This window comes from Vipera ursinii (genome assembly GCF_947247035.1).
Source record: "Vipera ursinii genome assembly, contig: scaffold_125, whole genome shotgun sequence".
Taxonomy (NCBI): Eukaryota; Metazoa; Chordata; class Lepidosauria; order Squamata; family Viperidae; genus Vipera; species Vipera ursinii.
In genome coordinates this window covers 19,411-86,988 of record NW_028148406.1, presented here as the reverse complement: position 1 = coordinate 86,988, position 67,578 = coordinate 19,411, and the positions used below count along the sequence as shown (strand labels likewise).

The 67,578-nt window shown below is 44.4% G+C and overlaps 5 protein-coding genes across 8 annotated transcripts; 3 read left to right on the top strand and 2 right to left on the bottom strand.

Annotated features, from left to right (window-relative positions):
- Positions 1-9,094: 9,094 nt before the first annotated feature.
- On the top strand, positions 9,095-10,522 carry LOC310650539 (solute carrier family 2, facilitated glucose transporter member 5-like). The gene is made up of 3 exons (XM_083380101.1): positions 9,095-9,164; positions 9,506-9,633; positions 10,297-10,522. Exons 1-3 carry the CDS (start codon positions 9,155-9,157, stop codon positions 10,465-10,467), a joined length of 309 nt encoding a protein of 102 aa, XP_083236227.1. The 5' UTR covers positions 9,095-9,154; the 3' UTR covers positions 10,468-10,522.
- Positions 10,523-12,100: 1,578 nt separating this feature from the next.
- On the top strand, positions 12,101-29,001 carry LOC310650542 (solute carrier family 2, facilitated glucose transporter member 5-like). 4 transcript variants are annotated; one of them, XM_083380106.1, is made up of 15 exons: positions 12,101-12,407; positions 16,160-16,389; positions 18,081-18,228; positions 21,700-21,760; positions 22,228-22,326; positions 22,941-23,101; positions 23,502-23,626; positions 24,463-24,615; positions 24,709-24,834; positions 25,062-25,249; positions 25,514-25,624; positions 25,918-26,019; positions 26,807-26,879; positions 27,581-27,708; positions 28,550-29,001. In XM_083380106.1, the coding sequence occupies exons 4-15, from the start codon at positions 21,725-21,727 to the stop codon at positions 28,784-28,786; spliced, it is 1,539 nt and encodes a 512-aa protein (XP_083236232.1). In that variant the 5' UTR covers positions 12,101-12,407; positions 16,160-16,389; positions 18,081-18,228; positions 21,700-21,724; the 3' UTR covers positions 28,787-29,001. The 4 variants fall into 4 exon arrangements, with proteins under 4 accessions (XP_083236232.1, XP_083236230.1, XP_083236233.1 ...); XM_083380104.1 differs by having other exon boundaries at positions 24,463-24,834; XM_083380107.1 differs by having other exon boundaries at positions 24,463-24,834; positions 28,554-28,790.
- A 1,940-nt stretch (positions 29,002-30,941) lies between these two features.
- LOC310650540 (C-reactive protein-like) lies at positions 30,942-32,496 on the bottom strand (the record flags this gene model as incomplete). Its single annotated transcript, XM_083380102.1, has 2 exons — positions 30,942-31,555; positions 32,349-32,496. 2 exons carry the CDS (start codon positions 32,494-32,496, stop codon positions 30,942-30,944), a joined length of 762 nt encoding a protein of 253 aa, XP_083236228.1.
- Positions 32,497-33,381: 885 nt separating this feature from the next.
- On the bottom strand, positions 33,382-36,688 carry LOC310650541 (carbonic anhydrase 6-like; the record flags this gene model as incomplete). Its single annotated transcript, XM_083380103.1, has 4 exons — positions 36,128-36,688; positions 35,163-35,229; positions 33,978-34,135; positions 33,382-33,522 (listed from the first exon to the last, which is right to left on the bottom strand). The coding sequence occupies exons 1-4, from the start codon at positions 36,341-36,343 to the stop codon at positions 33,382-33,384; spliced, it is 582 nt and encodes a 193-aa protein (XP_083236229.1). The 5' UTR covers positions 36,344-36,688.
- Positions 36,689-47,986: 11,298 nt separating this feature from the next.
- On the top strand, positions 47,987-62,579 carry LOC310650538 (alpha-enolase). The gene is made up of 12 exons (XM_083380100.1): positions 47,987-48,139; positions 52,086-52,179; positions 52,316-52,411; positions 54,097-54,155; positions 55,054-55,123; positions 56,103-56,236; positions 57,815-58,037; positions 58,759-58,956; positions 59,557-59,758; positions 60,245-60,353; positions 61,267-61,325; positions 62,031-62,579. Exons 2-12 carry the CDS (start codon positions 52,095-52,097, stop codon positions 62,098-62,100), a joined length of 1,305 nt encoding a protein of 434 aa, XP_083236226.1. The 5' UTR covers positions 47,987-48,139; positions 52,086-52,094; the 3' UTR covers positions 62,101-62,579.
- Positions 62,580-67,578: the final 4,999 nt, after the last annotated feature.

Here is a 67,578-nt window from a genome sequence, read left to right as displayed (position 1 = left end):
GCCTCTTGGAAAAAAAAAAGGCACCGTTGGGCATTCATTCATCCATCCGCCTGGATACTTGTCAGCCTGATCCAAATTTAATAGGACATTAAGAGGACGTTAGAAACCAAATAACATTTTTAAAATCTTTGTTTGTTTGTTTCCCCCCCCCCCATTTTTTCTGCTCTGCTTAAAAGTGGAGACTTCAGTAGGCGGGACGACGTTGAAGTCAGAAAGAAAGCTTTATTTTACAACAAATGTGTTAAGCGTTTTGGTGGTTGCGGAATGCTCCTAGATGTGAAGCTTAAGTGCCCTTAGGCTTAGCAACATTAACATTTAAGAAATCGTAGTTAGAGATTGAGATAGCCCTTTTTCCCCACTTTCACTTTATAAAGGTCGAAATCAGGATTTGTTTTTTCAAACTTGGCAACTTTAAGATGGGTGAACTCCAGAATGCCCCAGACAACCTGAGTGCACCCAGGTTTTTATAAAACCTTTGCGCTTTAGGTCTCCGCCACTGTGTGCAAAAAAAAAAAAAAAGGCGATGTCCATTTTCCTGTATGAGTCCATGGTGACCTAACCCTAAACCTAAGTGGAATTTTCCTCCAATGGGCCACGCCTACTTTGCACCCGACAATACATAAATGGGTTTTAGGTCGCAGTTTGGGCTCTCAGTGTCGGAAAGGTTTTCTATGATTGGAATAGAACAACAGAACAGAAGAATAGAACAGAACAGAACAGAACAGAACAGAACAGAATAGAATAGAATAGAATAGAATAGAAATAGAAATAGACTAGGAATAGAATAGAATAGAATAGAATAAAATTAGAAATAGAATAGAAATAGGAATAGAATAGAATAGAATAGAATAGAATAGAATAGAATAGAATAGAATAGAATTAGAAATAGAATAGAAATAGGAATAGAATAGAATAGAATAGAATAGAATAGAATAGAATAGAATAGAATTAGAAATAGAATAGAAATAGGAATAGAATAGAATAGAATAGAATAGAATAGAATAGAATAGAATAGAATAGAATAGAATTAGAAATAGAATAGAAATAGAAATAATAGAATAGAATAGAACAGAACAGAACAGAACAGAACAGAACAGAATAGAATAGAATAAAATTAGAAATAGAATAGAATAGAAATAGGAATAGAATAGAATAGAACAGAACAGAATAGAATAGAATAGAACAGAACAGAACAGAATAGAATAGAATAGAATTAGAAATAGAATAGAATAGAAATAGGAATAGAATAGAATAGAACAGAACAGAACAGAACAGAATAGAATAGAATAGAATAGAACAGAACAGAACAGAATAGAATAGAATAGAATAGAATAGAATAGAACAGAATAGAATAGAATAAAATTAGAAATAGAATAGAAATAGAAATAGAAATAATAGAATAGAATAGAATAGAACAGAACAGAACAGAACAGAACAGAATAGAATAGAATAGAATAAAATTAGAAATAGAATAGAATAGGAATAGGAATAGAATAGAATAGAACAGAACAGAACAGAATAGAATAGAATAGAATTAGAAATAGAATAGAAATAGGAATAGAATAGAATTGAATAGAACAGAACAGAACAGAACAGAACAGAACAGAATAGAATAGAATAGAATAGAATAGTTTGGTTCTGACATTTTTTGGGGTGAAAAATTTTTTGAGTCATCCAAGAGGACTCTTTCTGCATTATGCTGACCACTCTGCCTTTTTGGTCAATTTTTTCCCCCTCCAGAGGAAGATTGGATCCTACAGCTTTCTGATCTTCTGGCCATTCTGCATCGCAAGCTTTGTCTTTGTCTTCAGGAACATCCCAGAGACCAAACAGAAGACTTTTCTGCAGATCCGGAACCTCATGGCTGCACATGCCCTGAAAAGAATTAACGTCCAGGGCTCCCAACGCCGATCCAATCCGTTCAGACGGCTGGATGGGGGGAGGCATAAAAAACCCAGGGCCATCGTCTCCAATGTCCCGTCTGTGCCTTCAATTTGAGGAAGTGGTTGATTCTGTTGAGATTTTGATACCCCCTTGTTTGCCGTTTTTAAAATAAAGAAGATGTCTTTCTTGTGGGAGAGAATTGCTTTGCTTTGATGGTGGGTTCTGCCAGGGAGGAAGGGAGACGCAGGAAGGACAGAGGGAGGGATGGAGGAAGGAAGGAAGGGGGAAGGAAGGAAGGAAGGAAGGAAGGAAGGAAGGAAGGAAGGAAGGAAGGAAGGAAACTTCCAAAAAAGGGTGGAAGAGTTAAGAGGCATCCAAGAAGTCTCTGGATACATTTTCAAGGTTTCATGGTTACCTTCTCCATGGTAACAGAGAGTTGGGTGGCATACTATTTCAATAAACTAGGATTGTGGTTATTTATTGTATCCTGGTCTCTTACTGGTCAAAGGGCTGAGGAAATCTCTCTGGCATCTCTAGGGCGGTACTCCTCCTGCATGCGGAGTTGGAGGTTGGCTTAACCATGGTTAATTGGCAGCTTTCTCCAGTTAAGCCACCAGCTTAACAATTCACTAACTGGTAAGGCTGGGCTTGCCCAATTACCATAAGCCTGAGTCAACCACGATGGTTAGCTGACGTGGGGAGCACTCAGGAGGAGGAGGAGGAGGAGGAGGAGACCGAGAAGATGTGAAGCTCAGAAGACAGACTGGATTTTTGCACTTTCTCTTTCTCATCCCTTTCAGGGGCCACTGGATCCAACTGCCAACCCAACCCCGGAATCCTGCAGAGCCCTCGCCTCATTGGCTCTGCTCAGCAGCTGCCAGTTGGAGACCTGCTTTGGCCATCAACCCAGCGGGACCCAGGCCTTGACTCCTCTGTGGGCAGAGCGGGCGATGAGTGGGCGTCCTGTCCTTCAAGAGAAGGGACTGAGCTTGGCAGAGGCCACCTCAAAACGTTGGTTGATCACGAGGCCTGCCTGGGGAGGGGAAGGGAGGGGCTGTCTTGTCTAGTGGGCAAAGGGGGGCGTTGAGAAAGGAGAGATGGAGGGGAGGGGGAGCCAAAGGGGAGATATTAAGCTTTGAGGGAAGCCAAGCATTTTTGAATGATCTCCAGGCCACCTCCTCTGCCTCTTCCCGGATGGATCGCTTAACCATCTGCCCTCTTTCCTTCCCAGGTGCCTTGGTGTGATTCTTGTCCTCACCAGCAGAACAGAGATGGTTAGCAAACTGATAGTGAAAGAGCTGGCACAGGTGAATGCTATTCTTTTAGGATGAAAAGCCAGGCTATAATAAATAATACGTCAAAATATCAAGTGTATCTGCTGCCCAACTCCCCGCGTTTTGGGCAGTGGGTTTTCTCTGACCCAGGGCAGCAAAATTTAGCCCACTGATTTTTCAAGTGCGCCAGCTTTGCACATGGCCGGCCTCCATTTAAATTCAAATTCACGTTAATGTATGTATGTAAGTGCCCTGCTATGAGACTTCAGCAAGGGGGATTTTTAAAAAAAGAAAGAAATTTAAAATCAAACTTTCCTATTGATTCTGATTTTCACCATCGAGTGGAGCTGGGGTAACCCTGTTGTAAATATAGGGGTTACTTTTTACCAGATCCTCATTTGTTCCCCTTGCTAACTTGGTTAGCCGTGATCCTGGTTTCTGCAGGTTGCGTGCTACAAATGGTGTTGAGACGCCCTCCTTGTCTTTTTTCCCCTCTAAAGCTTACAGACCCCACGCGTCATCTCGTGCTTGTTACTAGCTTAGCGTCGCTCCAGCTGGGTTACAATCACTGGCTCTGCTACTCGGACACTAAGGTGAGTGAGCTTTGCAAAGCAGAGGACAGCTAAAATGCGGCCAAATCGGACAACATTTGTCACCTTTTGTTTTTTAAAATCCGTTGGTTAGTTTCTAAAAACCTGTTCCGCAAGTTTCTGGGAACGGGACACCGCGACCGTCGTAAATGTGTCAGTCGCCAACGTTGATCGCATGAAAAACAGTCACAAATCACTAGACTGTCTCTATTCCAGTTGCTTCTTTCCACCTTCCAGATCATCAGACAATTTTATAATCTAACATATTACGGCGTGAAGACAAATGCCCATCAAAACGATACGCTTCATGACCACTTAGTGGTCGGTTTTGCAAGCAGCCTGTTCCCTGTTGGAGCCATGGTGGGGTCACTCCTTGTTGGAGTCCTGGTGGATACATTCGGCAGGTAAATGGATTTAGTCCATCAAAGCTGTTTTGGGGGTAGAGTGAATGAAAGAAGGGAAGGAGAAGAAGAGAGAAACATCTTTGTCTATCCCCAGAAAAGTGGGTTGAAGTTCACAAGCCCAAGATGGTTGGATATGGAATTTGATCTTCTCCAAGAGGGAGAATTGATTGAAGTGAACTTTGAGGCTCATTAAAGCAGCCATGTCTGCTTGGAGAATGAGTGAATATCTCATTATTCCCAAGCCTCTGTATCTTTCTTAATAGTTCTTGAGTTATAGCTTTTAATAAACAATGGTCATTCAGTCTGGGGAACTGGAAATTAAGCAGCTGCACACACCCCAATCAGGTGGACAAAGTTACTCAAAGTTTGGACTTACCGCTTGGTTTCACACTCTGGTTTCCCACAAGGCACCAAGTTATGTTTTGTGGCTGGTTACTGTTGGTCAACCCTGTTTAATGGCTTAGCAATATCGTGCCAATCCAATCCTGGCATCCATAAATGTGTTGAGCGAACATGATGGCTTGAATGAACAAGGATCACATGAAGCCATGGTTTGGGCAGTCCAGGAACCCAAGGGCAGAATGAAGCTTGTTGTTCAAAATCTCAACAACTGAGATTGTTTAAGGCTTCAGATCCTTTAATTCCAGAAGCTGCTAAATAAAAATATAACTTCCTGATTTATATCGTTGGGTGAACTCAGACAGTGTTGACTTGAATGAATAAATCATGGTTAAGCACCTCTTAGATAGTTGCTTCTTTGCCTGGACAAATTAAACCTGAACAATTGGTCCCTAAAATGAAGTGTTCCTCCTCATTAGGACCTCCCAAATTTCTCTCCATCCACCGGCTTTTTTCATCTTCTCTAATACTACCCAAGATGGAAAAGAATCCCACCATTTCTTTCTGTTGTGTCTCCAGGAAATGGACCATGATGACCAATAACTATATTTCCTTGGTGTGTTGCATGTTCATGATTTGCGCCAATCTTCAGCATGGGTTCATCTTTGCCATGATCTCACGTTTCTTTATTGGCATCTCAATGGGTGAGTTGGGGGAGTGTGTGGGGGTGGTGTCATTTCACATTGAACCATCACACACACACACACACACACACACACACATAAAGAGAAGGTTATACCTCCCATGAAAACGGGCCCAGATTTTCCAGCGAGGACAAGTTTAATGTTGGTGGCCAAACAAGGACCTTAACAATGAATAGGATTATCTTCTGCTTCCTGAATTAAATGTGTGGCACCTCCATGTTCCTTCTGAGATCCCAAAGGGGAGGAGATTTGGTGTGGAGTAAAGGTAAAGGTAAAGGTTCCCCCGCACATGCGTGCTAGTCGTTTCCGACTCTAGGGGCCGGTGCTCATCTCCGTTTCAAAGCCGAAGAGCCAGCATTTGTCCAAGGACGTCTCTGTGGTCATGTGACTGGCATGACTAGACACCAAAGGCGCATGGAACGCTGTTACCTTCCCACCGGAGTGGTCCCTATTTTTCTACTTGCGTTTTTACGTGCTTTCGAACTGCTAGGTTGGCAGAAGCTGGGACGAGTAACAGGCGCTCACTCTGTTACGCGGCACTTGGGATTCGACCCGCCAAACTGCCGACCTTCTGATCGACAAGCTCAGCGTCCTAACCCACTGAGCCACCGCGTCCCTTGGTGTGGAGTAAACCATACCTAAGCTGGGAGGTGCCTGCCTATAAAGAGAGGCTCTGATCCCACATCTGTGGCCACCATCTTGGCTTTTTGGAGTTGACTTGAAGCCAACTTTGTTTTGAAAGGACTGGCCACGTGATTGTCTCAAACTAGCCTTGTTGACTGATTGGTTGGTAGATTGTTTGGGTGTATTCCTCCCCCTCCCCCAAATCCTCATTTTGTACAACCCAAAGTGGTATCCATAATATTGCCCGCCTCTTCCTGTTTTCTCACAACAACAATCTTGGGAAGTAGATTGGTCCTGGTCCAAAGCTACACAGCTGGTAGACTTCATTTCTACTCCAGCACCTTCGCTGTGATTCCAGACTCACTCTGTGCAATTCTTGGTGGGTTCCTCCAAACGTGGCAACGTCGAGACTGCTGGACTTCAACTCCCAGAATTCCTCAGTCGGCATGGCTTGCTGAGGAATTCTGGGTCAAAGTCCGCAAGTCTTAAAGTGGCCAAGTTTGGAGACCCCTGCTCTAGAGATTTGTTACCAACAATGATGATGAAGGTCTTCTGAACATGTCTGGGATGTTTTTGTTCCCCCAGGTATTTTCTCCAGCGTGATTCCTATATATCTCCTAGAGATCAGCCCACTGAAGTTGAGGGGATCCATCAGCATGGTACCCCATTTCTTTCTAGTGACTGGGGTTCAAATGGCTCAGATATTTTCCTTTCCTGAACTCCTGGGCACCTTTGAAGGTAAGGTCCCTTTCCCTTTGATAAGGGGGGAAGTGTTGGGATTACATCACCCAACATCCTCTCCTTTAACCCCTCGTTTCTGTTCTTGCAGGTTGGCCAGTACTGGTGAGTCTGCCTGGGCTGTTGGCTATCTGGCAGATCCTTCTGCTTCCTTCCTGCCCTGAAAGTCCAAGGTACCTGTTCATACAGAAGAACGAAGAAGAGGAAGCCAGAAAAGGTATCTGCTAGGATTAAAGATCTTCCATACTTAAACCTGTGGTGGGTTGTGGGGTGCTTAAACAAGCCAAAGCTCTAGGATATATGAAAATGAGGCCTGGACAAAGGAGGTATCTGATTGATTTTATGCCACCAAGTTGTTGTTGACCCTTAGTGACCACATAAATAAGTTCTCTCCAGGAGGATCTGTCCCCAGAGTGGTCCTCCAGGTCTTCCAGTGGTTCACTCATCACCCCTTTAGCTGAGTCCACCCGCCTTGCTGCTGTTGGTCCTCTTCTTCTCGTTCCTCCCAACTTTCCCAGTTTCAGAGCCTTCTCCAAAGAGATGGATCTTCTGATAATCCATCTAAGTAAGGTGGTTTCCGCCTGGTCATGGGTGCCTCAGATAAGAACCCTGGGCTGATTTCTTTGATGAACCATCAGTTTATTTTTCTTGGCGGTCAACAGCCGTGATTTGCTCAGAGGTCTTCTCCAACCCTGAGGTTCAGCCCTGTCCTGATCCTGCTTCTTCAAAGTCTAACTTTCCCTTCCTTAGAAGGTCATGGAGAATACCAAGGCCTGGACAATTCCGATCTCAAGGGAAATTTATCTTCAGGCCCTATCATGGCTCCTGCTCTCTTTGCCCCACTTCAACCTCAACCTTTGGGGCTTTCTGCCTCTTCTTCTCCCCAGCCCTGAAGCTTCTCAGGTTCCAGAGCGATGTGGAGGATGAACTGGACGAACTTCGACGGGAGGACCTCTTTGAGAAGGATGAGAAGAAGATGACCACCCTGCGGTTGCTGGGGTACCGTCAACTACGTTGGCACCTGGTTTCTGTGATCATTATAGCAGTCGGCCAGCAGCTTTCTGGCGTAAATGTGGTAAGGGAAGGCAGTCTCTGGGACCCTTTCAGAAGCCGAGCATCATCGTCAGAAGCACCACCACCCAATGGAACTAGTTGGGTGAATGTTCTTTCTGGTGGCCCTAAATAACTTTGGTGGTGCCGGGTTGTCCATGTTGGCTTTGCGTTAACCTTCAAGGAAAGTATCTACCCGCTGGTTCTGGGTCCCACAGGCGCTCCCCTTGGCCTTAGAAGGTCATGTGTTGAGGTTTCCTGGAATGACGGGATCAGAAGAGATCCCAGTGGAAACAGCTTCGGAAACTTCTAAGTTGATCGTCTTGGTTCCTCATCCACCAAGCTCTGGGTTATGTTTGGATGGAGTCGGTGTGGCTCTGCCTCAGATGGGTGGGAACAGACAACCCATCAATTGTGGTTTGCACTTGGAACAAACCCCAATAGGCAAGCCCCAGAGATCTTTGTTTCTGTTAAAAAGAAGAAGAAGAAGAAGCTCCCAGTGAATGTTCTTCCATTCTCCTCAATTCTGGGAGAAGACGTCCACAAGGCTTAAAGTTACCAAGTTTGGAGACGTCCTGCTCTAGGGATACGTAACCAATATTGATGAAGATCTTCTGAGCGTGTCTGGAACCCATGTCCTTTCGTTGTGCTGGTTTTCTTTCAGATCTACCTCTGCATCGAGAAATTTCTCTATTCTACGGGGTTAAGCTACAAAAAGGCCCGATATTTCCAAATAATAACCACTGGCTTGTTAATCTTGGCTATCTTATACGGGGTAAGCTTCCCTTCCTCCTCCTCCTCCTCCTCCTCCTCCTCCTCCTCCTCCTCCTCCTCCTCCTCCTCCTCCTCCTCCTCCGTGTTCATTTTTTTAACCCGGTTTGTTGAAGAAGCCAGATGTAGCTTCTCAGCGGAGCAAAACAGCCATTCTGAGGCTGAATCCTGGTTTGTTTTCTGCCTTCCTTTTTGAGCTTCTCTTTCCTGACCTGACATCAAACCGTGATGGCTTTGCCCCCCCTTTTTTTTTTGAGCTGAACGGAGATGGGAAAATAGACCACCAGGTGATCTCTGTTCCGCCCAGTGGGTGGCGATCTATTCCATTTTTTTTAAAAAAAATTTTTTTCCCCATTTTGCAGATGTACATTGTGGACACAAAAGGACGGAAACTCCAGCTCCTTGTTGGGTTTGGGATGGCGACGGTTTTCTGCCTCTTGCTCACCGCGACCATAGATTTACAGGTGCGAAAGGGTAGAGAGCTTCCTCAGAAACAATGGGACCTCAATGGCCTCCAAGAAAATGTTAAGGGGATCTGGCTCCAGACACCGGAAGTCTGGACTTTAATTTCTGCCATCGCAGGACAGTTTGTGGTGTGTGTGTGTGGGGGGGAAACGCTTCCTTGACTCAGTTTACGTCAGCCGAAACGCAAGACGACGGCCTCCCTCTTTCGCTAGAAACTTTTTCTGTTTGTTTTTTTTCCTGCGCAGGACAAATTTGCCTGGTTGTCGTTCTTGAACAACGTCCTCTTCAATATTTTCCTGTTCGTCCACGCCATGGGGCCAAGTAAGCAGCTGGGTTGGTGGGTGGCTGGGTGGGTGGTTTGGGCAATCTGTACGGGAATTGGCTAGATTCGCACCCGGGCCTGGGATTTCCCCCAACTGATTGGGTAATTGGGTCTCCCCACACCCCAGCCTGGAAGCACCCCAAAATTCAGAGAGCGATCACCATTCGTTGCTTGAAAAACCAGAAGGAAAACTGCAGAGGTGAAATTTAGAGAAAAGAGAGGATTATTTTAAATCTCTCTCTCTCTCTCTCTCTCTCTCCCCCTTCCTTCCTTCCTTCCTTCCTTCCTTCCTTCCTTCCTTCCTTCCTTCCTCCCTCCCTCCATTTTTTTGATGCCTCAGGTGCCCTGATCAACCTGGTGACCGGAGAACTCTTTCTGCAGTCTTCCCGGTCCTCTGCTTACGTCGTCGCACAATTTATACACTGGGTGCTGAACTACTCAACCGTCTTAATCTTCATCTACGCAGAGGTGAGAAAAACCTGCAGTTGCTTTTCATCCGTCTCTCGGAGTAAGAAATAAAAAGCCACCCCAAGATCACGAAGGCCAACCCCCCCTTTTTTTTTTGACCAGGAAAGATGAGGGTGGTGGGGAAAAACACGTTTTCTGTGGCTGAGCTGGGTGTCCTTTGGAAAGGTAAACCATAGCAAAGAGAGGTATCCAGCTGGTGGATCCCTATTCTGGGCAAACAGAAGCTTTAATGCCATATTTTTCAAGCTTGACAAGTTTAAGATATAGCGATTTCAACTCCCTTGGGCTGACTGGGGAATTCTGGGGATTGAAGTCCATACATTAGAATAGAATAGAATAGAATAGAATAGAATAGAATAGAATAGAATAGAATAGAATAGAATAGAATAGAATAGAATAGAAACGTTACTGTCACTTTAAATGTACACTCTTCAGCATACATTAAAAGCAAATTCCCTTGCATTCAGCTCTGGAAAAGCACCCTTATGCATGTATTCACATATATGCTGCCAGGGGCATTCTGGGAGTTGACGTCCATACATCTTAGACTTGGTTGAGAAACACAGCTCAGGGGGTGAGAAGGACTCCTCCTTGGCCTGGATCTTTGTCGAAAGAGATACCGTAGATCTCTTGGGATCTCAACCATTTCCCTTTGTTCTCCAGAACTACGTAGGGCATTACAGCCTCCTGCTTGCCAGCCCTATAAGCTTCGTGACTTTTCTTTACATCTTGAAGATCATCCCTGAAACCAAAGACAAGACGTTTTTGGAGATCCAGAGCCTGGTGCCCCTCCACAGGGCCAAGCCGAACTCTGTCTTGGAGCAGCCGAGCTGACAAAAACCAGTGCTTTGCACTCAAACTTCATCCGAATATGAAGCCAGGGAGACACTCCGCTCTTTTAGGAAGCGTCCAGCTCTGGTCCTCCGTTTTTCTGCAAAATCGGTGTCGCTTTCCCTCTGCTTGGATTGTGGCAAGGTGTGCGTGGCAACCCACTCTTTGGTGCTCAGGTTGTTCCTTTGTAAATAGCGGGCTGGGCTGGGCTGGGGTATTTGCTTCCATTAAAGTTTTTGGGGATGTAAACATGGAGTTTGTCTGTTCGGTTGTCACCCAAATAACCCCAAGAGGGTCACTTCCTCCCCCTCACCCCCCACCCCCAATTTGCTATTGCTAGATGCGTAAATTCTGTTCCGTAAATCCAACTGTAGGTCGGAATCAAATGTACCCCTTCTCCTCAAATGCACCCCTCACCCCCACCCCCAGACTGGTATTAATTTTTTTAGGTCCCTAAACCAAATTGAAGATCTAAGTCTAAGAAGAAACACAGCAATGTTTATGACAGATGGATGGATGGATATGTAAGGATAGATAGATAGATAGATAGATAGATAGATAGATAGATAGATAGATGATTGATAGATAGATGATTGATAGATAGATGATAGATAGATAGATAGATAGATAGATAGATAGATAGATGATAGATAGATAGATAGATGAGAGAGAGAGAGAGAGAGAGAGAGAGAGAGAGAGAGCTGCCCTTGTGCCTAAGGCAAGACTTGCACTCCTCCAGATTTCTTAATGCCCTTTAATGAAATACCGCAGCGAAAGAGGGAGGCAGACCTTAGGAATGTGGAAAAGCCAGTTGGGCATCTCTTCCATTAGCCATCCTCATCCCAACCCTGCGAGGTAGACAGGGTTGGGATGACGGTATCCAAGCCAGGATCTGGCCCCCTCTGGAATCCAGGCTATCTTTTGCTGGCTTGTGATGGCTAGAAATGGTTCCACTGTTTGCCCGCAGAACTTGTTTCATTGTTTATTTCTCTGCAGAACTCTTGAATTGCTTCTTTGCAGAAGCCTTTTGGAATGAGGAGTATTACATGCGCCTCTTTATACGGGTGTAAAAAATGTTATTATTATCATTATTATTATTATTATTTAGCTGGGGGATTGTAAGACTCGGCACTTGACAGGGGAGTTGGGGGAACGGACAGGTGTACAGTACACCTACTGTGTAAAATAGATTTTCACCACTGGGTATTTCAGCCACATCCCTGCCAGGCACACAGTTTGAGTGCCTGATTTGGTTTAGAGTTTTGCTCTTTCCTCTACCGGCCGGCTGCATTTTCCTTTACACTAGCCACATTTTCGTTGTAGTTAGGGGAGTTAAATAATAAACAGTGCAGGACTGGCCCCAAAATCTGGCATGCTGTTTGTGGGCAAATAATCTTCCCTCTTGACCCCCAGTTTCTTCTCCTTGTGCTAATCCCAACCACCGCAATTTTTTTTTCTTCTGCCTCGTAGAATTGTGAAGAAAGGGTGTTGTGTTTGTTTGCCTCTCCCGGTGACAGTTTTGTGGCTAAGAAACGCCGCAGCCCTGCTTTTCCTGCCAAGTAAGGTGTGTTACAGAGAGGTGTGCAATGCTCCTTTGCTTTTGCCGACAACCACACCGGGCTGAGGTTTGAAACAATCCCAGTGAGGAATTGCAGAGGGGGAAATATATATATATATATATATCTGTTTTTATTTAATAACCCATCCTGGCCTTCGCTTTTTCCTTTTTTTTCCAAAGTGGTGGGTGATGGACAGAGGAAAATTGTTATTCCCAGCGGCGAAAGAGCAAAGTCAAGCTGTGAAGTAACTTGGTTTGTCTACCAAAGTCCAAAGACAGGGGGGGGGGGAAGACACAATCATTCATTTTAGCTCATTTTTTTTCCCCATATTGCAATTGTGGTTTCCTCTGGTTTGGATGTGAAAAGGGACTTAACTGGAAATAGGTAAGTTGAGGTGGGGCTCTTTAAATGTGTGAATGGAGTGTGTAAAAAAAAACAACACAAACCTGATTGGAGTGTGTAAAAAATGGGGGAGGGGGGGCTGATTTTGCACCATTAGGCACCATTTCTCTCTCGTCTTATAATGAACGGATTTTTTTTTTCATTCTTCCTATCCTAGGCTGTATTTTAGCCCAATGCGTCTCCCATATTTTTAAGCCAAAATTCAGCCTTTTTGTTCCGATTTCTACCTGATGAACGTCATTGATGATTTTATCGATCGGAAGAATTTGCCCTGTTTTTTGCTTTACTCTTTTTTTTTTACAGAGTTTCCAGCTGAGGAGTCGTCATTGCAAAGGTCTTTACAATTTCACAGGGGTTCTCAGGGTTATGGAGATAAGTATAAAAAGAAAAGTGAATGATTTTAGTTCAGAAGCTTAATAAAAAGGGACTGCTGGACAAGAAAATGCCATTATTATTATTATTTTTTTCTGTGCCAGGACTGTGGTTTCCTGATTGAGAGACGAAGCCCCCTCAAGTTCGCTAGTCCTCAAGCCGAACTTCAGCTTTTGCGATCACATTTTTTCCAGCGCTGCTGTAACTTTGAACGGTCACTAAATAAGCTGCCGTAACTTGAGGACTGTCTGTATATGCCCTTTAAAGGGGACCCCCCAAGGAAAGTTTTGAGGCTGGAATCATAAACACCTGTTTTAGACTGGAATGAGGGGGAAAGAATTAATAATGTTATTCCAGCCTGGATTAAAACAAAACCAGTAAGTCTGATAGTCCAAAACAGCCTCAGCTGAGACCAAAGTCCATTTTTATGGCCGCCTCCGTGAATTCCAAATTAATTTTTTATCTCGTCATGTGATTTTTTCCCCCCACACTCCCCACCCACCAGTGGTCAGTCATCTTTGATCCTAACAAGCTGATGCATTTTTCAGAAGCTGGCTTTTAAATCCCAGCTCTCTGCAAAGAAGCCTTGGATGCTTCAAAAGAGATGCTTTTAAAACAGAGGTGCTTGAGAACGTGCCAAGAGTTTTTATTTCAACCAACGCCAGGCCAACCTTCACAAATATTATTTTTGGATCCCGTTCCCTGGAGGTTTCTGAAGGAATGCAAAAAATATATATATATACATATATATATATCTAACTCCTTTCATCTGTATCTGGGTCTGCTTGTCCCAGAAAAACATCTCACCTGCTTTTAAACCTTGTTTGAAACCCGTCTTTTTCACTCCAGATTCTTGGCTTGGGCTACACAACTTTTTCACCTTCTGTGTAGACTTAGGAAAAGGAAAGGTAACTTTGGTTGGGGCGCACTGAAATTGAGACAGGGTGATGGGTTGTGCTTCACCTGACACGGAGATAACCAGGTCAGATCAAAAGCGAGGGGCTGTGTTCTCAAATTGGGCTAACCCCATCCAGTTCTTATTTTGCTTATTCTCGGTGTGTTTGTGTGTGTGTGCGTGTGTTGTGTGTGTGAGAGAGAATCTTAAGTTTTTCAGCAGCTGCAAAGTTTGTGGATGTGGTTCTGTGCAAACACGGAAGGGGGCTTAATTTGCTGAGGGAGACATTTTCTTGCCACATTTCTTAAGCGAATCGTTGCAGTTGTTCCATTACTCACTAAGTCACACGGTTGTTAACTGAATCCAGCTTCCCCCATTGACTTTGTGGACCCCTAGGAGGCCAGAGGGGACCCTCCAGGAGTGGGGCCACCTTTGATAAGTGTATCACAGCATTAAATGGGGAGGGGGAGGCGGAGATCAAAGAGGATGCATTTGCAAAATCCACCCTTTATCTCCTGGGTGGAACACCTGCCTATTGTCTGGATAAGGTTTAATGATTGATGGAGCCCATCAGCCTCCAGAGTTAAGCCAGGGATCTCTGCCCCAAGCAGATTGCAATCTGGACCTGAATGCAGAATGAAAAGGATGAAAGGAAAGGAGGCAGGAGATGAGGATTTTTTTTCTCTCTTTCTCTCTTTCTCTCCAAAGTCACTTTTCATTTGCGGAGAAGCTGGGGGGGAGAGAGGTGTGTGTCAAAGGATTAAGATAAGAGATAAGGTAGAAGAATGCAGAGGAAGAGGAGGAATGGCTGGGTGGGGGAAAACAGATATGCAAGGCTGGGAGAATACTTAACAGGTGTGCCAAGTTTTGGGAAGCCAGGAATGGCTCAACCTGAGTCCGTTTTTTAGTGCAGCCTCCAAGATGCCCCATTCGCTGGGTGCTGGGAAAAACAAAAGACAGATAAGATAAACTTTATCATCTTAAAAAAAAAAACTGTGGGCACATCGGCACCCATTAAACAATGAAACTGTGTTGCTTGCTCTCAAAGTGTACACATGCGTAACCCACGTTTAAGCGTGCTGCGTACAACGTACGTATAAACCTGTACCCTTACACGCTTACCTATAAAGCCACAGGGAGGGCTGAAGGATTGAATGCAACATCAGAAGCCACCTTGGTCATTGAGGCACACAGGTATCCCCGGGCCAGAACTGAGCCCACATTTTCTGTGGTTAACTCAGATGTTGGCTAAGTGAGTTTGGTCTCACTTTACGACCTTCCTTGTCACCGTTGCAGTTGTTTAGTTTAATAGCAATAGGTTGTTAAGGGAAATGGGTGTCCCTGTAGACTTGGCTTGTCGGACGGTCGCAAAAGGGGATCACGTGACCCCGGAATGCTGCAAACCGTCATAAATACGAGTCAGTGGCCACCAAGCATCTGATTTTTGATCCTGCGACCTTGGGGATGTTGCAACGGTCGTAAGTGTGAAAAACGGTCACGCTTTGACATCACTTTTGTAACTTTGAACACTTTGAGTCTTATTGACCTGAAGGCAAACAGTTTTATTGAGCAAGGGTCAAGTTTGCTCTGTTTTATAATATTATAATTATGATTGATATCAGGTTTCGCTTTCTGTGAGAGCTTGTGTGAGTTCCCATTTTTGAAAGGATCTTGACAACAGTATTTTAAAAGATTTGCGCCAGCTTTGAATGAATGAATGAACCTTTATTGTCAAAGTACAACCATGTATACATTGAGAGTAGCTGAGCCTCCCTTCGTGCTCCCACCCCGCAACTCACAGTGACAACAAACCCTCCATCTTACTACACCATATGAACCAATTGTACCACACACCGGCCTCGCAAGTCAATTCTGCATAAAGTTTATAAAAATTATTTCCCGTTCAAAAGCCTAATAGCGCACGGATAGAAGCTGTTCTTCAGCCTGTTGGTGCGGCTGGCTATACTCCTGTATCTCCTACCCGACAGTAGGAGAGTCAAGAGATACCGTCCAGAGTGTGAGTCGTCCCTGAGAATTTTCCTCACTCTTCCAAGGCTGCGAGCCCTGGCGATGTCATCCAGTGGTGTCAGGGGACAGCCCACGATGTCTTGGGCCGTGCTCACCACCCTCTGTAATACTTTCCTATCCGCGGCTGTCAGACCAGCATACCAAACCACAATACCGTACGAGAGGACGCTCTCTATAGTAGACCGGTAAAAGAGGGCCATTAGCCGTTGTTCTACCCTGTTCTTCCGCAAGACCCTGAGAAAGTGAAGCCTCTGTTGGGCCTTTCTGGCCACCTGGGTTGTGTTGACTTTCCAGGTCAGCTCTTCACAGAGGTAGACTCCCAGGAATTTAAAGGAGGGAAACTCTCTCCACACAGTCCTCCCCGATGTAAAGTGGGGCAGGTTCCTCCTTTTTTTCTCCGGAAGTCTAGCACCATCTCTTTCGTCTTGCCGATGTTCAGGTGCAAGTTGTTGTTACTACACCATAACCCATACTGGAAAGAGATGGAGTCATATCCACTGGGAAGAATTGGAACGCAGCAGCTGAAAGTACAAAAATAAAATAAAAAATGGTCATCTGATAGAACTTGGGTTATCAGTCAGTTAATTTGTTCTTATTAACTGAGCTTATGGTGACTTGGACTGTAGAGCAGATAGCAAAGATCAGTTGGGCTCAGCAAAAAGTAAACAGGTAAATATAATATAATCCACACTGGTGAAGAGGACCATGCTTAATTGAAAAAGAGGAACAGAGGTTTTCCAGAATTTGTATATTGCATACAAATCCTGGAAAATCTTTCTACCTGTTTTTTTCTGAATAAGCACAGTCCTCTTTATATATACATCTGTCTGTCTGTCTCCCAGCCTTCCAGTCTGTCTATCGGTCTGTCTGACACACAACTAGTTGGCGTGTCAGAAGGCGACAAAAAGGGATTAGGGGAGCCTGCCACCATTGTGTGTCTATGAGTCAGTTGCCAGATGTCCACATTTTGATCCCATGACCATGGAGGTGCTGCAGTAAGTGTGCAAAAAGAGTCACAAATCACTTTTTTTCAGTGTTGTGGTCACTTTGAGTAGTCACTAAACAAATAGTTGTACCTTGAGGATTATCTGTATCCACTTTCTAAAAGGAAGTGGGTTGCAAATTTGGAAGGCAGCAGCTGCAAAAATGTCATTTGTTTTTCCCAGGGTTGGAATTTGGGGAAGGGTGAATTGAGAAATTCTTAAACATGACCTATTAAGGCAGGGGTGTCAAACTGCCAGCCCGCAGGCCAAACGCATCACGCGGAAGCCGCGCCCACCCCATTGCCGGCAGTGGCGAAACAGTGTCGATACGTTGCCCGATGTCGCGAGTTTGACATGTCTGTATTAAGGGGAGGAAATGCATTTTGGCCTCTGGTCACTTCTGGTTTAAATGTGATAACCATCCACTTGCATTTTATTGTCTGGGGACACGCCTAAGGTTACAGGACCTACCCGCTTTGGGAAACTTGGCCAGTCCAGATGTGTGTGTGTAAGATCCAGCTGTTGCTCATGGTACAGATGGATCTCGGTAGACTTGAACACTGGGTCCCGTGCAACAAAATGAAATTCAGTGTAGAGAAAAGCAAGGTTTTACACTTAGGCAAGAAAAATCGAACGTACGGGAAGAGAGAGCAGGTGAAATCTGACTCAAGAGTGGCAACTGCGAGAAGGATCTGGGATCACTTAAAATGGGAGCCAGCAGCCCCAAAAGCCAACACCATCCTAGGCTGCATGAACAGAGGGATAGAATCAAGATCAGGTGAAGTGTTAAAACCGCTTTATAATGCCTCGGTAAAGCCACACTTGGAACACAGCATCCAGTTCTGGTCATCATATTATAAAAAAAGTCAGAGATTCTGGAAAGAGTGCAGAGAAGAACAACGAAGATGATTAGTGGGCTGGAGATTAAAAAAGAATGGTTGAAGGAATTGGGTAGGTCTAGTTTAATGAAGAGAAGGACGAGGGGTGACATGATAGCAGTCTTCCAATATTTGAGGGGCTCCCCCAAAAAAGAGGCAGTCAAGCTATTCTCCAAAGCACCTGAAGGCAGGACAAGAAGCAATGGATGGAAACTAATCAAGGAGAGAAGCCACCTGGAACTAAGGAGGAACTTCCTGACAGCCAAAACAATTAATCAATGGAAGGTCTTGCCTTCAGATGTTGTGAATGCTCCAACACTGCAAGTTTTTAAGAAGAGACTGGACAGCCACTTGTCTGGAATGTTATAAGGTTTCCTTGTCTGAGCAGGGGGTTGGACTAGATGACCTCCAAGGTCCCTTCCAGCTCTGTTATTCTGTTAAACCTGGGAGGGAAATGCAATATAATCACTATGCTGCTGTATGTTTCTTATGTTTCCAGGGCCAACTGTGAGCAGCAAAGCCGAAATTGTAGCGTTTTAATTTCTCAAAGTGGTGGCTGAGTTCCTCAATGATGGAGAAAACAGCTGGAATTGTTTCCCTGTGGCTGGAAAAATAGCCTCGCGACAAAATTCCCACGTTGTTAATAGGTGAGTGAAGGACGAAGACTTATCAGGTTGGGCACAGAAGTCAATTCCATGCACACGTTTAATTATTTGGACAATCCATGTTTCTCAACCTTTCTCAACTTTTCAGGTGTGTGTGGACTTCAGTTCCCAGAGTGCCCCAGCCAGCTCTAGCTCTAGGCTGGCTGAGGAATTCTGGGAATTGAAGTCCACCTATATCTTAAAGCAGGCCGGCTGGGGAATTTTCACATTTTAAAGATGCCAAGGTTGAAAAACAGCTTTGGGCACAATAGGAAAAGGCAGTTCCCAATTTTTGCAAATGTTACATTTTATGGATTCCCCCCCCCCCTTGTTTTGGTTCCTCTCTTCCCCTCCAGCCTGCAGGCAGAGGGATTAGCCCTTCCTGAGATAAGGGCAGGTTGATTTTGTTTAGTGATTAAGGAGGAGCAAAATGGCAGAGAAGAGGAGAGGAGAACTTTGCATATCATGATAAGGATGCCCTGCATATTTACAAACTTTAAGCCACCCTGGGGTACAGGATAAAATAATTAAGTCTATAGAGGATGGGCGGGGGAAGGAACTGGATGTAAATAAAATTTAAAGGAATTTATTGGCCTCCAGTTATCCCTGCTCCTTGTTTTTTCAGCTAAACCAAATAGAAAAAAAGAGAGGAAAATAGAGGAAAATAAAATCACAACCACATGTATTTAAAAAAAAAACCCCTAAATCTATGTCCCATTCTCCAAAGCCGGCCTTTCCAGATATTTGACCTGCATTAATTTGCCTGAAAAAATAAATAAATTAGTCTTTTATTAAATGTATATGGCAAGAAAACTGGGCAAAATCGCTGTGCAATTTTTTTTTGCATGCTAAGCTTTGATGAGGATTGGATAGATGATAGATAGATAGATAGATAGATAGATAGATAGATAGATAGATAGATAGATATAGATATATATTTAGCTGTTCTGTACCATCTATTTTATTTTTCCTGCCTGCATCCTTGGTGAAACGCACCAAACGGAAGGATGTCTTTACGCCTTTTCGAAACAAAAAAGGAAGTTTGTTTTATCCTCTTAGGAAGAAGCCTCAAATTCCTTTGCAAACAAAGATAACTTCCCCCCCCCCTTCTGGTGGGTTGGAGAAATCTTAAATCTACAACTGGAGAGAAGCAGAGAGAAGGTTTTGTGCACCCCTAAGGAGAATCAGGAATTTCCTCCCTAATCAAAAAATAAAAACTAAATTGGTTCGGAGGTTTGGGCTGTGTCTACGTGCTGCAGTGATTTTTTACTTAAGGGTTATGGAGGTCATCCCAGCCAGAAAAGGAGTTTAAAAAAAGAAAAAAGCCACGGGCCATCCCAGAGGATGGCCGGAGGCTTATCTGTTAGGGGTCACGTAAGCAATGGTTCCCTCCCAGATACCCTTAGACAAAAAGGAATTTTCTGGGGTGGAAGGGGGGTGGGGTCAGAAAAAGAAAGGAATATATAGGATGAAGGGACATGGGTGGCCTCTGGCTTGTTCAGTCACACCAGCTAAGCTGTGAGGGCATCCAGAAAACCTCTGCAAGAAGGAAATTGCTGGCTCAAAAAAAAAAAAAAGAAAAAGAAAGGAAGGGATTCTTAGAGCTTTAAAGGTAAGGAAAATAAAACAAAAGATGCAAAAAGATTTACTTCTGGAATCGTGTTGGGTAGACTTTAGAGAAGAGAATTCGCTCGGCAAGTGGTTTATGTATTTCTTTTGTGTGTTTATTTGGGAGGGAGCTGGGTCAAATAAACTTTGCAGGGTGTCTTTCAAAGGGGAATAAACTGTGATGCGGTTGGGTTTTTTTTTTTAAAGCGGATTTTGATGGCAGGAGTTTTCGCCCCCCCCACGGGAGAATCGGCTTTGGTCTCCATCATCCCCAGCCAGCTAGCTAGCTGGGGTTGATGGGATCCTACAGGGGAATACAAGAGAGGGGCAACAAATTGAGGTGGGGTGGGGACTGGTGGGGAGAATTGAAGTGGAAAGGAGAAAGCAGAAGGCTTGGAAAAATCCGGGAAGAAAAATAAATTATTTGGATTTAATAAACCCTTTGTGGAATCATTGCTCAAAATGAAAGCAGTTGGCTGTTTCTCTTTTCATGTTTTGTATTTTTGTTTCAACCTTTTGAGAAAATCCTTTTCCAAAATCAATTATTACCATTTTTTTTTAAAAACCCACAAATTGGCTCATGGCTAGCTCCTGCCTGGATGCTTGGCTCACCCTTTTGTTTTAGACATCCTTTCTTTAGAAATGATTTCTTTAGAAATGATTTAGAAATGAAAGGCCTGGGTGCCATTATGTTTCTCTGGCATTGCAAACTTATTTTCCTAACTTCAGTTTGATTCGTAGCCGGGTTGATTGTAGATCCAAAAAGAGAAATCTACTTTTTTGTGTGATGGATTGGGGTTTTCGCTCTGTGTGTGTGTGTGTTTCCTGTTCTTGATGTGTTGTAAAGTGCGTCAAAAAATTGAAAGTGGTGTTCTGTGACCGAAGACTACAACTCCTATCATCCACAGCTAGACCTGTTTTTTTTTTTAAAGTTATGCAACGCAGACACATGCCGTACATAACCGAGCTTCAAAATGCTGATTTTTAGAAATAGCCAATTTTAATTCACAACAAAATATTTTCCCTAAAGCCAAGCATCCTGTTTTCTTATCCAGGTAGCCAAATGTTCTGGTCTCCAAAACCTGGAATTTGCTGCTTCTTATTCCGATGACACTAAATAAAACATTTTTCCTTGTGTGTGTGTGTGTTTTCCTAGTCTGCTTATTAAACTTGCTGCCTAACTTTTCAAAGCTACTTTTAAAAAACGTCTCCGGAGGTGAAAAAACCAGGAGACACACCATGAACAGGGAAAACGTGAACTACAATCCAATTCCAATAAGCCCCAGGCTGCGTTCGTGGGAGGTGTAACACCAACTAACTAGAAAGTTGTGGCAGGTTTTTAAAAAGGGAGTGTTGGGGTAGTTGTGAGTGCTTTGGAAAAGAATTTGTGCAGGGCAGTGTTTCTCAACCTTAGCCATTTTAGGATGTCTGTGGAGAGTTGAAGTCCAGACATCTTGAAAGTGGCCAAGGTTGAAAAAAATGCTATTGGAGAATCTTCGAAGACAAGGAAAAGAGATTGGGGAAGGTTAAACAAAGGATTCCAACCCCCCCCCTTTTTTCTCTCCACTTGGCACAGGCATTATTCGAACCCGTTTCTTCTTCCACCATCCCTGCAACCAGCCTGTGGTTTGAACTAAAAGGTGTGTGTGTGGGGGGGGGGGGAATGAGCTACACAAGAAGCTCTATCAAAGGTTGCAAAGGCCCAGGGTTTTACCCATTTTATCCGGGAGCAGGGTTGTAAAAAAAAAAATTGCTGCTATGCCCGTCACCAACTTATCTTGCTCCCTGCATTTAATTGCACACCTTTATAGCCCTGTCTTGCGAATGTATAATTATTTTTCTTTTTTTTTTTCTTCATTCCACCAGGTCTGCAGGGCAGGGAAGTGTGAAAATGCCGCTGCCCACGCCACAGGAACCGGGGAAGGGGGTGAGTACAGGTTTTCATTTCAGGGTGGGGAACAGAAATGGACACGTTTTTTTTTTGCTTTTCTTTTTTTTTTATGATCACAGAAGCCTTCACTGTAATAAAACATTTTTAAAGGCTGTCTCATTTTTCGGGTGGGACAACCCCCAAATTTCCTGGGCTGCCAAAGGGACTACCAATTCAGTCCCTGGGGCTGAAAACGAATGAGGGTCCCTGCAGTCCCCACTCATTTTCTCCACATGGATTAAAAGCGCTGTTGGAAATACTCCACCATGTTTGCACCTTGGCTTAGCTGATTAAGAGGATGCTCTTAAGTTGATTCCCTTAAGTGACTTCCCCATTTTGCAGATGGGAAGACCGAGGCACTCAGCTAGAAGGGTTTTTGAAGAGTAATGCGGTCTCTTTTAGTTTATCTGCGTTAGTTCAGTAATATTGTTTCTGTGTCTCTTGATTTATTTATTTTTTTGCAGAAAATGACTTTGATGCTTTCTCTAGTGACCCTCATTGCCGCCTTTGGATCGTCCTTCCAGTATGGATATAATGTCTCTGTGATCAATTCTCCAGCTCCGGTTCGTTGGGGTTTATTTAATTCATTTGGTGGGCTTTGATGGGCAGTTTATAAATTTCAAAGAAGGCAGAGATGCCCCAAAATGCAGATAGGGCTGCTGCTTCTTCTTCTTCTTCTTCTTCTTCTTCTTCTTCTTCTTCTTCTTCTTCTTCTTCTTCTTCTTCTTCTTCTTCTTCTTCTTTTCTCCTCCTCCTCCTCCTCCTCCTCCTCCTCCTCCTCCTCCTCCTCCATCATCATCATCATCATCATCATCATCATTATTATTATTATTATTATTATTATTATTATTATTATTATTATTATTATTATTATTATTTCAGCCCCTTTAAGAGCCGTGGACTTCAAATCCCAGAGGGATTCTGGGAGTTGAAATCTTCTTCTCTTCAAAGTGGCCAAGATAGAGAAACCCAGATTTAGAAAGAAGTAGCAACTAGATTTTATTGCTTAAATCCACTTGTGCCAGCCTAGGTGCTTTCTGCTACAACCCACAAATTTTGCTGGCTGAGAAGGATAGGTACCCAACTCATAGGAAGCCCCCCCCACTCAGGCACACAAGTTGGGGTGCTTGTTGGCCCCCCTCTGAGTGGTCCTTTCTTCCACCCATCCTTCTTTCAGTTCATGCAACAATTTTACAATGAAACGTACAAGGGACGGTACAGTGAATATATGGACGACAGTCTGATGACAGCTCTCTGGTCTTTGAGTGTGTCCTTCTTCCCACTTGGTGGGTTCTTTGGATCGTTGATGGTGGGGCCCATGGTGAACAACTGTGGCAGGTAGGTGGAAGAAGACTTCCTTCTTCTTTTTGCTTGCACAATTCACACCCTGGGGCAAGTGCTAGCCTGGGAGATAAAAACCATTGGCCGTGCCAGGAGAAACATCCAACCTGGGTGTGGTTGGATGTCCAAGCAAAGAGGACCTCCTGGGATGGTCTGCTGTGGACTGACGAAGGATTTTGTCTAGAGAGGAAAGAGGTTGAGGGCTACCTCTTCATCCTTTAGAGTAGGGGTCTTCAAACGTGGCCCTTTGACGACTTGTGGACTTCAACTCCCAGCTGAGGAATTCTGGGAGTTGAAGTCCACAAAGTCATCAAAGGGCCAAATCTGAAGACCCCTGCTTTAGAGCTCCAGGTTGAATCTCCTCAACCTCTTGAGATATTCTCCTCCTCCTTTCCAGAAAAGGCACGCTCCTCATCAACAACATCTTCTCCATCATCCCCGCCATCCTCATGGGGACCTCCAAGATAGCCAAGACCTTTGAAGTGATCATCATTTGCCGCATCATTATTGGCATCTGCGCAGGTGAGAGCTCCCGGCACGAAGACAAAGGGCAACCTCCCTCTGTCTTAGTCCATTTATTAGGCTGGGGACTTCTGGGAGTTGAAGTCCACCTGTTCTTAAAGTTGCCAAGGTTGAGGTATGGTGTGTTAGAGGTTAGGGATATGCAAGAGGAAGAAGGAAAGAAAATATTTAGAGGAAGGGTGCAGAAATCAAGGAAGCAGTGGAATAAAAAAATGTTATTGGCAGGAAAGGCATCATGTGGGGGGTAAAGGCTGTGTTCCAATAGAATAGAAATAAAAGATTAGAAGAGAATAGAAATAATAGAAGAGAATAGGAATAGAATAGGGAATGGGGAATGGAATAGGGAATGGAATATAATACAATACAAAACATCGAATAGAATATAGAATACAATACAACACAACATACAATACAATACAACGTAAATGTCAATGTTTGCAGCGTTGTCTCATTAATCGGAACCGTGACAGTAAAGTAGAGCGGAGTGGAATGGGAAATGGAATGGAATACAATACAACAGAGTATAGAATATATAGTATAATATAATTAGAATGGAATGGAACAACAGAACAGAAGAATAGAATAGAATAGAATTAGAGCAGAATAGAACAGAATACAATAGAATTAGAGCAGAATAGAATAGAAAAGAATTAGAGCAGAATAGAATAGAATAGAATTAGAGCAGAACGGAATTAGAGCAGAATAGAATAGAATAACAGGGACCTTGTAGGTCATCTAGACCAACCCACCACTCAAGCAGGAGTCCCTTGTTGACAGGCGGCAGTCCATTCCCTCCTTGAAAGCTCTCCGAATTCTGTTGCCATTTTCCAAATCAGGCCTTTCTTCCAACGTGGTCCCCATGTACCTTGGGGAGATGTCCCCCAAAAACCTTCGAGGCGCCATCGGGGTGATGCCGCAGCTGTTCATCACGGTGGGGATCCTGGCGGCTCAGATTCTCGGCATGAGGATGATCCTGGGGAGCGCCGAAGGTAAACCGGACAGGCTTCTGCAGCACGGGGGTGGGGGCGGGGCGCAGGGGTTGTGGGGTGCGTTTGTGACGCGTCTCCCTCTTTCCCTGCAAGGCTGGCCAGTCCTCATGGCTCTTACCGGAGTGCCCGCCGCATTGCAGCTTCTCTTACTGCCATTCTTCCCCGAGAGTCCCAGGTATCTGCTGATCCAGAAAGGCGACGAAGAGGGCGCAAGGACAGGTACGGTTTTTCCAGCTGACCCTTCTAGGAATACTCGCCTCCCAGTGTTTTGGCTGCCTTGAGTTTTCCTCTTCCCTCTCCAGCCCTCTTTTCTTTCGTGCCGTGTCTTCTTCCGATTCTAAGTTGACGTTCTGGAAAGTTTTAAGCCAGGTGTGTGTGTGTGCTGTGAGATTTTATTTTATTTATTTTTTTCATCTCCCCCTTTTTTTCCCCCTCCCCCCGCCTAGCTTTGAAGAAGCTGCGAGGCTCGGATGACGTGGAGGAGGAGATGGAGGAGATGCGGCAGGAAGACCAGGCGGAAAAAGCCGAAGGACGGATGTCGGTGCTGACCCTCTTCACCTACCCAGGCCTCCGCTGGCAGCTCATCTCCATCGTCGTCATGATGATGGGGCAGCAGCTCTCTGGGGTCAACGCGGTACGAGCCTTGCAAAGGCACGATTTTGAGAAGTTGGGGGCTCCCTAGAGGTCATCCAGACTCGCCCCTCGCTCGTTTTCCCACCCCCTCTTTTTTCCATTGAATATTGTGAGAGGAGAGTTGAAAGGATTGGTTGAAACGGAAAGTTTATAAACTGTGTTGGGGGGGGGGCGGAGCAGTTATCGGAGAAGGAGACCACAAGGAAAGATCGAGGGGTGTCAAATTTCACGCTCTCGGGAATGTTTTTTCCATCTGGTTTTGCAGGTGTATTACTACGCGGACCGGATTTACTCGAATGCAGGGATTGCGGAAAGCCGCGTTCAGTTCGTCACGGTGGGAACAGGAGCCGTCAACGTGGTGATGACTATCGTTGCGGTATGATTTATTTTGATTTGGCTTTGAGAGAGAGAGAGAGAGAGAAGACCCCCCCTACACACACACACACACACACACACACACACACACACACACACACACAAAGGAAATTGAACTCAACTTAGGAATTCTTACTCTTGCCAGCTGTTTAGGAAAGAAAGGTGGACAGCAGAGTTTGCTAAGTCAATGTCGTTTGCAGGATGTGGGGAAGACATGCAAGGGAAGGATGGGAGTGAGTTGTGTCGGTGCCTTATGGTCTTGGGTTTCCCAAACTAGCTCTTTTTCCTCGGCAGGTCTTTATCGTTGAGGCTCTGGGACGAAGAGTTTTGCTCCTGGCTGGTTTCGGGATCTGCTGCGTTGCTTGTGGGGTGCTAACCATAGCCCTTAATCTGAAGGTATGTTTTAAAAAAGGCCTTTGATTGGCTTGAATTGGAAGAGGTGGTACAACTGGGGGGGGGACCCACAATTTTAGCCTAGATTCTACCATAGCATGCTTCCTTTCTTTCATGGGATGTGGGAATGGAACAGAACAGAACAGAACAGAATAGAATAGAATAGAGAATGGAATGGAATGGAATGGAATGGAATGGAATGGAATGGAATGGAATAGAATAGAATAGAATAGAATAGAATAGAATAGAATAGAATAGAATAGAATAGAATAGAATAGAATAGAATAGAATAGAATAGAATAGAATAGAATAGAATAGAATAACAGAAGGGACCTTGGAGGTCTTCTAGTCCAACCCCCAGCAAGAGACCCTATATCATTCCAGACCAATGGAGGTCCAACCTCTTCTTAAATTCCTCAGTGATGGAGCACCCACAACTTTTGGTGGCAAGCTGTTCTCACTGTCAGGAAATTTCCTCCTTAGTTCCAGGTTGCTTCTCTCCTTGGTTAGTTTCCATCCGTTGCTTCTTGTCCTGCCTTCGGGTGCTTTGGAGAATAGCTTGACTCCCTCTTCTTTGGGGCAGCCCCTGAGATACTGGAAGACTGCTATCACGTCCCCCCTCCTCCTTCTCTTCATTAAACTAGACATACCCAATTCCTTCAACCGTTCCTTATATATTTTATTCTCCAGTCCCCTGATCCTCTTTGCTGCTCTTCTCTGCACTCTTTCCAAAGTCTCAACCTCTTTTAATTATTTTTTTTATAATTCATAAATTTCAATTTTTCCCCAGGCGATCTCGTGGATGCCTTACCTCAGCATTGCCTGTGTAATCGTTTACGTCATGGGACACGCCATTGGTGCAAGTGAGTAGTGTCGCTGCCTGGTTTACGGGTGTACGCTCAGAGGACACACACAAACCAGCCTTATATCTAAGTTGGCTTGTCAACGCTTTCACACCTCCCACTGACTACTACCTATGACATATATTGTCTCTATAACACTCATAATTGTACTGGACACTATAAAACAAAAAGCCCTTGAGATGTAGTTTCTTCGAATTAAAACCCCCTCAATGTTTCTAGTCCTCAATGATGAGCAACATTAAGAGGTGTCAAAATTAACTTTTCACTTTAAAAATAATAATCAACTGTTGCATTTAGTTCTGACTGGAAACCCCTGATGGATTTTTGGAGGAAACAAAAAAAAAATTAGCAATGTATGGATGTGAGGATTGTAGAAGCAGGAAATTGCGATGTAACCTTAAGAGGATAAAATATAAGTGCATTTATAATTGTCAAAACTTTTCTATTCTCCGTTTTATTCTTCGTATTGCTTTTCTCTTGTTAAAAAAAATCTAACAAAATTACGTATAATAGAATGATGTATAATTACCGTACTATTGGCATCTAAATTTCTAGTCCTCATGAAGGAGCCTCAATGGAGAAGCGTGGGCAACGCCAGCTTGCAAGTTCAGCCAGGCATAAGATGGGGGGAGGGAAATTGAAAGTTGAATTTGTTCTTCTTGGACAAACCCCTTTCTCTATTCCAATTTGTTCCCTTTTAGGCCCCATTCCGAGCGTTATGATAATGGAAATGTTTCTGCAATCCTCTCGCCCGGCAGCCTTCATGGTGGGGGGCTCGGTCCACTGGCTGTCAAATTTCACCGTCGGGCTGGTTTTCACCTACTTGGAGGTAAAAAAATTGTTTTGTTTTTTTTTTAAAAAAAAAAAAAGCTCTGAAAACTTTTTGCAAACACGGAATCGGTTTTCAGCTGCTTGGAGCTAAAAATTCTGTTCTGTAACTTTTTTTTTTGCAAACGGGAGAATTCGTATTGCATTCTGCTTTAATCCGTGGGAACATAGGAAAGTAGAAATCTTGACTTCGAGCGGGTGGCGTGACCCATTTCTCCAAACCCATGATTAATTTTGTCCACCTTGATTAAGTCAATCACAAATGGCCTTGATGGACGCAACTGACGTTTGTGAATACAGATAGCCCTTGGCTGACCACCTTTTATTTAGTGACTTTTCTAAGTTAACAACAGAAAACAATGGAAAAACAATGACTCATCACCCTTTTTCACATTTAACGTCCCTTGCAGCATCCCAACACCCGATCAAAATCCAGACGCTTGGCAACTGACTTGTCCTTATGACGGTTGTAGTGTTCTAGGGTCACACGATTGCCTTTCGCGACCTTCTGACAAGCAGAGTCAGTGGGGGAATCCAGACTCATTTAACAACTTAACAAAAGCAGCGATTCACTTAAGAGCTGTCTCACTTAACAATGGAAATTTGGGGGTGTCCGTCTAAACCTGCAGTTTGGATCGGAGGCAAAGCTTTATAACTCTTATGTGTCTGAATGGTTCCTTAGGAAACCCAAAACCTTCAGCTGGATTTTGAGCCAAGGTTTCTCCCGAAGTGAAAATAAATTTTCTCCCCAAATAAAAATGTTTTTGCAAAGCTGCTGGCCGATGCAATCGCTGTCTTCTCTTACAAATGTTATTTCTTCCTTCTGTTTGTTCCTTCACCAGCAAGGACTGGGGCCTTACTGCTTCCTAATTTTTTGTGCCATCTGCCTGGCCACCGCCGTCTACGTCTTTCTCATCGTCCCCGAGACCAAGAACAAAACCTTTATGGAAATCAACCAGATCATGGCCAAGAGGAATGGGACCCAAGATCAGGCCGAGAAAGACGAATTGAAGGATTTCACCGCCGTTTCCGTCCCGTACAGCAAGAAAATCGACGGGGAGCGAACCAGCGCCTTGTAAGGTCTTAGCCACCACCAAATCTCCCCGTGTAAATCAAGCCTTAAGCTTCTCCGGTTTGCAACCCGCAAAAATCTTAAAAATTTTCAAAGAGAAAATTGCCATTTTTTTTCAGCCACTGCCTTCTGAGGCGGGACCCAGGGTTAGCGGGATTTTGGGTAGAATAAGACCCTGTTTTGGAAGAGATTCAGCTGATATGGGTGCATACTTGAAGAAATGAGTTTTCAACCAGGCGGACCTTAACAAATTTTATCAGTATTTTTTTTTAAAAAAATTGTTGTTCTTCAATATAGATGCATTTTGGCTCCCTGTGTGGGAGCCGTTGCTTAAATTAGAGAGGTGCATTTTGTGACACACACACACCCCAACCTCTCCTCCAGGAGATGCTTTTCAGGTGTGTTAGATCAAAAGGGTCATTTTCCCCTGTCAGGTCAATCCTGGCTGTCTATTATATAACACAACTGCATTTTGCGAGTTTTGTGCTATACGGCAGTGGTTCCTTTTCAAACGTTCCTTTCTGCCCCAACATTCAAAAGTGGAGCACTTCTAAATTAAACAAAACCATCTCATCTTTTTCTTTTGAATCCCAGGTCGTTAAAAGTTTGAGATAGGAAAATGTCCCCTAAAGGTAGAAAGCTAGCCTCTCCAATTCCATCTCAGCCAGGATTCCTGACATGCTAGATGTCAGTCATGCATTCCCTTTTGGAGGCAGAGCTACAGATCCTTGCATTCAAGGTAAGCCTGCTGGGGATTTGGGAGCCAGCTTGAAAAACAATTTGGGGATATTTCGATTTTGAGTTTTAACTTGGGCTCCTACCAATCTGCCAATTTTCTAATTTTTTTTTAACCATTTTTATTTTGTTTTCCAAAACAAAATGGGTTGATGGGATGTTTCCCTTGCAAACAGAATTGACCCTTTTCAAAGCAAAGCTTTAAAAAAAAAACATCGACAAAAATAGCCAGGAGAATGTTGTACATATCTTGAAATTGATTTGTGTGTGTTGTGTTGTGTGTATGTGTGGGCTTGTGTTTTTTCTTTTTTCTTTTTTTTAGTTTTCACCGGACATTTTTTTTCCCCCCAAGGTGTGGGGGAATGACACTTTCCACAAACAGGTGTATTTTATTTTATTATTTGAGTGCTGCAAAATAAAATAGTTCTTGGATAATGCTGGGAAAGAGGTGGCAGGTTTGTTCAAATCTTGTTATGAGCTGGGATTGCATTCCTGCGCCGAGATATATTTGGAGAGAGCAGATACCATTTCTGAGAAGGATAAATTAGATTTGGGATTCATAGAGCCTAGTGCATAAACTATATCTGAGATTTTTTTAAAAAAAATGAGAGAGAGAGGGGAACCTATAATTTTAAGAATTGTCAACGTCCTTCAGTTGAGTTTGGTGTTATCCAGGTACAATGCTTGTTAACTGACAAACGCTTGTCAGATGAATACTGAATTGTTGGATTACTGCATTATTTGCGAGAAGGGTGGCAATATAAATCTAAGAAATGAAATAAGGATTGGGTTGAAATGGTGGAGAATTTATTGATGCCTCACAGCCGGCAAGCCACAGGTGAGGGTTTTATGCCATGCAGGCTTTTAAATTAAATTATTAGCAGGATTTGGTGGGGAGCTGATCCCCTGGACGACCAGCTTGCAATCTTTTGTTAAATGATTACTGTCGACACCCCGCGCCCCCTCTCTCTGTTTGACCCAGGGCAATCCAAAGGGGGGGGCAATCCCAGGTCTACCCGAAAAATGGGGGTAGACCTAGGACATTTTAGCTCCAGATTTCCCAACATTGCCCAGAGGGCTGTGTTCACACCGTACCTGTGGGCCAGTAACCTGGGACTTAAGGTCCCAGTCCTACCCAGAAGTCCCTGTTGGATAGGAGTGCCCCAAACTCTCTGGGCAACAATGTTTTTCAGCCTCTAAGAAGAGTGGACTTCAACTCCCAGAATGCCCCAGCCAGCAAAGCTTCTGGAGAGACGGAATCGTAACAGAAGACTGGAGGCAAAGCTGGATGGGGAATTCTGGGAGTTGACTTTCCCCCTTTCTTATTATACCCACTGAGGTGGAAAAACACCGGCTTAAAGAGTCACATGCAAAGATTTGGGGGAGGAAAGAAGCATTTCTCTACAGGCCTCGAGCCCAGGCCTGATTCACCTACAACTGGTGTCGGGGCCTAAGGTCACCCCACCAAACAGGGACATGTGTGTGTCACCCCAGGCCAAGACGTCTCCTTTTTGCTGGCTGTGTTTGCAAAGGGTGAGTTCCTGGATGTCGTTGTGGTCCAGCAGCCAGCTCCAGAGATTGACATGGCTCATCCAGCCAGAGAAGGCATCGGCGAAGACGTCCAACATGGCGTTCTTCCTCTTCCCTAGGATGGGCGTCCCCCCGCTCTGGATGACGTAGTTTTTCTGAATGTTCCGGGCGGTGCCCACGGCTCCGTTGACCCACAGGTTGATGGTGCCTGAGCTGGAGACCCAGGTGACGCAATGGTGGACCCAGTCTTCTGCCCGGCGGTGGAGGTCAAATTGCACAAACTTGCCCCCGATCCAGACTCCCACCGCCATGCCCACGCTGACGACCAGCTCGTTCTCGCTCTCTGGAGTGGAGTAGAAGAGAACGGTCTGCCTGCCCTGGTTGCTATTCTGGACCCAGAAGCAGAGAGTGAAGGTCTTCAGTTGGATGGGCTTCAGAGGGATAATTGTCACGTAGCTGGCGGTGTTCTCCAAGGGGAAGTGGAAGGCTTGCAAGCTGAGCTGGTGCTGACCTGGAATAAACAACCAGACACACGGTCACCTTGGCACGGTCCTTGAGTTGGCCCACCAACTGGAAGGAACCAGTTTTTGATATATGGCTTCACCTTGAGTTGATCCTTGGGAGAACCCAGGAGAACCTCTTAATCATAGGTGCCCTTGAGTTGATCCTGGAAGAACCCAGGAGAGTCCAAATTTAAATTTATTGACGCTACACCCAACCTTCTACTCTGGCAAGGTTTCAAGCTGTGTCTGCTGTACAGGTTGCCATTGAGGTGACCCAGGGATGGGCCAATCCATTGGGCTCTTTACAGACAAAACCATCACTCATCTCCAGAAGCAAAGAAAAGAGTGGCCTCAACTTTATGAACTGAGCTGGGGGTGGGGAGGGGGGAAAGGAGGTGTCAAGGTCTTTAGTGTTTTGCTAATGCCAAGAGGAGGAACTGTTAAGTTGTTATATGCTAGGATGACATCTCCTGAGTCCCCATGATTGAGGATGGGTGATGTTGGGGAGGAATATCAGTGGAATTCTTCAAACATCTTCACTTCTCCAACACAACGGGAAGTGCTGAGACACCAAGAAATTAAAAATCCTGTGATTTGAGGAGCTACAAGCGACCTCAAAGGTAGGGAAGACAAGATGCCTCCAAGACTCAACAGCCTTGCCTCCTGGCTTCTGTGGGACATCCAGAATCCAGAATTGTTCTGATGTCTCTTAATGGTGCGCCCTTGGTTTTCCCAGCTGGGTTGGGAAAGAGGGTTGTGCGAATGCTCACAGGTCAACAAAGCAAAGGAGTGGCTCCTTACCAGGTTTGCCTATGACGTCCAGAAGATACTTCTTCATCTCACGAAGACTAGTCTGTATTTTAATGAGCTTACTGGAGATGCTCTCTGGCCGACACCTTCCTAAAATGATGGGAGTTCTAGTTTTAGCTCCTTTGCAAACGTTCTCCATCGTATTCCCAGTCCAATGCAGGGTGGATCCTATCTCCGAGGAAATTAGGGATTGAACGATGAAAACTACGGGGCTTTCCACATTCAGTTCCTTTGGCCAAGCTGAGCGCACACACCCTGCGCTGGTTTTAATTGGGGTTTGTGCAACAAACCATTCTGGCCTGGCTCATACATAACGCTAAGCCACAAATCGCGGTATACCCATCATGTAGACAAGGGATGCACCTGAATTGATCAAGCTAAGCTTTCCTCTGGCTACTGTGGGAGATGGACTATATGCAAGGGCCAGCTCTAGCTAGGAACATGGGTCCAGACTCAGCCTTCCATCCTTCCGAGGTAGGTAAAATGAGGACCCAGATTGTTGGGGGCAATAAGCTGACTTTGTAATAATGCCGCTTGGGGTTTGTGTGAAAGCCCTAATAAGCAGGCATATACATAGAATGAAGGCTACTGCTAAGATTGTAAGCCGCCCTGAGTCTTCGGAGAAGGGCGGGATATAAATGGAATTAAAATAAAAAATAAAATAAAAATATGATCAGGAAAGACATCAGTGGCCTCCTACTGAGCTCATGGGCCCTGCATTTTAGCAACCTTTCCCACAAACCCGCTTATTTATTTATTGCTAAATTCATACACCAACCGTCTCCCTGTCCAAACCGATTAAAAGTTATTTAATCCCCGTTTCCCCTTCCTGGGATCTTGGAAAAGCAAGGAAACGGAGATTACATAAAGCCCTTAAAATTCCTCCAGTTGAGTTAACATGGAAGTTGAGTTGAGTCCTACAAAGCTCTTCCTGTCTTCAATCCCAGCATGCTGGTCCTACCAAAGGTGGTTTGCCCATCCTAGTTGGCTTCCTGTATGGCACCTTTTTGGGGGTGGGGGTTTGTCACTCTTGCTGTGTACCTTCGACCAGCCGAGGTGAGAACGATGCTTTGACCACCCGTTTGTTGAGGGGTTGGATCTGGCGGTAATCATTTCTCAAAGTTTGGTTCTTCCAGTCCAACAAGGTGGTTTCCAGCAGATCAATCTGCAAAGAGACAAAATTTGAAGGGATATGTATGTATGTATGTATGTATGTATGTATGTATGTATATGTAAAGGCAAAGGTACCCCGCACATGCGTGCTAGTCGTTTCCGACTCTAGGGGCTGGTGTGTAAAGATTGGAAGGATTCATAAAACCATTTTTATTTTATTTTTTGCAAAATCAAACCCACCGTCCTTAAAGATCTGTCCGGTTGGTGCTGCTGGCGATCTGTTTCTATTAAAAATGGGGAGAAAACACCCCAAACCTAAGCAAAATTGGCCAAGATAATTTACAAAAATAAGAGCATAGTTAAAAACAACAACAACAAAAACGAATTTAAGAATTTAATTTAGTGCAATATGCAGATCCAAACCATGGTTGAAGGCAGCATAAACTATGGTTCAGTGCAATGCACGGACAGTGTAGGGGACCCACAGAAAAGGCAATATTTGCTTACCTGGGTGTAAGATAGCTTGATAGGTGTGTCAAACACGGTCCAGATCACGTTCTCTGTGCATGGTGGGGTGGTTAACGAACCATGATAGCGGTAGAAATTGGAGAGGTTTTCAGGCAACATGGCTAAGACATCCAGGCTATCCAGAGTGGTCGAGTGCCCTAAAAGAGGAGAACAACCCCTGTGTACAACGATCTTGTAAAGTAGACCAGAATCAGATTAAGGCATGTTGGTGGATCTAAGTGACCAATGTTTTAAATGTCTTGCCCATTAACCTGAGAGGTTTGGGAATACAGAAGAAGAGGAAAGCAACAGGAAGGTGCTTTATAAATCTGGAAACCCTTTGGGAATGCTGGGCTTTGTAGTCCCAACAGATCCCCGGCTGCAGGAAGCAGTGTGCAAACCAAGTATTTCTTCCTTGCTGTTTTTTTTGTTGTTGCAGAGTCTGTTTTCCCACTTCGCGGGTGCCCAGTGTGGCAAATTGCTCTTTGGTTGGCAAAAAAAGTATTTTTTATTTTATTTTATTTTTATTTTATTTTATTTTATTTTATTTTATTTTATTATTTTATTTTATTTTATTTTATTTTATTATTTTATTTTATTTTATTTTATTTTATTTTATTATTTTATTTTATTATTTATTTTATTTTATTTTATTTTTTTATTTTTTTATTTTATTTTATTTTATTTTATTTATTTATTTTATTTTATTTATTTTATTTTATTTTATTTTTTTATTTATTTTATTATTTTATTTTATTTTATTATTTTATTTTTTTTTATTTTATTATTTTATTTTATATTTTATATTTAATTTTTAATTTTTAATTTTATTATTTTTTATAATTTTGTTTTATAATTTTATTTTATTTATTTTATTTTATTATTTTATTTTATTTTTAATTATTTTATTTATTTTATTTCATTTTATATTTCATTTCATTTTATTTTATTTTATTTCCCCCCTTCTTTCTAGATGTGGTACTTAAAACGGGTGCCGTAAAAATCCGGCCCTGGGATTGGGCAGCTTCTGGACTTCGTCTCCCATCAGCCCTGAGCAAGCACAGCCAATGGCAAGGAATTGTGGGAATTGCAGTCAGGCGCCTCTGACAGCAACGTGTGGAGATCTCATTTACATTTCGGCATCAGCCCAAAGAAAGGTGTTTCTCCCCCACCACCAGGCCTCACCTGCGTACTTAACTTTGGCCAGTTTGGCAATGAAGTCGCTGTAGTAAGCGTTCTCAAATTGGCTGCCCTAAAAAAACAAAACAAAATTAAAATAATCAAATGTCTATATGAGTCCCAGTGACAAAGGAAATGGATTGGGCCTAGTTCAGGGGTAGGCAACCTCGGCTCTTTTATGATTCATGGACTTCAACTCCCAGAATTCCTGAGTCAGGTTGCCTACCTGTGGCCTAGTTCATGCCCATAACAAAATGGCACCACTTAGAAGATGGCTGTTCTTGAAGGGGGGAAAAAAAGTGAGGTTAAGTTTTGCTTTGGGATGGGAAACCACCAGGTGAGCCTTGCAAGTTGAAACTCCCATATTTTGCCTCTCTCCCTTCATCTCTTTTTAATTTAAATGTCCGTTTGCCCTCAAAAAAAATAAAAGTAGCTCCAGTCTGTATTTCCATGGTGTTTGCTGCCCCCTAGTGGCAGGTTCAGGGTTGGGAAGTATAATCTCCCCTCTGTTTTCAATTTAAAAACCGTCATTTTAGAGACCCTAAACTTGATCATAGGCAGCCTTTAAAAGCCACCAGGCAGGATGAATCACCACAATGACACTTCTTAATTTTAAAGCAATTAAAAAAAATAACAGCTTGATAACAATCCTTGATTGATAACTCAAGCTAAGCCACAAGGTGATATGTTAAATTGCTGCTTGGTGGAAGGTTGCAACCCAGCTGCTTGCTCTTAAAACACCACAATTTGAGGTCGAGCAAGCCACACTTAAACAAGCTATGATGTGAACCCAATTATAATTGATCAGATTTGGGAACCTGGGAGAAATGAAGGAGCTGATCCAGGTTGGGAGAGAGAGTTTTGTGTATGTATGTTTGTATGTGTGAAGCCCATTGCTCTGAGCCAGTGGCAAACAGCTGGCAAATTAAGCTGAATTCCCAGTGCCACCCAGCTTGGGGGTGGGTCACTTAAAAGACCCTCACTGCACACAAATGGATTGTAGAGTGCCTTACCATAAAAAGAAAAGCCAGAACAGCCAGCCCGTCAGGTTTATCCTTCGCTGCGTCAAAACTGGAGTAAGCTTCTGAGTTGTAATGGACAATGTGGAGCTGCGGGGAAAAAAAGGGGTGAAAAAGGGGCATGGGAGCCCACGCGGTGGTGAATAGAATAGAGAAATGCAGAAGCATAGAATAGAATAGAATAAAAATAAGAAGAAAATAGAATAATAGAATAGAGAAATACAGTAAAAAATAACAATAAAATGGAATAGAATAATAGAATAGAGAAATGCAGAAAAAATAGAATAGAATAGAATAGAATAGAATAATAGGAGGAATGAAGAATAGAATAGAATAGAATAGAATAGAATAGAATAATAGGAGGAATGAATAGAATAGAATAGAATAGAATAGAATAGAATAGAATAATAAGAGGAATGAAGAATAGAATAGAATAGAATAGAATAGAATAAAATAGAATAGAATAGAATAGAATAGAATAGAATAGAATAGAATAGAATAGAATAGAATAGAATACAACTGGAAGAGACCTTGGTGGTCTTCTAGTCCAGCCCCCTTCTCAAGCAGGAGAATCTAGTTCTTCCCTTTCCTTCCTTTCCTCCTCCTCCTCTTCCTCCTCTTCCCCAGGCTGATAATTCCAGAGGGAAACAACGGCGTGACCTACCTCAGCCATGTACCGCAACCCGTCGATGGTGTGTTCGGATCCGCTGCTCTCTTTCTCCGTGCCGCCCCAGTGAAGGTGCAGCTGGATGGCTGTGAATTTCCCGGGGAGGCCTTTTACAATCCTCATGGATGAAGGAAGGTGTATGATAACTGGAAAGGGGGATTTTAAAAGGAGGGGGATCAGGCCCATTCGAATAGCCCTCGAACTTACGACGGTTCTTTTGGCGACCGTTCAAAGTTACAACAGCACTGAAAAAGGGACTTAGGACCGTTCTTCACACTTAGGACCGTGGCAGCATCCCTAGGGTCACGTGATCCAAATTCAGAGGCTTAGCAACTGGCATGTATTTACGTCCTGGGACCAAGTGATCCCCCTTTGGGATCGTCCCAGACCTGTCGAGCAAAGTCAACGGGGGAAGCCGGATCCACTTAACAACTTCACGATCCACTTAACAACTGCAGCGCTTCACTGACTGAACCGTGGTGAGAAAGGGTAGAAAAATCAAGCGTGAATCATACTTATGACGGCCGCAGTGTCCCCCTTTGTGACCTTCCAAAGAGCAGAGTCAAAGGGGAAGCAGATTTCTCCTCCTCCTCCTAGTCCCCCACGCCCCCACATTGACAACCTGCCTGAATAAGAGGAAACGGGTTCAAGTCACGGCAACTTTGACAGGAAGCCTTTCTGTAAAATATACAGCCTTTTTATACGGTTTGAAAAAAAGAGAGACTTCCAATGTTTTCCGAACATGGTGGGCTCCCAAGTTGAGAGTCGAGGCACAAAAACAGTTTTCTTTTGCAAGTTGTGGCTCTTGGGCCACACACACACACAACCGAAATAAGTTGTATAATTAAAGCAGAGCTTGGGCTAAATTGGGGCTGTTAGTTCAGTGGCTTTATCCTGTTTTGTTTTGGGTTTTTTTGCAGAGTGAGAGGCGGGAAGGAAGAGAAGACACGCAACTGGAACAATTCACCAGTGGAACCACCTGCCTCCAGAAGCGGTGAATGCTCCAACACTGGAAGTCTTTAAGAAGAGACTGGACAACCACTTGACCTCAGCTGCCGGTAATTTCCTGATTTTTTCCATTCAATGGGAATGAAGTTTATTACAGCAAAGGTTCACTTTTTTGAGTTTAGATTTGAACCTGCAGCCCTGGAATCTCTTAGTGGTCTCCCATCCGTTTTTTCTCGCAGTTATATATTTCCACACCAAAGCCCCACACAAGCCTGATTCTCTCCCTTCTCCTTTTCTAGGCTGCTTTGGGAAAGAAAACCTTCCTGGTTTTACAGGAGCTCAGCAAGTTAAAAAAAATATGGGTTGACTGGGCACTGGGTATTCTGTAATCGTCCCAAATTCTAGCAATATCTCCATTCATCCGTAATGTTGGATCTGTGCTTCTGTTGTTATTATTTTTTTCTCTCTCTCTTTTTTTTAATGCCTCGTGCATTTGTACAAGCCATTTGTTGTTTCTGGCGTGCCCACCCGCTTTTCCAGTGGATTGGGAAAATCAGCACAAAATTAGCCAAACAGAATGTGCAAGGGCATAAAGAAAATGATGACGGAGACAGAAATGAATGAATCACGACAGGAGCCGCGTGCAATTAAAAAAAAAAAGCAAGCGGGCCGTTTGCAAATAACTTTCTGCTGATTGTCTTTTAACCTGATCAACCTGGATCGCTTCCAGCAGGGAGGTTAAAATGGGGCTCCTTTTTTAGCTGCCTTGCCCACCCCCCAATTTTAGGGGTGGGCAAGGCTGAGGAATTCTGGGAGTTGAAGTCCACAAGTCATCCAAAGGGCCAGGTTTGAAGACCCCTGGTCTAGGATGTTGCTTTTCCCCACTCATTACTCACCTGAATGGCCATTGTTGGTCATTTTGAATGCGTCACGGCGGTAGCCATAATCCTGCAGCTGCAGCGGTTCCAGATCTGGATTAAATCGGACTTTCGACCTCTGAATATTGATGGGGGATTGCAGTTTCCCAAGGCAGTGTTCGTAGTATGTTCCCCATTCGTCTTCACTGTGTTCCCCTTGGGTTGGGCCAGGCAGGGATAGAAAAATGCTGTCAGTTAAGGCACACCACAGAAGCCAACGACTTTTTCTTGAGTCCTATATAAGCAAGCTTTACAGCAGGGGTCTTCAAACTTGGCCCTTTGATGACTTGTGGACTTCAACTCCCAGAATTCCTCAGCCAGCATGTACGCTGGCTGAGGAATTCTGGGAGTTGAAGTCCACAAGTCATCAAAGGGCCAAGTTTGAAGACCCCTGCTTTACCGCTTCCAGATTGCCTGGAAAGGAACAGAAACGAGCGTGTTGATTTAAATGGGAAAGATACGACAAGAAAGGAAAGAGGGAGGATGAAGGCAGAAGAAAACTATTTTTTTCCTCCTTATTTACTAAATGAAATCGAAAGTCTGTTGTGCGCTCTTTGCGGTTGGTGGTTTCCTTGCAGTTGTTTCATTGCCCAAATTAGGTAAAACGTCTGTGCTGCAGGGGAGTAGGCTTTGTCAGACCCCCCCACTCCCTTCTAGTACTGATGATGTTACCAAGTTGGGTAATGAAACGCCTGCAAGAAAACGACCAAGCTCAGAGAGCACCAAGGACTGCACAGTGTCTTTTTCCTCCTCCTCCTCCTCCTCCTCCCCCTCCTCCTCCTCCTCCTCCTCCTCCTCTCCACAAACCCCTCCCTTCTAGTGTTACCTAGATGGCTAATAAAAGGACTGCAATAAAAATAAACCTTGCTGAGGGACCCCACCCCACCATTTCAACCCTGAGCTACAAATATTCTTTTATCCATGATGTAACTCAAAACCCTACAGTGGGTCCTGGCAAGTGCTTGGAAAGATTTCTGCTGGGAAAAGTGGTGACGGAGGAAATTTGGGGATAATTTCTAGGCCCTCCAGAGATCTCCTGTAAAAAAAAAAAGAGAGAGGGAGGGAGGATTGACAGATTATCAAGGCTCCTTCTGGGCTATAGGTAAAGGTAAAGGTCCCTCCGCACATGCGTGCTAGTCGTTTCCGACTCTAGGGGCCGGTGCTCATCTCCGTTTCAAAGCCGAAGAGCCAGCGCTTGTCCGTGATCATGTGGCTGGCATGACTGGACGCCAAAGGTGCACAGAATGCTGTTACCTTCCCACCGTAGTGGTCCCTGTTTTTCTACTTGCATTTTTTTTATGTGCTTTCGAACTGCTAGGTTGGCAGAAGCTGGGACGAGTAACAGGCGCTCACTCTGTTACGCAGCACTTGGGATTCGACCCGCCAAACTGCCGACCTTCCGATCGACAAGCTCAGTGTCCTAACCCACTGAGCCACTGTGTAATAAACCTCTTTTTTTTAGCCTTTAAATAATTCTTCAGCCTCTTTAAGTGCTCCCTTTTCCCCACTCTACAATTTCTCAGCTGTTTGCAATGGGTCCAAAAAACTTTCTTGGCTGCCTCCCGAATTTTTAGCGTAGCTTCTTTGCCATCAGGAGTGAAAAGTATTGATTGATCCCTATTAGAGGGCACTAACAGAGAAGGAAGATTGCTGGAACAAAGTATCTTCAGGGAAGATTTTTTTTCCTCCTCTGAAAGAGGTTCTCCTTTGGACTTTCCTAATTAAAAAATAAAAATAAAAGCAGATTTAACTTCCTTCCATATCAATGTCCCAGAAGCATTAATCTTTGGCTGGCTTTATGTATGGAACAGAGAATTCCTTGCAGCAAATAAAACAATATTTAGCCTATTATGTTTCTCCCTCTAAAGAAGGAGAAAATGTTGCAAAGCATCCTTTTGGACTTGACGGATCAGGAGAGACAGAAAGACAAAACGAAAAGTGGTCGGCATAAGCTTGGCCTTTTGAATTTCTGCTCGATTGGCAATCTCTACCCAAATCTTTCCACTCCTTTGTCCAAAGCAACATCTCCACCTTGGGAAGTTCGCCAAGAAGAGACCCAAAGAGATTCCAAAATTAATCCTAAGGCAGCAGATATCTCTGGGGTGTTGGGAGATGTTAAGGCTGGCAAATGTTTGGGGAAATGCACAGGTGAGCTAATAGGATGTCAAAACCCATCTGTAGGTTTTTGGGCCCCCCCCTTAAACTGGTCCACTCCAGATTTGCTGGGCAATTCCTAATTAATCCCCAGCAGGAAAGCTGATCCTTAGACTCTCATAGTGAAGATCTAAAGGAATTGTTCTTAAAATAAAGTACTGCATACTAACTTAATTTTTGCTCTAATTGTGGACCACCAGAACGGCGTAAGCAGGGCTTTTTTTCTCATAGAACGCTCAGAACGGAGTTCCGGCACCTTTTTTGGATGGAACCTTGTAGGGTAGACAAGGCGGGTTGTATGACATGTGTGAGTTCCGGCACCTTTTTCTTTTACAAAAAAAGCACTGGGCGTAAGTGTTCACACATTTTTGTTGTTTGCAAATAGGAACCACAATGTGGGTTTCTCGCTTTCTAGCTGACCCTAACCCTTAAACCACAAGACCAAACTGGCTCTCTATAGTAACTAGGATGGCAGTTCCCGTCTGGGAAGCCGATATTTAACCATGCTGCACGATTTGCCACCTTAAAATAGACCATAGCTGAAAGCCAAAGGCGTTTCTGCTCTCCCTTCCCACCTTCCCTCTTTCTTTCCTCCTTACCATGATAGGTCCAGTCCAAGATATTGGAAGAGCTTAGGTGTAGAAAGCAGAGTTGGAGCACCCAGACGCTAGTCCTCATGATTCTGTGAAATTGACCCCCGAAAGGTGGATCTGCTGGTTTTTGTCGAACCCCCCCGGAAAAGGTAAATAATAATTTACTTAAATCCAGCCTCTTTTCTCCTGCCAAAACAAGAGCAGATATTCTATTTTCTTCTGCTGGGTGAGAAAGTTAATTATATTGTGGATCGGGGAGAGACGGCTACGCTTCTAATAGACTCAGCAAGAAGACCACAAAACAGTGAAGGAGACAAGTACGAGTTGTCAGGGGAAGCAAAGCTGGGATGGGGTTTTTTCTCAGTTGTAGGCATCACCCACAGTCTTGGGCTTCTCTGATTGGCTAGGCTGATGGGCATCCTGCAAGCATTAATGTTTGATGTACCTGGAAGTCGATGCCTTTATGCCAAACTGAAGTGTGCAGAAAGCAAACACTTGCAGAGGCCTGCTTTAACGGCCAGCGGGAAGAACTTAGCAATAATGCTCAGATGCATTTGAGAAATTGCACTGATTTGGGGGAAAAATAATAAAAATAAATTACGAGTGGTCCTCGCCGTAAGAGCGCAGCTGAGCCGCAAATTTCCATTGCTAAGCGAAGCAGCCGTTAAGTGAGTTTTGCTCCATTTGACCACTGAGCCGTGATAGCGCAGTGGTGAGAATGCAGTATTGCAGGCTAATTCTGCCGGCTGCCAGCAGTTCGAGTTTCACCGGTTCAAGGCTGACTCAGCCTTCCCTCCTTATGAGGTCGGCGAAAGGAGGACCCAGATTGTTGGGGGCAATTTGCCGACTCTGTAAACCACTTAGACAGGGCTGTGAAGCACGGTGAAGCGGCATATAAGTCTAAGGGCTGTTGCTAGTGCTTTCTTGCCGCAGGGGTTAAGAGTGTAAGAGGGCTGTCGCTGACACGTTTGAAAAGCTTGATTCTGGGGAAAAAGTATGGATCACTCTGGGTGTCTACTCTTCCCATTAAGAGATCCAGAATATCTCTTTTGCAGAAGAAAAGTAAACATTGAAAAGAGGGCTACTCCTTTTGATTGCGCTGAGCTCCTGGGGATTTTCACAGGCATGTAACGTGCCGTGTTCATAATAACTAAGAATTACTCGCTGCTATTACTTCAGAGAGATTCTTCTACTTCATTTATTTTGCAACACAGGCAAAATTTCCTGGTGGCGTCACATCCAGCTCTCAGGAAAATGTCTGGGTGTATGATCCCAGTCTTGAATGGGACCATTTAAGCCAATATTTCTCAATGGTTAGCAACCTCCTCAGCCCTCTTTCTTTTTGTGCCGTGTCTTTTTTCAAATCTAAGTTGAAAAACCAAAGGGCCCGGTTGGGGAATCCTGGGAGTCGATGACTGGACATCTTAAAGTTGCCAAGGTTTGAGAGACATTGGTTTTAACCTTCCTGATGCAACTTGGGACCTTGATATTCTTTGTTTGGGTCTCCTGGGCAATCCAGAAGTGAATTGCTGGCATTTCCTGGTCAGCAATTTTCAAGGACTATTTACCCAACTGGATTTTGCAGGATTATGAAATGCCTTCTGGGTCCTGGTTTGATCTCTGCACATTCTGCCGCTTTGCAGAGCAAGCCAAAACAAAAAAAAACCTGCTGCTGGCCTTTTATGAGCTTTTGGGGAAGGTCTCCTTAAAAGCCCGTCTTGCAAACCTGATGAGCAGGCAAAGGAGATGTTCTGACAGCTGACAGCCCCAGCCTGTCTCCAGATGTTACCGGCCGTAATCCCCTCTTGGCTGGGAGTTATGCAACAGCCCCTTCCCTTCAAGGAAAAGCGAGCCCCTCAGGCTTCAGGTTCCCTCATATCCTGAGGGGCTAGCTTTCTAGATGCAAAGTTAGGTAACTTTACTTTCATGGGGAGAAAAACATTCATACCTGTTGGCCGAGCAGGGACAAAAACAGCCAGAGAAACGATTGAAGCCTGGGAAACGGGTCAGGAATGCTGATTTGCCACCCAGGTGCTTAGGAGCCACGGGTGCACAAGGAAACAACAATCAACAACTTAATAGCCAGCTATCAACACCCCAATTAAAAACTAAAAGCCACCATCAACCAGACTCCCTATAAATACCACGCAGTACACACATTCTGGAGACAGAGCAGTTGCCCGAGGATGAGCTGCGGAACGAATCCAAAAGCTTGGAAGAATAAACCTTTGGTCCTGGTAACCGACTCTAATTGGATCCTGCAAAAACTCAGCCTTATTTCCACAGGGCTTAAAGTCCAGCCCTGTCTGTTGTAATACAATCCCAAATGTACGACAATCCTCATTTTGATTGTCTGCCTACATTGGGTAAAGGCTAAAGTTCAGGGCTCAAGCAATATTTTCAGGAGAAAAAAAACCAGGCTGGTGTGTCTCTGCAAGAAGATGATCTTAACCAATCTACTCAGGGTCCAAAGTGAAGGTGGTCCTCGACTTACGACCATATTTCCACGGCTGAGCAAGACGGTTAAGTGAATCTTGCTCCCTTTTACGATATTCCTTGCCATAGTTGTTAAGGGGATCTTGTAGTTGCTGAGTTAGTAACACGGTGGTTAAGAGAATCCAGCTTCCCCATTGACTTGGCTTGCCTTGAAGGCCGCAAAAGGGGATCACGTGATCCCGGACGCTGCGACTGTCATAAATATGGTTGCAAGTGCCCGAATTTTGATCACGTGACCGTTGGGGATGCTGCAACGGTCGTAAGCGTGAAAAAGGGTCATAAGTCACTTTTTAACTTCCAACAGTCACTAAATAAATGGTTATAAGTCGAGGACTATTTGGGACTTGAGTAGAGACCAAGTCCCCTTCCCCTAAGCTCAAATTTTGCATTTTTTATTTTGCTCTATTTATTTCAAGTTACTGTTGTTGGGGGTCTTAACAGCCTCTTAATCTGCAGGATTTTCAAAGTTTCAAAACCGGCGGAAAACATCCAGGAATGAACGACTACACTATCTTTATTTATTTATTCCAATTTAAACCTGCTTTCTAACTGGGATGCCCCGATTCCTTGCTGTGATGCAAACCACCCCTATTAAAAAACAACAACAATCCTTTTTAAAAATCCTGCATTTTGAAAACCACCCATTCCCCAAACGAAAAATAAAATAAATAATATAAAACCCAGTGGCAGGGTCAGAGAAAGGGAAGGAATGCAAAGGAATAATCGTAATATTTTCTGGAAACGGCCTCATTGTGTAAGAACCCCTTTAGTTTTCGCTGTTTTTTAAAATTTCCATCGGGTCGCGTGTTTTTTCTGGCCATGTCCCCTGAATCAAAGACAATGCAGTTTTCATTTGAATATTACAGAGAAGGCTGTTGTTTCCCCCCCCCCCACTTCCACCTTTGCAAATGCCAGCCAGACAATTTTTTTTTCCTAGAGATGAACGCAATCATTTTTGGCTGCACAGATGGAAAGGAGAGGCGGTGGAGGAGCCAGAATAAAAGAAATGTTCTAGCACAGCACCAAAGATGATAAATTATAGATGATAATTGTTTTAGAGGGCAAAGTTACCTTTTTGGTTTCAAGATAGAAGAGGGAAAAGGCCAGCCTGCTAGTGGGTTTACTAAATCTTCTTGGAATTGGGCAGAAAGAGAGACGTGACACATCAAAGCCACATGATGCTTTGTGAGAGCTCGGCTTTTAAATGGCACCGTTGTGAGTGATAAACCATGATTGGTGCCCTCACCTCCAAAGAGGGGCTCAAGGAGGACTGGGGCATGAATGGGGTTTTTTTTCACAATAGGAAAAAAAAAAAGATTGAACTCATGGAAATTCCACAAATATAAAAAAAAACCCTCCACTCGGAAGCAGCGAGGCACCAAAACTTACATTTGGAAAAAGAAAACACAAACCAAGGAAACATGCCAATTTGGAAGCTGAGCTGAGGATTTGCACGGGTTTTGCTGACCCAGCAAAGCACCACACTATACCCACAAGAGAAATTTGCTTTTTTAATTATGGTGTATGCACTTAAACACAAGGGATACCTACTTGCCGGTCCCAATCCTCTCTTTATCTGGTGGAATGGCAAAGCTCTCTTAACTTCTTTCTTCGCTCTTTGTGGACATTTTGCTCCGAATGGGTACGAGGAGGGGAATCTGTGTGGGAGTCAATCAATGTAAAAAAAAAATAAAGGAATTAAAGGTGGGTCTGGATTGAGGTGGAGAGAGTAGACTAAGAGCCATTGAAACGGAACTGGCTGTGGAGTTTTGCCGATGACTATTGCCAATATTCTCTGCCTTTGTGACATCATAAGAGACAGATCCTAAGCTTTAAGCCTTCCTCTTTTTCTGCTGATCGGCTGCCAACTTTTCCCCAACTTTTCAACAGAATTTCAAAGTTGGAAGGGACCTTGGAGGTCTTCTGTACCATTTAGGACAAATAGTGGTCCAATCTTTTCTTACAAGCCTCCAGTGATGGAGCACCCACAACGTCTGGTGGCAAGCCGTTCCACGGGTTAATTATTCTCCCTGTCGGGAAATCCCTCCTTTTAGGTTGCTTCTCTCCTTGATTAGTTTCCACCCGTTGTTTCTTGGCGTGCTTCCCCCTTGCGTATTTTGTAGGCCTGTATGAGTAAATCTAGCTGCATTTGCAAACTGATGTTCTCCCTGATTAGCTGAGGTTGGGCGGACTGTGGTTTGGATTCAGCCACATGGAGTTGGGCTTGCAGAATCGGCTAAACAAGATACAGATAAACCACATATTGGGTTTTTAGCTTGGGCTGCAATCCTTAGATTTCCACACCTTATCTTTGCAGTCCCCGTTGCACGTGTGTTCTGAAGCTGCGGCATTCAGATTTCCTCCAGCAAATAGCTCAGGTTTGCTCCAGATCTGGTGTTCTAAGTTCAAAAACCCGCATCCTTTTAATTTTTTTTATTATTATTATTATTTTACAATCTGCACTCCCTGTTTCAGAATGCAAAACCTGCTTGTCAAAGCAAGTTTTTCCAGCTACGATACCGCCGGACCATAAACCATCCAAACCTCTGGCTGAGATGATAGCACGGTCTAGCTAGCTTGTGGCCACATCTGGAACCCCAGATGTCCATTATTTTAAAAAGAAGCTGCCCAAATTCCCAAATCCGACCGGGATCCTTCCAAATGCTCCCAGAAAATCCGAGTGGCTGCATGGCCTTAAAAAAAAACGATACAAACCCTGTGTGTTTCTACAAACACCAGCAGCCTCACAGCACAATATTGTTGTTTAGAAAAAGGGATGCCAGGACAAAATAATTCCAGCACTTGCCCAAAGGGAGAACTTTTGGAGTTTTTATTGCTACTAGAAATTTGTTGCAATTTGTCCGGGTACCAGCTCTTAGGTGAAATGGCATCTTCTTTGACTAGGATGTGGGGTGGAGAGGTTGTGTGAATCTGTTCAGGGCCTGTCAGAAAAGACAGCACCCAATTTTTCAAAGGAGGTGATGGTTGCATATTGTTTTGGTCTCTTTTAAAAATAAATAAATAACGGCTTTCTAGGTAAGTTAGACCAAACCGAAGACGTTTTCTCATTAATTTTCGTAAGTATTTCTTCTAAAGCTCTTGTAAATGAGTTTTGATCAAGTCTAACCCTGTCCGCGTTAAACAAGTAATTAAACTGGGGTTTTATAGGCATTAAAGAAGCAATTAAATCGAGATTTGGAAAGCATTTTAGGATTCTTAAAATACACATCAGTTCCTTGGCTTAAATTTTACAGATATCCATCTCTTATTATAGTTCCCTTTCAGGGTAAACATTAGCACAGAAACACTGAGAAATAACTAAAGCGAACACAAGTATTTATTTATTTTGTTTTAAAAAAAGCTAAATCACGTTTAAAGCTACAATTTTACAAACGTAGAAGTTGTTTTCGTTACTATTCAATTCTGTATTCAACTGTAATCTTTTGTACTATTCAAGTTTGGCGAAATGGGTATTTAGAATCAATAAGCTTTTGGTGTTTGGATCATTGGATACAATGATAAACTTTTAACACCACAAGTCCATCACTCCATCGTTTGCAAAATAATTATCTTAAAATAATTATTTCTGTGCAAGATCAATATTCCAGTTTCCAAGCTGCCCAGTATACAGCGTTGTACAACGCATGGATATATATATATATATATATATATATATATATATATATATATATATATATATATATATATATATATATATATATATATATATATATATATATATATATTTAAAAAAAGGTATGAAATAAAAACGTGTTCAAAATATTTCCTTCCGCTTTACAAAATGGAGGGGTTTTTTCCCCCCCACTTCTCTCTACAGAAATTAAAAAAGGAAATCAAACTGGATTAGGCCCGCCCACGCGACTGCGAAAAGCCGAAGGTACCCGAGCACGTAGCGCACGCGCCAAGAGGCCGAGCTGGCGAGAGGCCCCGTTGGCCAATCGGCGGGCGGAAGGGCGGCGCGGCCGGCCAATGAGAAGCCGCAACGAGACATCTCATCTGCATGGTCTGGGCTATAGTTTAGTGCGCGCCGGCCGCCTCTCCTTCACTTCCCCGGTGCGCCAGGCCAACCGTGTTGCAGTGATTAGATTTTCTTTAATTTTTCCAAAAAAAAAGCACTATCGTAATTTATTTTCTTAGGTGCTGCTGCAGCGCGAGAACTTAGCCTAAGGTAAGTTGGGAAAGGGCTTCCTTTGGAGGATAGGGGGGAATATTTTGCAGCAAAATATACACACACATATATTTAAATTTCCTTTCAGACGTTTGCAAACTGTGGTCAAGATGTTTTGCAATTTTCTTGTGCAAGGAAAAGGAAATAAGTGTGTCTTAGGGTGGGGCGGCCCTTTTGCAAACGTTTTCGAAGATTGCATGGCTAAGAATAAAAAGGCACACCCCCCCTCCAGCTTCCTTTCCATTTTCAGGATTTTAATTACGCGTTTTAAAAATTTAATTTAATTTAATTTGGTACTTATTTAACGTTCTTCTTTAAGACTTGCATCGTGCCACCTGGAGGCTGTGAAACTAGTTTCCTTTAAGCGAGTGGTCCAGAGCAGCCCAACATGGCGCCCTTGTAGTTTATCAGGACTGCATGACCTATGGTTCCCTGCCTGGTGATGGAGGTGCGCGAAGTGGGGATGGTGGGCGGGTGTCCAGTAGTCCCAACAGGTCTGGAGGGCATTGGTCGAAAAACCTGTGGCCTAAAACCAAAGCAAGCTTGAAAAATAAGAGTAAAAAGAAACTTGAGGTTCTGGTCCAGCTCATGCAAAGCGAATAGGATGCTGTAAGGCTCCAGAAGAGGAAACTTGTTTTTTAGGAAAAAGGATGCTTGAGACACTTTTTTGGTCAGTATCTTAGCTCCTGTGGCTTCCATGGCGGTCAAAGATGGATGGATCCCTTTGTTTAGGAGGGGGAGGGCTGAAGAGAGGGGTAAAAATGGGGAAGGGGTGAGGGGGTGGGGGGCTCTCACTTTCTCCATAACTTGTTGCTCCTGCTCACTTGCACAGAAAGCCTGCGGTTTTCTACATCTGCAAATTCATTTTTATTTAAGGGAAATAAAATTTGAAGGAGACCAGCAGGGCAAATGAAGGGGAGGGGGGGGGGGACGACGACTTCATTTGCCTCGCTGGTCTTATTCAAATTTTCTTTATTTTTTATTTGCTTACGCATTAGGAGAAGCTGCAGGATGACCCTGATCTTCAGGAGAAATTACCTTTCTTTTTTTTTTTTAGCTGGTGTGTGGTGGGTTGTGTGTGTGTGTGTGTGTGTGTCTGTCTGTTTGTAGAGTTCTGCAGAGGCCTTTCCAGGCTGGGCATCTTCAGAAGCCATTTGCTTTTGTAAAAGCAGATTGGCTTGTGGGTAGCCGAGATGCGGGCATCCTTGCACATGAAGAAGGGGACCACGTGGAGAAAACACCGCCCCCCCTTTTCTTAAGGCGGAAATGATGAAGAGGGAGATGGCCTGAAGCATCTGGAGGCTGACCCGGGTTTCATGCCTCACATGCTTCTGTTGCCTGAGAAGGACAAGCCTTGATTGATGGGAAGGACAGTTGCAGAGAAAGTTGCAGCCATGTGCTAAAAGGTTCCATTCAGGCTGAGCCTACCCCCCCTTTGGCAAAGTGTGAGTTTCATTCTCAGCCATGCAGCCAAATTTCCCCATCCTGGGGGGGGGGGCGGAGAGAGAGGCTTAGTCACATCCTCCAACGGTGACATTTAATTGCATGGTTTATTTAGCTTGTTGCCTTAATCATCCTTTAATTCTTTTGCACGGTCTTGGGCAATGGTTGACAAAATGGGGAAGGTTGCACAGTCCTTTAAAGGCTTTGAAGTCTTTACGCCTTTCTGCCTTCCCGAAATATTTAATGTGGGAACTCTTCCTCAACCTTCTGACCCCCAGCTGGTGGCCTGCAGGGAGACGGGACTCCAATACCTAGAATTCCCAGCTAGCACAGGATGGGGAAAGGATACTCTAGGTTTCCTTTGGCTCCTATTGGGAGTGCTTGTTTGTACCGTTTTTTGGAGGGCTTGGAAAACTCAAATTTCTGCTTAATTTGGAGAGAAACAGAAGGTTTGAGAGTTTGTTAAATGCAGATTTCTGAAGCGTAGTAGGTTTAAGACGCGTGGGCTTCCACGCGTCTTAAACCTGCTAGCTTGAGTTAGAAGTTGCTTTGCAATGAGGCACAGCAAATTCTCATCCCTTCAGTCCAGGGGTCTTCAAACCCCTGGCTGAGGAATTCTGGGAGTTGAAGTCCACAAGTCATAAAATGGCCAAGTTTGAACACACACCCCCTTCAGTCTTAAAAAAAAAGACTTTTGGGAGGCTAGCGCAACAGGTGAGAATGTAGTATAAATTCAGCCTGTAACCCAAAACATTTCTTGCTGAAGTAGAAAGTTAGCACCTCAGGGTTATATTCTCCTGGGAAGCTGAAATAACTTTTTTTTTACTTCCTAGGTAATTTTATCCCTAGAGCAGCCCCAGATGGTCAGCTAGGGTGAACGGAAGAGTGTGGTGTCATACTCAGATTTTCATTTGAAGAGTTTGGAGAAGGTCCCAGAATAGAGAGATGAGATCCCTGGGGCTTGCAGAAAAGAATTTAAATAGGTCGATAAGTAAAGGAAAAAGACAATACAGGTAGTCCTCAATTTACGACCACAGTTGAGTCCAACCTTCATGTTGCTGAGCGAGACTTGATTATTATTATTTTTTGCCCCATTTTACAACCTTTCTGGCTTGTTAAGTGAATCCTGAAGTTAAGAAGATAATATCATTAATATCGTTAAGATTTTCCCATTGCTTGTCAGAGGATCACATGACCCCGGGACACTGCGATGGTCATAAACAGGAGTCAGTTGCCCCAGTGCTGTTGTAATTTTGACCGGTCAACTAAATGGACACTTGTAAATCGAGGACTACCTGTACAGTGTCGTAAGGCAGAGATTGGGTGGCTTGTCTCAAACTGCAATTGCAGATCTGGATCCATCCAGACAGAACAGCTCATTCCATTCTGGTCTTCCCTTTTAAGCTGGACTCCCGTTCCCATTATCGCCCTCCAGAAGGGCCGGGAATGTTGGTAACTGTAGTCTCAACAGGTGGGAAGGCCTTTGCTTGGAGAAATCTGGGCTTAGGAGCAAGGGACCCGCATTTTTATTCCTTGCTCCAGAGGCGAATCTGCACCTCCGGGCTGGGAGGAGGGGGAAAAAAGCAACCGAGTCACTCACTCTACAATTCCAGAACTCTGATTTCCTGCAAGGTTTTTTTTTTTTACAGTTACATAAAATGCTGAGTCAGATCAAGCAAGATCCGTGAGAGCAGGCTGGTTTCCAAGCAGACGGATCTGCGTCTTGTGGGGAGGCCCCATTTTATTCCCCCAGCCCGAAACAGACACGTGATTTTTTTTTTATTATCTTAATTCAAGCACCCTTTCCCCCCCCCCATGCCTGTTTTCAGGGCGGCGCTTAATTTGAAGGTGACCTTAGCTGGGGGAAGGATTTGCGCAAGGGGGCTGGCTTCCCTTCCGGTAAATGCCCCGGCTTTTCCATGCTTTTTGACCATGTGAAATGTTTTTAAGAGTTCTTTCTGCAGGGCAAAGACTGGAATTGCAAAGAATGCGGTTCATTGTTTTCTTTGTCTTTTTTCTTTCTCCCCCCCCCCCAGTACATTTAAAAGGGTTTAGCAGGGCAGCTGCAGGTTCTGGTCGTTTAATATTGTTCTTTTCGTCTGCCTTCTTCAAATTCCTGTGGGTCAATTTACCTCCTTTCCTCTGTTGAAATACTAACAAAAATGGGATTACTTTTTGTTTGTCCTTCACTGGGTCCAGAGGACACCACCATAGTCTGCTTCCTAGCCCAAACAGAATCTCAGGTTAATCTAAGGATTAGATGCATGGGCTATCCCACCCCCCCCAAATAAACCCTGGTCTGGATGCCATGCCAGTTGTGGATGATGGGAGTAGTTCATTTTTTATTTTTTTAAATAATCAATTGACGTGCTTGCCTTAGGAACCTACAGATCTTCGATTTTTGCTGGAAAAAGCTGCTTCACTTTCCTGGCTTCCAGAATACGTGGCTATGTTGGGGTTTGGAAAGTTAAATATATTTTTTTGCCTTGTCCTTTCTCTTTAGACCTACAAAATGTCCATCCTCAAGGTCCAAGCCCGTGAGATCTTCGACTCTCGTGGGAACCCCACCGTTGAAGTAGACCTCTACACTAAGAAAGGTTAGCTACCTTGAAGAACTGGGACACACAAACACCCCCCCCCCATATGTTCTTAAATCTTTTTTTTTAATTATTCACAAGGCTGGAAAAATGGGTCGTCTTCGGCTCCTCAAATGGGGTTCTCCTTTGTTTGTAGGCCTCTTCCGTGCTGCTGTTCCCAGCGGAGCCTCAACCGGTATCTACGAAGCCCTGGAACTCCGGGACAATGACAAAACACGTTTCCTGGGGAAAGGTAATCCCTTCCGGCTAGTGGTGGCTGCTGTAGCTTTCATTTGAGATTCATCGATTTGGCTCTGCTTTGCTTTGAATAATTCCGTATTTATTGAACACATGGTTCCCCCGACGTGCTCCGACATAAATACCTCCTTGCAAACAGCCGTCCCAGTCTGAATAAGGTTACCCCCCCTTTTTTTATTTCATACGTTCTCCCATCATCTTGGAGGAGAAAGGAAGACTTCCTTTTCTGGAAGATCCTGACCGCCCTTTGACCACTGTGCTTTAGGAAATTCTGGATGGATGGCTTGTCAGCCTGCTTCAAGACCCATCCATGGGGAAACGACTCGGTGTTGTAACAAAGAGAGGAAAAAAATGGAGATTTGTTCTGCTCAAGAGTTGCAAAGTTGAATTAGAGTGTGTGTATGTGTGTGTGTTTTCGTAGATTTTCATGGGTATAGGTATGTAGGTCTTGGCGTGTAGGATTGAGGGTGTCTTGGCGACGTTTCGACGAGGTCCCACTCGTCATCTTCAGCCTGAAGGTGACGAGTGGGACCTCGTCGAAACGTCGCCAAGACACCCTCAATCCTACGCGGGAAAAGACCCGAATACGCCAAGACCTACATATATATATATATATATATATATATATATATATATATATATATATATATATATATATATATATATATATATGTGTGTGTGTGTGTGTGTGTGTGTGTGTGTGTGTGTGTGTGTGTGTGTGTGTAAATTTTTTGGATTGCTAACAAAGAATTAAAGAGACTGATACGCATTTCAAACTTATTTGTTCTCATCAGTCAGCCATACCCTTCTGAGATTCGAACCTGGGCCGATTGCACCTTAGGCAATTGTTCTAACCTTTAGGCCACTGGCTCTTTCTAAGACATCCTACTATTAAATACAGTACATTGTGTTGTTTAAGTGTTCCCTTTATTTTTTGAGCAGTATATATACATACATACATATATATAAAATAAATTTAAAAACTGGAATCCCAGGTGTAGACATTTGAAGTTAGTAAAAATAAAAACGAACTCCAGGATATAAGAGAAAATTCTTCTTTATTGCTGAGCTTGTTGACGAAAGCTCAGCAGTAAAGAATAATTTTCTCTTATATTCCGGAGTTCATCGTTTTTATTTTTACTAACTTCAAATATCTCTATCATCTATCTATCTATCTATCTATCTATCTATCTATCTATCTATCTATCTATCTATCTATCTATCTATCATCTATCTATCATCTATCTATTCCCCCCGCCCCCCTTCCATGCACTTGGTGCTCTTCTGTCTTTCTTTTTGTGGGCATTCATCTTTTTCTTTCTCCATTTCTCTTCTCTTTTCCTCCACAAATGTTGCCCCCTTCAGGTGTCTCCAGAGCCGTTAAGTATGTTAATATGTTCCTGGCACCAGCTCTGTGCACTCAGGTAACCGATGCACACCTGCCAGACTACTACCATCTTGCATGATATTGGGGCTGACTTTCTCGCTGGCATTCCTGGATGACGCTTTTCCGCTCTCCGTAATTGTTAAAAAAAGGGGATTTAACAATCTTGTGACTGCACGCTTCTTAATCTCTTTGTCTTGAGGACCAGGAGACTGAAATCCTGCCTGCCTGTACTAATGGCTGTCGTTCCTTGGGGAGTTTTGGAGTGTAGTGATGGATCTGATTGTTCCTTGCAGGTGTCTCAAAAGCTGTTGAGCACGTGAATAAAACTATTGCACCCGCCCTGGTTAACAAGGTAGGCATGATCCTCGTTTGACTAACCCTGTAGTGTAGGCTGAGTGCTTTGCAGCATTGGAAAATGTGTTTTGTTTTTAAAATCCTTTGCATGGGTGCCTGTGTGTGTTTCAAGGTCGTTGGAAGGAGCAAAGTGCCTGTTTTTTGGGAGGGGGTTGCTAAAAACGAGCACCTTGCACGATTTGGGAAGGGTAGCGTGGCTGAAATAGGAAGCGTCCGTTTTTAATACAGGCAAACTACAGCTTGTTTAGTGATTCTTCAAAGTTACAACGGCGCTGAAAAGTGTGAATTACGACCTTTTTTTTTTTACAGTTACACTCTTCGTGGCATCCCCACGATCACGCAATCTAAATTCAGCTGCCTGGCAAGTGGTTCACACTTAATGACCATTGCTGTGTCCCAAGATCACGTGGTCCCTTTTTGCGACCTTCTGACAAGCAAAGTCAAGGGGGAAGCCTCGCTTAACAACTTTGGCAAGGGAGGTCGTCAAATGGGGCAACTTCCAATCCATTGTTTATTACTGGCACAATTGTCAAATATTTTTTTTTAAAAGGCAGTAAAGGATCCCCTTTAAGCTTTAAGCCTGGGGTGTCCAACCTTGGCAACTTTTTAAGACCTGTGGACTTCAAAGTCCCAGAATTCCCGAGCCAGCCATTACATAGCTTTAAAGTAGGGGTGTCAGACCTTGGCATGGTTTAAGGCGTGGTTGGCTGGGGAATTCTGGGAGTAGAAGTCCACAGGTCCTAAAATTTGCCTAAAATTACAATTCTAATAGAATTAGAAGGCACAACGAGTGGGGGAGGGAAAAATTTGATCGCCCAGGACTGGATGGTGGGTGGGCATCAAAAGCTGAACCACGCTTGGCTTCTCACCCCTCTTCTCTTTCCCCCCCCTTGCAGAATGTAAGCGTGGTGGAACAGGAAAAAATCGACAAGCTGATGATTGACATGGATGGATCTGAGAACAAGTGTAAGGGAAGGAAGTGGTGCCCCTGCCAATGGGGAGGGAAATTATTTTGAAATTCTCCATTGATACACCCTTGTTGCTCTCCTGCTCCTTGATCCAATCCTTTGCAAAGAAATAGGTTGCCCTTTGGAGCATTAAAATGGTTAGCAAGGAGAGAAGGCAGAGATTGGGCACTCGGTCTCCTAGCTGCCCACCTCGGCTGTTAGTTAAAATTGACTAGTTATTTATTATTTAGACTTCATTAGTTGTTCACTAGTAGTTATTAGTGGCATGAAGCCCTTGATTATAGCCATACATTTAGTGACTCTTGGAAGCTACAGGGGCATTGGAAAAAAGTGACCTAGGACCAGTTTTTCCCATTGCAGCATCCTCTGTGGTCACATGATCAAAATTTGGTTGCTTGGCAACTGGCCCATATTTATCATCACCCTTGCAGCATCCTGGGGTCCTGTGATCATGATTTGCAATCTTCCCAGCTGGCTTTCCACAAGCAAAATCAATGGGGAAAGCTGGATTCATTCGCCAACTGCGTGATTCATTTAACAATGGCAAAAAAATAAATAAATCATAAACCTGGAGGCTGTGGAACTAATTTCCTTACGTGAGTGGGTCCAGAGCAGCCCAGCGTGGTGCCCTTAAGTTCCATCAGGACTGCATGACCTATGGTTCACTGCCAGCTGATGTAGGTGGCAAAAAAAGGTCATAAACTGGGGCACAAGTCACTGTCCTGCTTAGCAACGGAAATTTTTGGGCCCCGTTGTTGAATTCCCTCTATTGTTAGTTGCGGATTGAATTGGAGCCCGAGATTTTGAAAGGGATGGCAGTAGAGATTGAAATAGGGAAAAAACATTCCAGTCCAAAATAGCATAAATCTGTTTGTCTTAATTTTAAACGTGCCAGATGTGAAGAGGTAGCAAATTATGGGAGAGCTCATTGCAAGCAAATAATATTCCTCTCCCCCCTACCTTTTTCTTCCTGGCAGCTAAATTTGGTGCGAACGCAATCTTGGGTGTCTCCCTTGCGGTGTGCAAGGCTGGTGCGGCAGAGAAGGACGTGCCTCTGTATCGCCACATTGCTGATCTGGCCGGGAACAAAGAAGTTATTTTGCCGGTGCCTGTAAGTTTATATTTTGCTGTGTGGTGCGGAAAGCAGAATCTGGGCCAAAAGCGAAACTGCAGATCAAATCCTTGAGCGTCAGTGCACAAATTAGTTAATCCTTCGTGGAGAAGGACTTTGTTAATCCCTTGCAAGAGGATTTGATTGTCTTCCCTTGTGGGAATTTTTTCCCCCCTTCAGGCAGTAGAATGTGGGGATTGATCCAGAGATTGCAGTGTTTTTTCTATTTTTTTTAAAACAAATTCCACAGCATGGGAAAACTTCCGCCTTGAGGCAAACCCCATGTGCTTTTTCAAGAGGCAACTGAAGTGGCTGTCTGCAAGGAATGTACATCCTTCCATTCCCCACCATCCAGTCAGAGCTGAAGAAGCTTAGGTTTATTATTAAATTTAGGTTTATTAAATTTATATGCCGCCCTTCTCCCTGAGGACTCAGGGAGGCTCACAACAATAAAAAGTTAAAAGAGATAAACACAAAAATTAAAAAAAGGATTAAATAATATAAGAAATAAGAACAATTTAAACCAATAAAAAAACCAAATTTAAAAACCATGATCAGTCCAGGCCCGCTTGTTGGAATAACCAGGTCTTTAGGTCACGGCGGAAGGACCGAAGGTCAGGGGCCGTCCGCAGCTCCGGGGGGCAGTTCGTTCCAGAGAGTCGGCGCGCCCACAGAGAAGGCTCTCCCCCTGGGGGTCGCCAGCCGGCATTGCCTGGCCGACGGCACCGTGAGGAGTGGACCGGGCGATGGGAGGTTGACGTTGGCAGCAGGTGGTCTCTCAAGTACCCCGGGCCTAAGCCATGTAGGGCTTCTTGGATAAGAAGCAAAATGTCTTCAAGGGAAAAACAAACAAGTCCAGTCGCCTCTTGAAAAAGCAACTTTGGGGCAACTATAACCTGGATGACTTAAGAATCTCCATAGACAAACCCCAGACCCCTCCAGTCCCTTTTCATGTCCATGCATCACACTAAGAGTTGGCCGTGTGAACTGTGACGATTCTCAGACTGGCTTTTGTCAATTTATTTATTTATTTATTATATTTGTGTTTCGGTATACAGGTAGTCCTTGATTTATGACCATAATTGATCCTGGCAATTACAGTCATAAGTCGGGATGGTCGTAAAGCGGGTTACCTCGTGAACAACCCATTCGTATGACCTTTTACTCTGTGGGGGTTCTTAAGTGACCCCTGGGTCACTGAAGGAACTTATTTAACCAGCTAGGGGATGTCTTTAGCTGAAAACCAGAAATAGATTCTGGTTCCTGGCAAAAGCCTCATGCAACTATGGAGGACTGCAAAGGCCCCTAAATAATTTGGTTGCTGAGCACCCCAAATACAGTCACATCACCATGGAGGGACCGACATCCAAACTTCAAAACTGGGTTCTAAGTAGCTTTGAGGAGGCGTCATAATTCAAACAGTAATTAAGCAACTGGTTGAAACTCGAGTCTATTTGGAAATGGGACTGGTGCAAGGCTGTTGGGAGTGTTAAGGACTAGAAGCCTGAGTTGGTTTACGCTTGTTCTCTCTGGTTTGTTGTTCAATCCTTCTTTGTGGGATCCTCAATGTCTCCATAGGCTTTCAACGTGATCAACGGTGGTTCTCACGCTGGGAACAAGTTGGCTATGCAGGAGTTTATGATCCTTCCTGTCGGAGCAGAGAGTTTCAAGGAAGCCATGCGCATCGGGGCGGAAGTGTACCACAACCTGAAGAACGTCATCAAGGAGAAATACGGCAAGGATGCCACCAACGTGGGCGATGAAGGCGGCTTTGCCCCCAACATCCTGGAGAACAAGGAAGGTAATTTGCCTAGATGGTTGGGTTGTTAAGGCTGTTTCTCAAACTTGGCAAGTGGGCTTCAACTCCCAGAATCCCCCAGCCAGCATGAGTAGACTTCCAACTCCCAGAATGCCCCAGCCAGCATGAGTAGATTTCAACTCGTAGGATTCTCCAGCCAGCATGAGCGGATTTCAATTCTCAGAATGTATAATTTAATTTATTTAAAATTATAAATTTGATTTGATTTATTCTCCGTGTTGACCGAGGAATTCTGGGAGTTGACGTCCACATCTTTCAACATGGCAGAGTTTGAGAAACAGACAGGGTTATGCCATCGGTAGACACCCCCGGGAATTTGGCCAGGAGACTGGAATACATAACCATGAATACAATCAAAAGCCTGACAGAGACCTGGTTTGACTCCTTCCTGGAGTGATCTATTCTAGGAAACTGATTTAATAGAATCCAGAAACCACCTTCCCAGATTATGAAGAACTGAATGGAGGTTTTCTTCATTTTATTTATTTATCTTTTTAAAACAAAAATTATATGAAGAATTTGTCTGAAATGGTAAGAGTTTCCTGCCTGGTTGGACTAGAAGACCTCCAAGGTCCCTTACAACCGTCTATTCCATTCCATATTTTCTATTCTATTCCATTCCATTTCATATTTTCTGTTCTGTTCTATTCTGCTTCATTGTTAACCATTCCTTTGCTGAGTGGCTCTGCTCGTGTTTTTTTAGCTCTGGAGCTGTTGAAGAATGCCATCAGCAAGGCCGGCTACACGGATAAGATCGTCATCGGCATGGACGTGGCGGCTTCTGAATTTTACCGCGATGGGAAGTACGACCTAGACTTTAAATCCCCAGATGATCCTAGCCGATACATCTCTCCTGATCAGCTGGCTGATCTGTACAAGGGCTTTGTCAAAAATTACCCAGGTTTGTATGCTGTGTGGCTGGTTTTGAATTCAGATCCTTCGCCGTTAAGGGTGCCGCAAAGGAAGTCGCTCTCTTCTGGAGTGAGTTTCCTTGTTGTACGAAGGTAAACTTGGAACTAAAGGATTCTCCTTTTTAATGAAGGGTGTATAGGCGTCGTAGCCCAGATCCGTTTCTCTAGAGCAAAATATTAAATGCTAGGGAGAAAGATATAATCTCCATATATCGCTTTGGTTGATGTTCCATTTAAAGTTTTCAATTTCTGTAATGTCGCTCAGCTTTAAAATTTTAAAGGAGCGAGGCCCAAGGAAATTAAGTCGTTGGGCAAATTGGGGAGGGGGGGGAGAGCTGTCCCACTGGTTAATTGTTCTCACTGTTAGGAAGTTTCTCCTTAATTCCAGGTTGCTTCTCTCCTAGATAGTTTCCCTCCGTTGTTTCTTGTCCTGCCTCCTGGTGCAAGACAAGAAACAGTGGATGGAAACTAATCAAGGAGAGGATATAAAATAAAATAAAAATCAAGTTGCATTCCCAGAAATCTCGGGAGCCCAGTCAGCTCCATCACAGATCCATCTCTTCTCCCTCCCCCCATCCCGTCCTTTTTAGTGGTTTCCATTGAAGATCCCTTTGACCAGGATGACTGGGCCGCCTGGAAGAAGTTCACGGCCGAGGCGGGGATCCAAGTGGTGGGGGACGACCTGACGGTGACCAACCCCAAACGCATCAGCAAAGCGGTGCAGGAGAAGTCGTGCAACTGCCTTCTCCTCAAAGTGAACCAGATCGGATCCGTCACCGAGTCGCTGCAGGCGTAAGTCTTCCGGGGCGGTGGGGGGAGGCAGGCGGGACCTGGCGAAACTCCGGAGATCTCACAAAGGGGCTCATAAATGAGAACACGGGTGGTCCTTGACCTAACCGTTCGTTTAGTGACTGTTCCAGGCATTAAACCAGGTTTAGAGAGAGAAAATCTCGTGATGTACAAAATGTGAGATTGGAACTACAGGGAAATCCTTTTGACGTTACGACGGCAGTGGGAAAAAGTGACTCAAGATTGTTTTTCACACTTAATGACCCCTAGACATTCCCTAGGGTCACATGACCAAAATTCAGGCTCGTTTTAGGTCGTCCTTGACTTACGATTCACTTAGTGACCGTTTGAAGTTACGGCAGCATCAAAAAAAGGGATTTATGACCATTTTTGACACTTACAAACTGTTGCGAAGTCTCCCAGCGCCTGGTTTGATCTTTGCTGCTTTGGAAAATCACCCCATGGTGTCTCCTTTCTTCTCCTTTTTAGCTGCAAGATGGCCCAGTCCAACGGGTGGGGGGTGATGGTGAGCCATCGCTCCGGAGAGACCGAAGACACCTTCATTGCGGATTTGGTGGTTGGCCTCTGCACCGGACAGGTGAGCCTTTGCCTGCCCCAAAGGTTGCTGAGGGAGGATGTGGGGGGGCAGAAATTGGCGGTCATGCATTGCTGGAGGGCAGGGGTCTTCAAACCTGTCCCTTTTACCACTTGTGGATTTCAGCTTCCAGAATTCTTCAGCCAATGTGCCTGGCTGAGGAATTCTGGGAGCTGAAGTTCACAAGTCGTAAAAGGGCCAGGTTTGAAGACCCCTGCTGGAGGATAATAATAATAATAATAATAATAATAATAATAATAATAATAATAATAATAATGATGATGATGATGATGATGATGATGATGATGATGATGATGATGCCCTAATAAGCAGGCATATACATAGAATGAAGGCCGCCCTGAGTCTTCGGAGAAGGGCGGGATATAAATGGAATTTAATTAATTAAATAAATAAATAAATAAATAGTAATAATAATAATTAATAAATAATAATAATAATAATAATAATAATAATAATAATAATAATAATAATAATAATAATGCCAGAAGGAACTGGAGAGATCTGGAGGTATGGTAGAACACTACTTTGTTTCATATGACCAATCGTGGTTTGTGAAACAAGCCATGGTGTGGCATGCTTTTGGGGGGCTTTGTGTGATGCACTGCAATCTGGTGTCCTGCAGAATGTACGACAGCCATTTTGAAGATGTGTGGACTTCAACTCCCAGAATCCCTGAGTCAGATTCTGGGAGCTGAAGTCCACACATCTTCAGAGTGGCTGTGGTGGAGAAACACCGGTGTATTGTTATGAGAATAATAGTTCTGTGGCTTGTTGGAGAAACTGTGGTTAGGTCCTAGCTAAGTGGTCTCTGTTGTGACATGAAAATGACGCCACTGCTTGCGTGTGCTCAGTTCCTTGTTGACTCGTATTCCTTGGTTTAATTTTCTTTTACCAGATTAAGACCGGCGCTCCTTGCCGATCTGAACGTCTAGCTAAATACAACCAGCTTCTAAGGTAAGAGGAGTTTTTATAGGCCAGATATCGTTGGGGTCAAGGCCAGCATGATCTGTGGCTCTAAGAAATTGTTCTCTAAATCAAATTGTTCTCTAAAATCGGGGTTCCTGTAAGATTGCCAAGTTCTGCTCTATGCACTGAAAAGCGGTAGCAGAAGGGGGAAAAAAAAATATATTTTTTTATTTAAAACGTTCAGGAAAGCACAGAAGAATAAAGAAATCAAAACGATGGAAAAGAAAAAAAAGAAAACAGTTGTTTCTCTTTCCGTCGAATAACTTTTGTTTTCATTTTCCCCTTTTGATCTTTACTGTCCTTGTTCTATAATTTTAAAAGCATTTCACTTGTGGGTCCTCTTAAACAGTTCGTTTAGCGACTGTTCCAAGTTACGATGGCATGGGGGAAAAAGGGACTTTGCGACCATTTTTTCGCACTTACGATCATTGTAGCACCCCCCCCCCCCCACGATGGCGGGGAGGTGATCAGAATTCAGACACTTGGCAATTGACTCGGATTTATAACCGGTTGCAGTGTCCTAGGATCATGCCGATTCCCTTTGGGGGCCTGACCAGCAAAGTCGGTGGGGAAGTCAAGATTCTTTTAAACAACCCGTGTGTGACTTTAACTTTTGAGCTGAGTTGCTGTGGTACCTGCATTTCTTGCTGGATTTTCAAGACGGTTTTCTTTCTTGTTTTCCTCCCCATCTAGAATCGAAGAGGAGCTGGGAAGCAAGGCTCGTTTTGCCGGCCGGAATTTTAGGAACCCCCGAATCAATTAAAAAAAAAAAAAAAGAGGCTGCTATTCTCGGATGAGGCTCATTAGTCCCCCCCTTAGTGCCTGCATCGTCCTAGCAAAGAAGGGCAGCTGATGTTTGCAAGTCCTCAATCCTGTAATTCCTTTCCCCCCCCTCCCCTCATGCCTCCCTTCTCTTCAGCTGCTGCTTTCAGGAAACGTGGGGGTGCTGGGGTGGGGGGGGGGCTTCAAGGCAGGACGGTTCCTCGTCTTCTCATCGCTGGACCTGGGAGGGGAGCCCCCCCTCCAAATTATACTGTAAAGCATTTTTTTTTGCTGCCTTTGCTTGAGATGCCGAGTTTCCCCCCCCCCTCTTTCTCACTGCTGCTCCCCTCCTATCCTCGAATTCTTCCCCTCTTTAGTGTATGAAAAAGATTTGCAGGGCATCTGAGCTATCTGTTCACACACACACACACAAAAAGAAACCCCCAGAAATTCTCTTGTGAGGCAAATAAAAGACAGAAACGCTGGTGTTGTTTTGTCGGTGTTCTTCTTTGGGGATAAGAAGGGGGGGGAAGATTGAACCCGCGTGCCTTGGGTTTGGGAAGTGGAAATTGAAGGTGGCGGGGAAAATAAAATTTGAACCGGCTGCATTTGATGAGCCCAGGGCAAGGCGGGTGCGCAAGCACCGTGAATCCAGAAAGGAATAAATGAAAACGCAAAATGGCTCTGCAGCTTCCTGGTGGCAGAGATGTGGGTTTGGTTTGCCCGGCCTGGATGGAAAGGAATGTGAACAGCTCTCAGGAGAGATCGATGGGTCGTTAAGGTGCTTCCAAGTAAAAGAGGCAGGATGCAGAGATGCAGTCATTATGAAGCTTTATTCATCGATAGATTATATAGAAAGAGCTATATGGCATGGAGGCATCCATGCTTGTATGATAGAGAGAGAACGCATGCAAGAGAGAAAGAACAAGAAGCAGAACTAGAACTAAGAGCAGCCCCTGAGCAGAGGTATTTATGGGGGGTCTGAGCCCTTCCCTAACCATAAAACACTCCAATGGGGCTGCAGGGGCCTGGGACCCCTGACTCATCAGTGGAAGCAAAGAGGCTTCTTTGCTTCCATCTGATGACCTTTTTGGGGAACTGCCAATGGCTGGCACAAAAATATCGAAGAAGGAAGAGCTAGCTTCTTTGATCCTTGTTAGGGAATGGTGGTTTGTCTGCAGAGCCATCTTGCGCTGTATGGCTGAGCCAAGCCGTAGTTCGTGTGAAAATAGCAATTGTAAGAAAGCTGTAAAGCAGGGGTCTTCAAACTTGGCCCTTTTATGACTTGTGGACTTCAGCTCCCAGAATTCCTCAGCCAGCATTGCTGGCTGAGGAATTCTGGGAGCTGAAGTCCACAAGTCATAAAAGGGCCAAGTTTGAAGACCCCTGCTGTAAAGAAATCACGGATCCTAGCATTCCCCCCCTCCCGCATTGCCCACGTGGGACTACACATCCGCGCGAGCCGAATGACTACAAGCCCCATCATCCCCGGCGCCGCAGCTCCCTTTCTCTGCGATTTCTATCGACCCCGTCTTTTTGTTTTTCCGCGGGACTGCGCCTCCCATCATTCCCCCCCTCCGCGGCGCTCCTTCTGGTCGGCCGGACTACAGATCCCATCGTCCCCCCCCGGCACCCGTAGAGGTGGAAGGGCGCCGCCTTCCCCGACTGGCCTGCAGGGGGCGCGCCGGGCGGAGATCCGCCAATCGCCGCCGCGGGGCCGGGTGACGCCCCGCCCTTCTCCCCGCCCGCCCCTGCTCTCCCTTTGGACCAATCCGGAGCGCCCTCCTCTTTCCTTTCTCCTCCCCTTCTCCCCCACCCCGCCGCCTTTGTCCGTGTGTCTGTCTGTCTGTCTGTTGGTTTGAAAGGTCCCGCCCCCTTGGAAACGGACTTCTCCAATCCTCGGCGGCGATTGGCCGCGGGCCTTCTTGGGCCAAAGGGGGAGGTCACGAGGCGGCTCCTCCTCCTTCCTCCCTCCCCGCCTCCTGTCGCGCGCCCTCCCTCCCTCCCTCCCTCCCTCTCGTGCTCGGACGGGCGCGAGAGCACGCGCCGGGCCGGGCCGGCCAATGAGGAGGCGCGTTACTGGCAGGTGGCGCGGGCCTGTCTAGGGGGTGGTTGCTGGGTGTCTCTTTTGCCTCTCTGTGTTAGGTTAGGGGGGGGGTTAAAAAAGAGAAGGCGGCCGCGGGAGAAGCCGGAGCCGGAGGGAGAAGCCGAGGCCGCCGAAAGGGGAAAAAGAATAGAAGACGGAGGAGGCGGAGAATAAAACCCCCGAGGAGACATTTGCCGGCTGTTTCCCTTCCTTTCACGATCTCCCCCTTCCCCCTTTCAACTGTGTGGGTCCCTCGCCCCCTTGGCCTGGTGGGCCATCGCGCCTCAAGCAGAGCAGGCCGCAGAGAGAGAGACAGAGACAGACAGAGAGAGAGAGAGAGAGAGAGAGAGAGAGAGAGAGAGAGAGGAGGGGGCGCCTGGAGTTGACTGGCCCCTCCCCTCCTCTCCTCCCCCACGGCCCTGCCCCCCCTCCCGGCTCGCCCCCTCTTTAATAATTGAGCACATTATCACCTCCCACCACAGTCTGGCCAGCAGCCCCCCCTCCCCGCCATTAACATGCAAAGGGACCCCACCTCCTAAGCAGCCCCCCCTCTCTCTCTCTTCTCCTCTCCCCCTTGCTTTCTTGATCCCTCCTGGCTGGGGAGGGGGCCCTTGGGAGCGCTCTTGGCCTCTTTCTGCCCCTCCACCCAAATCTTTGGTACCCCCCATCTCCAGCCACCCATTGCCCCCCCACCCCATACCTCTTTAGCCTCCTCCCTCTTGGCTGCTCGCTTCCCCTCTCCTGCTCCCCCCCTCTTTTTTTTTTAAGATCTTGCTTGGGGTCTCCTCAACCTACCCCCCCTCTCCCTCCCCCCCCTCCAGAGAAAGCCCTACTGATGGTGTGAACCGGGAGGAGAAGGTAAGTAAGTTAGGGAGCTGCCTTGATGGCTTTTGTTTGAAGGGCTCATTTTCTCCTTTTTAAGGTGGGGGAAAAAGAGGGGAGAGGAGGGAAGATTTTTGTTGTGCACAGACCCTGTTTCTACTTAAGGGCTTATTTATATATGTACATTTCTTTTTTTTTAAAAAAAAGGAGAGTGTAAGAAACTAAACGTTTTTGTTCTTTGAAATGTCGCCCTACTAAAGCTTTTCGATTTGGGGTACTTTTTTTTTCCCCTTCTTGCCCCCCCCACCTCTTGCCCCCATACAGCCTCTGTAAGACTTGTTTCTGCCTCTGTTATGAATCAGAATGAGAGCGATGTGCTTCAGATTTCTTTTAAAAATGGCAATCGGTCTGGAGGAAAATGGAAAAAGAGGTTAATGTTGCTATTTGTTTCTCTTACATGAAGGGTTACGTTTTGCCAAATGGGAGGTTGTGCCTGTTAAGGAAAGGTAAATAATGTTCTTTTGAGCGCATCTTCGGGAGAGACCTCAGAAAAGGAACATTCACCATGTCTTAAGTAAAGCGTGGGGCATCTCAAAGTTATTTCTTCTTCTTCTTTCCTTTTGTAATAAGCAGTTAATAATCCTGAGTGTGGTGAAAGAAACCCAGTTACGAATCGTGGCAAGGGAAGGGTTTATCATGTGCCCAGTTTGGAAATTATGTGCATATACAAAGCTCTGGTTGCGTTAAGGGAAATATGTTTTATTGTGGTTAAGATGTTTTATGTTTTTTTAAAAAAACATACTCTCTTAACCAGGAAATCACTGCCATTCCTGCTAAAGTTATGTATCTGAATTGATTGCTCCTGTCTTCATCGGCTTCCTCTTTTTAAAGTTGAAAAGATATTTGGGAGAAAAAAAGAGAGAGAGAGGTCAAAAAAAGTGCAGAGTTTCAGCTTCTAAAAAGTTGGCTGTAAAAAACAAAAACAAAGTGATTCATCCATTCATTGAAGCATGTGGTTGAGTTTATTTTTGAACACCAGCATGCTTTTGGTTTTAATTTTACTGACTGGCTTTGCCTGTGAATAGCTGTATCCCTTGACATTATATAGTGATGGCAATTTTACAAACCGTTTGGCTCCATTTCTGATCTATTTTGCTGGTGCCAGAATTATTTTCTACATGATATAAATATTGAGCTTCTGATTTTAAAAAAATGTACGTCGGGATTTAGCATGTTTTTTTTTAATCTCTAATAATAATAAAAAAGCAAAATGATCCTGAAGTGCACTCTGTACTATAACAAGAAATATTTGTTCAGCTAGCGTGAACTTGACTGAATTGCAGAGTTACAGTGTATGCTACCTGCTTTGCTAACAATTTATTTTCAACTGCTAAGGCAGGTGCTAAATATGTTTCATTTCATTCATTCTGACGTGTTGTGCTTTTTGTATGCTTAAACTGTGCTAAAGCATACAAGATGCGTTCAATGTGTTTTTAAAGTGTTTTTCACAAATATAAGGTGCTGGAAGGATGCAAGAGAAACAATTTTTATGTATCATTTTTTTGTTTTGTGTCTAAAGTTTGGTAATTTGTTTGCCACCTTTTTGATACTGACTTCTGATTTGGGGGAGCTGTCCTGCTAACTCTGTTAGTTGCTGAGGAGTAGGAAAAAAAAAGAGACATACCTTGTGTTGCCTAGAGTGGAGATCTTATTGTTTGTTCACTCACAATTGGCCCATACTTGGACTGGTCTACCTCTTGCCTTTTTACACGGCTAAAAACAATCATTGAGGTGAGAGGTATGGAAAAAAAACAATCACAAAAGCCTTGCCCCATTTTATGACCTGGTTATTAAGTGACTCATTTGGCTGTTCAGCCAACGTGGCTTCCCCCATTCTCAGCAGCCAGGTGGGAAGGTTACAAAGAGCGATCACGCGCGTGACCCCGGGACAGTACAACTGTCTTAAATACATGCCAGTTGCCAAGCGCCAAAATTTTGATCATGGGGAATGCCGCAGAGATTTGTAAGCGTGAAAAACAGCCCTAAGCCACTTTTTTTTCAGCAACTTCGAACGCTCACTAAATGACTAGTTGTATGTCGAGGATTGCCTGTAAGTAGCTTTTACACCACCAGAGGTGAAGTCCTTACCATCGCTTCGCTCTAGCTTTCCAGCCCCAAATATTTTGATTTTGACAAGGGGTGTCAAAAGCTACCTCTTTTCCCTCGGACATTCTAGGTTACCATTCTCCTAAGTCCAACCTTGCATGGAGAGCTACTGGGACTTGGTAGGAGAATAGATTTGCAAGGTATGCGGACAGCCTTGCTTTAGATGAACAGAGAATCGGGCAATAATATCCTGGTTTTGCCAGTGTGAGGTGGAGATTGTCTGGCGCTGAAATTGATTGCTCTATTTTGTGTAGCGTGTTTAACTTTGCCAGGGGCACCCTTTTTCCATGAGAGCTAGCTAGTCCCATTTTATGGGCGAAGAAAGGAGCCGGAGGGACTCCGATGACTTTTTACTTATTTATTTAAAAAGACATTCTTGGTTACGCTGGGACTTGTAAATTCCAC

Excerpts from the sequence above, each read along its gene's own strand:
- LOC310650539 (XM_083380101.1), top strand. Across the intron at positions 9,634-10,296 it reads TAATCTTCATCTACGCAGAG|AACTACGTAGGGCATTACAG; the intron begins GTGAGAAAAACC and ends TTTGTTCTCCAG.
- LOC310650538 (XM_083380100.1), top strand. The coding sequence starts at position 52,095 with ATGTCCATCCTCAAGGTCCAAGCCCGTGAGATCTTCGACTCTCGTGGG. Across the intron at positions 52,180-52,315 it reads AGACCTCTACACTAAGAAAG|GCCTCTTCCGTGCTGCTGTT; the intron begins GTTAGCTACCTT and ends CTTTGTTTGTAG. Across the intron at positions 58,038-58,758 it reads CATCCTGGAGAACAAGGAAG|CTCTGGAGCTGTTGAAGAAT; the intron begins GTAATTTGCCTA and ends GTGTTTTTTTAG.
- LOC310650542 (XM_083380105.1), top strand. The coding sequence starts at position 21,725 with ATGCCGCTGCCCACGCCACAGGAACCGGGGAAGGGG. Across the intron at positions 25,625-25,917 it reads TGGTGATGACTATCGTTGCG|GTCTTTATCGTTGAGGCTCT; the intron begins GTATGATTTATT and ends TTTCCTCGGCAG. Across the intron at positions 26,020-26,806 it reads CCATAGCCCTTAATCTGAAG|GCGATCTCGTGGATGCCTTA; the intron begins GTATGTTTTAAA and ends ATTTTTCCCCAG.